This window comes from Prosopis cineraria, unplaced genomic scaffold (genome assembly GCF_029017545.1).
Source record: "Prosopis cineraria cultivar Desert tree isolate PC_DT_omini unplaced genomic scaffold, ASM2901754v1 PC1, whole genome shotgun sequence".
In the NCBI taxonomy this organism is placed as follows: domain Eukaryota; kingdom Viridiplantae; phylum Streptophyta; class Magnoliopsida; order Fabales; family Fabaceae; genus Prosopis; species Prosopis cineraria.
This window is the reverse complement of record NW_026555332.1, coordinates 9,184,704-9,256,792: the sequence shown is the minus strand read 5'-3', so window position 1 is coordinate 9,256,792 and position 72,089 is coordinate 9,184,704. Positions and strand designations below refer to the sequence as shown.

At 30.3% G+C, this 72,089-nt stretch overlaps 3 protein-coding genes across 6 annotated transcripts; 2 read left to right on the top strand and 1 right to left on the bottom strand.

The window, feature by feature from the left end:
• Positions 1-21,369: 21,369 nt before the first annotated feature.
• LOC129303308 (ethylene-responsive transcription factor RAP2-7-like) lies at positions 21,370-25,775 on the top strand. 4 transcript variants are annotated; one of them, XM_054942534.1, is made up of 9 exons: positions 21,370-22,302; positions 22,728-22,753; positions 22,854-22,884; positions 22,980-23,067; positions 23,191-23,336; positions 23,631-23,728; positions 23,822-23,952; positions 24,111-24,242; positions 25,207-25,775. In XM_054942534.1, exons 1-9 carry the CDS (start codon positions 21,845-21,847, stop codon positions 25,471-25,473), a joined length of 1,377 nt encoding a protein of 458 aa, XP_054798509.1. In that variant the 5' UTR covers positions 21,370-21,844; the 3' UTR covers positions 25,474-25,775. The 4 variants fall into 4 exon arrangements, with proteins under 4 accessions (XP_054798509.1, XP_054798525.1, XP_054798517.1 ...); XM_054942550.1 differs by having other exon boundaries at positions 25,193-25,372; XM_054942542.1 differs by having other exon boundaries at positions 21,372-22,302; positions 24,123-24,242.
• A 9,708-nt stretch (positions 25,776-35,483) lies between these two features.
• Positions 35,484-41,152, top strand: LOC129305859 (protein RETARDED ROOT GROWTH-LIKE). The gene is made up of 7 exons (XM_054946025.1): positions 35,484-35,962; positions 36,261-36,369; positions 37,743-37,905; positions 38,673-38,821; positions 38,908-39,059; positions 40,641-40,755; positions 40,844-41,152. Exons 1-7 carry the CDS (start codon positions 35,553-35,555, stop codon positions 40,979-40,981), a joined length of 1,236 nt encoding a protein of 411 aa, XP_054802000.1. The 5' UTR covers positions 35,484-35,552; the 3' UTR covers positions 40,982-41,152.
• A 14,693-nt stretch (positions 41,153-55,845) lies between these two features.
• On the bottom strand, positions 55,846-56,682 carry LOC129311026 (uncharacterized). Its single transcript, XM_054953003.1, has one exon. The coding sequence runs from the start codon at positions 56,680-56,682 to the stop codon at positions 55,846-55,848; it is 837 nt and encodes a 278-aa protein (XP_054808978.1).
• Between the last annotated feature and the right edge of the window lie 15,407 nt (positions 56,683-72,089).

Sequence of the window (72,089 nt, the reverse complement as noted above, 5' to 3'; positions counted from 1 at the left end):
TCCACATGTCAATCTTAGAGAAATGTTATGGTAGAGAATCGTTGAATTGGCAAATTTGATTATAAACCTTGGTTGATTTTTGCAAATTTCAATAATATATCTTCCCCTTCGGAATAGGTTAGTTGTACAAGTTGACTCTCTCCAAGAAGTCTTTGGTTTAGGAAACAAATTGAAGATTTCCTGGCGATAGATTTGGGCTCTTCGGGTTTGAAATTTAATTTGAAAGGACCTCAGTATAAGGGTTTTTCAAGACTTTATGAAAGGTTAGATCGTGCATTTGCAAATGATTTGTTCATCACTAATTTTCTTAATTGTATTATTAAGGTACTTCCTAGAACTAGTTTTTTATATCATAAACCTCTATATCTTAGTTTGTTCAGGATTTTCACTTTGAGGCTATGTGGCTGAGGCAGAGATCTTTAAAGAGTTCATTAAAGGACTTGGAAGGGTGCGAATGATTTAAGCAAAGATATGACTGACTTTAAGGATGATATTTTAGTTTGGAATAGAGATGTTTTCAAGTTGGCAGGAAAAAGAAAAAAGAAAAGTCACGTTATAGCTTGTCTAAATGGTATTCAGGAAGCAAAGGCCTATCCCTTCTCTAATTTTTTTTAAAGAACTTAGAAATGGAACTGCATTAAGAACTCAATGAGATCCTTAAATAGAAAGAATTGAAGTGGTTTTAGAAAGCCAGAATAGAATGGATTAATAAAGGCTATCAAAATATGTGCTTCTACCATATGAAAACCGTGATAAGAAGAAGGAACAAAATTTTTACATTGAAAGATGACTCGAGGATATGGGTGGATGATGATAAGATCCTATATGGAATGGTATTAGATTTTTTCAAAATTTTTTATAGTAAAGAGGAAAGCATTACTCAATCTTATAGACACATACCTACATCCCACAGCCTAAACAGCATCAATTAGCAAGTATTGTAGTATTACTAACTGATAAAGAGATTAAGGAGGTAGTCTTCTCTGTAAGGCCCTACAAAGCACCTGGGGTTGATGGTTTTTCACCTATATTCTTCCAAGCTAAACAGATGTTATAGGTCAATCACTGTGTAGTTAAGTTAGAGATTTTTTTTAAGGGAACATTTTGGTTACCAAAGCAAATAAAACATTGATCTCTCTTATACCAAAAAGAGAAACACTTGAGTTTGTTTCTCATCTTTGTTCAATAACTCTGTACTATGTAATACAAATGTGTCACAATGATATTAGTTAGCAAATTAAAGACTTTATTAGATTATCTAAAATTCGCTTTCCAAGCAACTTTTATACTAGTAGACAGATTCAAGGCAACATCATAGTAGGGTAAGAAATAACACACACTATAAAAAGACTCAAAGGAAGAAAAGAGGCTTCATGGATATGAAGATTGATCTTGAAAAGACGTACGATCGTATTAGATGGGACTTCTTATGGACTCTAAATTTATTGATCTTATTATGCATTATATTTCATCAATCTCTTATGGTGTTGTATGGAATGGAACACAATTAGATTACTTTACACCTGGAAGGGGTCTCCAACATAGAGATCTTATCTCACCATTCTTATTTGTTTTATGTATGGGTAGGATTTTGCATATTATCAATGATTCAATTGAAGCAGGGAATTAGAAGACTATTTTTATGACCAAGGACAAGCCATTTATTTCCTAACTTATGTTTACAGATGATTCGCTACTGTTTGGTAAAGCTTCAAAAAGGCAAGCAGAAGTGATGATAAATTATCTAAGAGTCTTTTGTGAGGCTTCGAGAGCAAAGGTGAATAAGAATAAGTCTTTAGTGTGCTTCTTTCTAAGGGTGATTCCAAGTTTAAAAGGGAGAATCAAAGCTATTATTGGCATGAGAATCTCTACAAAAATTGGAACCTATTTAGGGTTTTCGCTTTTGAGGAATAATAAACTAATAGATAAATTCCAGTACATTATTGATAGAGTTAAATCCAAGTTAGCATGTTGAAAGGCAAATTGCCTCTTTACAACTGGAAGAGAAACTCTAGCAAAGTCTATGCTAAGTTTGATACCAATCTACCTTATACAATTAGCTAAAGTTCCTATCAAGGTGTGTTATGAGGTTGAAAAGTTTCAAAGGAATTTCATTGGGGGAAAAGTTTGTCTCACTCTTATCACCTTATTAGGTAGGAAACTTTCATCCTACTAAAAGCCTATGTTGGTTTAGCATTCAAAAGACTCTTCACGATCAACTATGCTTTTGTTGTGAAATCTAGTCAAGGGAAGTAATAAGCTATAGGTAATGGTAATGCATAATAAGTATATGTTACGTAATAAAGAGAATTTACTCATTACTAAGGATGGTGACTCTCACCTTTGGAAATTTACTTGCAAGCGAGATGAATTTATCAAGGATATAACAAAATGATAGATTCAAAATGGAGAGTTTGTTAGTTTCTTTGATGATTTTTAGCTCTTTTCAAATAAAAAAAATCAAGGATGTTTGCTTAAGACCCTTGACCTAAGAGGAATTGGCTATCAAAATGATTGAGTAGATAGCTCATGGTGTTTGGGATTATGTTAGATTGGCTAATATTGTCCCAATGGAAGTAATGTAGAAATTAATATCCATTATGCCACCCATGTAAAGAATGGAAAATGATGTGATTACTTGGAAGGGGAATTCTAATAGCTCTCTCACAGTGAAGAATGCTTATCTTCTATTAGAGGCTAATCCACCTAAGCTCCTCAATGCAACCCTCAAATTTGTCTTAAAGTGGAAAAGGGGCATAAAGAATTCAGCTTTTTCTATGGCAACTCTACATAATTGGCTTCCTACTAATGCATAGAGGAGTTCTTAGTCCCAGAGTTCACCTTACTGTAACTAGTGCCAAATTGATGAAAAGGATGCCTTGCATGTAGTATGTGATTATGCTTATGCACAAAGTATCTAGAGGAAACTCGTGCCACCAAGGTATTATTCTAACTTCTTCTCGGTCCCTTTAAGAGAATGGATAAAATCAAATCTTAAGAAGGAATTTAGTTCAAATAGTAATATTGACTGGGCTTTCCAATGGGGTGGGGTTGTGTGGAAATTATGGAAATGGAGTAATCACAACATTTTTTAGCCTAATTTTCAAAAACCAATTGATTCGATTTATGTGATTATGTACCTTTGGAAATTTTATGTTGATAATGGGGAATCGGAGGATAGTTGTTCTAATAAACCATCTCATAGCCTTAATTGGTGTCCTCCTCTAAATGGCCAAGTTTAAATTAATGTAGCCAGTGCAACATGTCTATTTAGTATGAAAGTAGGATGTGGAGGGGTTTTTAGAGATCATATTGGGCATTGGATAGCAAGATTTTGTCAACAACTAGGAACTTGTTGTGTTTATAATGTGAAGGAATGGGCTATGCTAAAAATCCTACATTTAGTCTAGGACCTCGAGTTCAAGAAAGTTTTAATAGACTCAGATTGCAAGGAATTGATTGGCAATCTTGATAGAGCAAAGGTGGAAAGCTTAATAGATAGTAATGTTTTGGTGGAGATTCTCAATATGCTAAAATGGAATTGGGAGGAGAAAATACAACATGTTAGCCATGAATAGAATCAAGCTGTAAATAGATTAGTTAAGGAAGGGATCTCTACATCAGTCTTGTTTGAAATGGCTCCCATGTTTGTTAGGAGCTTAGTTTTTTCTTAATAGTTTGGGATTTCATTCTCCTAATGTGTAATTTAATTTAACCTTTTGGGCTCAGCCCTCTTTCTTTACCAAAAAAATATATCAAATTATTAAAAAGTAATATCAAATATTGATTTATTATTTTGTGAAAGATTAACTCCTTACATTAGATTTAACACTTAGTAGCATGTTAAAAATGATTTGTTGAAGTGAATGGGGGGTCAATATTTCTAATTTTGGAAAGAACAATACTCCAAGAGAATAATAATAAAAAAAAAGGTTTGTTCATGTTTGTTTGCCAGATTTGGTGCGAGTGAATATGTCGTGCAAGAATTAGCCCAAAATGGAATAGTAGGAGGAAAAGATTGGAATTTTAAGGTTCTGGAAGATGACAACTAGCCCAAATAGGAAAGGGTACAACATTGGATTCAATTATTCAATATCATTAATAATAATGATGAAGAAGAAGAAAATCATAATAATTGGACGGGCAGAAAGTTTGGTGGTATTGCCGTCTGGCCAATCAAGGTGTGTTTCTTTGCCCACAATAAAAAAAAAAATAAAAATAAAAAGAATTGAAAGGTTGTTATTTGTTTGTCTTTTATTATTGAAAGAAGTTTAGGTGAGAGTGACGATATTAGTTAGTTGGTTTCATTGACTACTGACAAGACCCCCTGTCTTCATTAAGGTTTCTCTCTCCTCACCCACTCTTCAACTTGGTCTTCATATGTCTACTTCACTCCATTTGTACTCTTCCTTTTTGGCCCTTTTCAATAATCGATCAATCTATAATAATAAAAAAGAATAATAGTTGAGTCACTAAAAATTAAATTAATAACGATTAAATTTTAATAATTTTTTTAAAATAAATTATAAAATAAATTTAAATATTATAAATAAAAAATTTTATACAATTTAAAATTTATATTTAATATTTAAATATTTATTTATAATTAAAATTTTTAAATTTATAATTATTCAAATCAATATTTTTATATTATTTAAAAAAATTTTAGAGACTTAACTATCATTTTTAATATTTTGGGAGCTAACAATCATCAATCATCCACAATAAATACACGCATGCATGCACTCTCTCTCTCAAATTTTTAATACTCTTTTAGTCCTAAATTATAAGATACTTTGATATAAGATCACGTGTACTAATAAAGTCCAATAATGATATTTTACAAATTTACTTTTTTAAAATAAAAATATAAACTTCTAAAAATAACTTTTATTTAATATAACATTAAATATACAATTACAATTCTTTCAATTCCTTTTCCACTTTAAGGTAATATTAAAAAAGTATCATTAATGAAATATTATTTTTATCAAATTGTCTTATATTTTGAGATAATAAAATTTCTCCAAATGTTATCTTATAATTTGATATAGAGGAGTACAATGCAAACTTATTTAATTGTGTTTATTAAAAAATGGTAGTTACCTGCTTTATCCCTATACATCAGGTTCTTTTATTAATCCCTCATATTAATAAAAGTTTATTATTTAATTGAAAGTATTTAAAACCACAACAATATTCTAGTTTTACTTCTTATAATATTACAATTAATATCATGATATATATATATATATATATATATAGTGGGCATAGCACACCGTTAATATCATCATCTCCTTTTTAGGACAAGAGCAAAATTATTTAATTATTAAAAAATATCATGACAACTACTTAGAAACAAAATATTTTTTTTCAAAAACACCCCACATATATGAATGGAGGGAATATATTCTTAAAATTGTTTAAAAAATATGTAACTTTTAAATCTTGTCTTTCTTTGCAATTAATAACTATAATAAATTATTTGGGGATGCAAATGAGAATAAATAAACAATGTGTAAAATTAATAAAAATATTAATTACTCTAACTTTGCTTTATTTTAAGGACAAAAAAGCTTTCAAATTCTGTTTATATTAAAAACTGTATAGATTATATATATATATATCCTCCTATTCTCATTAATTAATTTTTTTAATATTTTCCATTTTTAAAGTCATTAACTGTGAGAAATAATAAAATGCAAATATTAAATTTTTTAATTGAATAGGATAAAATAAATAAAATATTTATTCAATTTTTGGATAAAATTAATCACTTAACTACTTTTTTTTTTAAGTTTCAGTAGTTGAAAACTCATTATACCCATAGCATAAGCCGCTATGTAAAAGTATCTCATGATTTTTCATGTTTACGCCTCAACTCTTGAATGGGTGATCTTGTAAATTATCCCATGAAGTCAGTCATCTCGTGAATTATCTCATGAAAAGGAGTGAATGTTTTATAATGTTTCTACTTGTTTTTGCGTAAAAAATGTTTCCTCTCTTTTAATTAACAAGGGGTTTCGTGCAAGAATAAGAATAAGATATTTAGGACTGAGGGAGTACTACAGTGGCTCTGTGTAGTTGTATGTATAGAGCTTGATATCTTCCACACTGTTCCCAATTTTCTAAACTGTTTTTAGATATATTATTAATATTAAAAAATAAAATATATTTGTACTGTAAAATTATTGTTCACTTTGTTTTTTTGCCAACGCATACAATGTTTTGAAATTATTTGTTTGAACCGACAATTTATTAATTCATCAACACTTTCAATTTGAATTTTGCCCTTAAACTTGTGGTATAGTGGGAGTTTTTTTTTTTTTTTTGGCCAAAGGTCTAGTTGGAGTAATTATCTAAAATTATTAGTTCTAAGGAGATTAAATATTTCACCCACTACTTCTAACGTGTTCTGTAATCATCAATATATATACACACACCCCTTTCATCCTTTGTAACATCCTATAAAATTAACTCTCGATAATCCTACTTAATTACCAAGCATGGTGGGCTCATAACCCACAGATCCCTGGATAGAAACTAGGCTTTGATAGCAAGTTGTAATATCGTCTTTACTTAATCACAATTAACACCAAAAATAAGATAATCATTGAACTAATTCAATTAGATTACCAAGTTTGTAAATTGTAGAAATGGGATCTCAAATTTTTCAGAATTCAAATTATTTAAACAACATTTAATAATTTTTTAATCAAAGTAAAATATTATTTTAAAAGCATGTGATATTTTATGAGAGTGAAAAGACTTAAAATCAATTAAAAATATTGAGAAGTGAAAAACAAGATGGCATGCCATGGTATGTGTACATGCACTATTACGTGTCACATAGAGACAGACAATCATATTGCATGTGCACATATATACACTACTACCATGTAAAGTCTTAATAGGACTGTTACTTACCAGTCTGATAAGGCATGAACAGAAAATGTCACTGTAGTCTTTAAACCCCACTTAATGTATAAGCCCCACAATTTAATTTCCATTCAAATGAAATTGTCAGAAGTTTTGTAGTTGCGTGTACCTAAATTTTGTTGACACTAAGTGATTTGATTTTCTTTTGGATGCAATATTTCCAGAATGAGAGAGACTTTTTAGCCCTTTTATTTTCTTGCCATAGGCTTTTTAGCCTTTTAGACATCAAGGAGATTTAATTAGTAGAGTCACTTTTTCATTAAATTCTAAGATGAAATATATGAATGAGCTTACAGCTACACTGGAACAAAATTTAAGTTTAGAAATTTAAGTCATTGCAATTGTTAAATCTTTTTCATTTCATTATTTTTTGTCCAAGGCTATGTTTGGTTCGAAAAGAGGGGAGAGCAGGGTTTTTAAGTTACTTTATTTGGTTTTGTTAGAGAGAAGGGGAAGGGTTTTTAATGATCATTTGTTTAGTTTTTAAGTTATCTTATTTGGTTTTTGCTCCATCATGCCTCCTTTTTTTGTTTAATTCTATGAATTTTTTTCCCCTTCTAAACCACAATTGGCCAGCATTTGATTCAAGGATTGTTGTTGTTGCTCCTGCTCCTTGTGTCTCAATTTATAAGATATTTTTTTATAAAATTATACATATCAATTAAATTTATTACATACAATTTACAATTTTAATTTCCTATAAACTTTTAAAAAAATACCTTCCATTAATAAGAGAGTGGGAAAGGAGTTTATTTAAGGAAATAAAAAATTAATGGTAATATTGGAATTAATTATAATTAATGAAGAATTATTTTTGTCAAGATATCTTTTATTTGAAGTCGTCAAGTTACTTTTAAAAATATCTTATAAATTATAATGGATAGATTATTACTACTATTACTAATATTACCACTACTACTACTATTATTATTATTATTATATTGGTTCTTATAATTTCATCAGATTTTACTTTTTAGTCCATATAATTTTTTTAATGTTTTCAATACCTATAGTTTTAGCAAGGTTAGATAATTTTTATTCCTCAAATCCCTGACAATTTTAATTACAAAGATTATAAAGATTAAAAACATTACAAAAATTATAAAAACTAAAATTAAAATTCATAAAATTATAAGGATAAATAATTATATTTTTTGTTATTGGTGTTGTTATTGTTCAAGTTAACGTGATTTGATGTGGAAATAATTACAGTCATGTCTCATCTATGTCACTTTATATTTGTCCTGTATAAGGTTTTGTCCAATTTTATTTGGGACCTGTGATTAAAGTAAGACCCATTGAAAGGGACTAAACCATTTTGGATAATACAGATACCTAAAAACAACCCACAATAATTACAATAGTTGTGAAGATAATGTAAATTAGAATGCAAATGTCTTTTTTTATGTAAAAATAAATTTAACATAATATTTGTTTAATTAAACAAATAATTAATTGGCGACTCTTACAAATTAATAAATCAATATCATCTATACATATATATAATAAAATTTATGCAAAATTAAACCATTCATATGTCATGAATAGTGTGGTTAATTTTTTTAAAATTTGATCATTTTACCAATTTAATTACCAAAAAAATAAAAAAGGATTCTTTTATACACACACAGATTACGAGGCTTTATGTCTTACATGACTAAAAAAATGTTTGCAATGAGAATGCAGGATAGAGATGTAAATAAACAAAAGGAGCGAGGGCTCTTTAGGGCAAGAGAATGGTAGGGGCCAATTGGAGATTCAATATAGAAAGTGGGCCAAACGCCAATTAATAAAAATATAAACATGTGGCATTTGATGTCTGATCGTAAAGCCATTCCCATACTTCCACGTCCACATTCTACATGATTCAACGCGCAATTATTCAATTTTATATTTTTATTATTTTCTACAGAAAAAATTGAATATTTATGTATGCATCGAAAGTGGACTAAATTGGTTGACTCTCGACCAAAAAAAGTTGGATAGAAAAACCATTAAACCAGCCCCTCACCCTCTACGGCTCAACCACATTTATATATATATATATATATATATAGGAAATTTGAGATTTGATCTTAGATTCTTTTTTTTTTTTTTAAATGACAAGTAAAGACCATATAAGGTTAAGTATTTTCAGTAGTGAAGTTAACGAATTTCACACCCATATGAAGCATTTTCAACAGTCGTTAATAAATTATTTGGAAAGAAGAAAATTATTTTAGAATTCCTTTTCCAAAAAGGAAAATAAAGTTGTTTGTTGCCGTCAAGTTTTCCGATGGTCCGTTGCCAAAATCTTATCACCGAATGATCCGGCGAGGGTAAGTCTGGTAAAGGAAAAAAGCCAATTACAATTAAAGAACGTAATCTTTAATTTAAATTTTACTATTTTGGAGGACTAAATTGTAATTATAAATCTTATATGGTCTTTATTTGTTATCTTCAAATTTTTTTTTATTTCATCATATAGTATTTTGGGTAATTTGTGCCTTGGTGGTATTACCACTTCTTGGCCTCACAACCTGTCACATATTTGTTATGTATTTGTCAAGACCAAAAGCCTAAAAGTTGAACTCTTGACCATCTTTCAAGTCTTATATCATCTTTGTTTTGTCATTTAATTTGAACTTAATTACACTTACATTTATTATATGAAAAATTATGCACATATATCAAATAATATGCTATTAAAAATGTAAGATATTTTTTGAAGAGTTGAATATTAAAAAATATAAGGCATTTTTAGTTTTTTGAGATGTAATCATTATCTTGTTTTTAAGTGCCCCTATTGATGAATAATTTTATAGTTATTATAAGCTATTTAATAGGGACAAATATGAAAAGATAGGGTTAGTTTGAAAGTAAGTAACTACTTTATTGAGGGGTGAGATTCAGTTAAAAATACCTTATATTTTTAAACGGAGGGAGTATATATTATATTTTATTTTCAATTATTAATATATGATAAAATAATTTATATTTATATTTACACTATATTTTTAATAAACAATTATTTTTTCATAACTATTTTCAATTATTATTTATATTATTTTTTACATAAATTTTATATCTAAGACATTATAACTTTTTAGAAAATATTTTTTTCTATATAATGAAGTATATAATAATAGCTTTATTGATAAAATAAGTACATTTTAAACATATAAATGCAAATTAGAACCTTTTAATCCTCATTATATTTTGCTTATTTTTCCATTAACTTTATAGAGAGAAATGAACATTTCTTACAAATCCTTTACTAATGAGAGAGGATCATATTACATCGTTAATTCCCTCACTATTTAGATAATTTAAAGAAGACAATATTGTTCCCTTGCTAATTAGGCAAATTAGAGAGGAACATGTTCTTGAATTTATTATTGGAGATTAATTTAAATTTTCTCACAAAATTCTTCGCCAATTCAATCATTTAGACGTGAATAACTAACTCTTTGCTAATTGCCCTTGCTAATCCAACTTTTTCTAGTATAATAGAAAATTTAGCAATGCTTTTGAATTTATTTAACACAACTGCATATCCTATAACTCGAACTTGATGTTTTTCAAGTGTTCTTTTGCATTGACGTTGCCACATTGGTCCAAGCAAAAACAAGCCTAAATGTTGATGGTTATTTTAGCATTAACTCTTTTACTCTAGGAACAAATTAGATTCTTAGTGAAAATAGTTTTATATATATATACTTCCTCCATTAAAAAATATAAGATATTTTTTGAGAAGTTGGATATTTAAAAATGTAATGCATTTTTAATCTTTCAAGATATAATTATTACCTTTTGTCCAAAAGTGCTCCTATTGATAATAACTTTATATTTATTATAGGGTGTTTAATAGGAGAAAAGATAGAGTTAGTTTGAAAGTAGGTAACTACTTTATTAGGGGGCGAGATTTTATTAAAAATGCTTTATATTTTTTAACAGAAGAAATATATATATATATATATATATATAACTATGTTCAATAACGATAATAAATTAGAATATAATGGGATATCGTTTTTTTTTAATATGATATATGATATAGACTAATTTAAAAGCAATTAATGTACTTCACATATTTTTTCGTCATACAATGCTTTGAAGGATAAATTTTGTTGTTGACAAGTAGGTGTAACTGAATTATGATATTAAATGTTTTCCAACGGAAAAAGCAAGATTTGTCATAAAAATGAAATAAAATATTTAATTTCATGACTATAATACAATATATATATATATATATATACACACACACACCAACTAAAAGTCTTACTCCTTCTGGTCCATTTATAAATCACATCCTAAAAAGTCTAGTTTTATTTATGGTGTGACTTTTTAAGTAATATTTAAAATATATTTTTAAAATTATCCTTTATAAGAGAGAAAAAGTAACATAACATTACTTTTTGAATTTATTATATAAGGATATATTTAAAATTTTACTCACTTTTATTCTTTATATATTTTTTTGCATTGATATTGATAATATTTGTAAAAATGACTTATAATAGGTAGGCACTTTTTTTTTTGAATAAAAAGGTCACGGGAACACTGTTCAGACATGTTATGTCATGTCAGCGTAAAAAAATCCCTACATCCTAAGGAAAGAGTATCAAAGATTTGAACATTAAAATTTTCAGTAGGAGATTGATGACCCAACCAGTTTGCGTATGTGTTTGCTTTCCTAAAGACATGATTGAAAGTAACTGTCCAATCTCTCATAACGAGGTCTTTAATTTTATTAATAGTAGAAATTAACAGGTGATTAGTAGAGAATTTATTACGTATTAATGTAAGGACTTTCATGGAATGAGAATAGATATGAACTTTGTCTATTTTCTTCTCCCAACAAATGTTAAAACCTTCTAATATTTCAAAAAGCTCAGCTCCATAGGCGGGCACTTTCAAATCGCCAAAAGCCCTACAAGACATGACTTACTAAAAGGCCTACGTTGGTAAGCATTTCTAACCGCCCAAAGCCTTGTAATAAGTCTTTAATTCGTTCCATAAATTGCATCAATGAGGCAATAAATTGAAAGAGCACGAAAGGTGGATAATATATAAAAATATCAGGAACTAATAGGAGTTTGAATTCCGTGTAAATAAATATTATGCCTTTTAGTTTCATGTGATGCATGTATTAAAATTTTAGTCTCTATAGTACTCCCTTTATTATGTTTTATAATGTGTTTTTTTAAGTGATTTCATTTTTGGGTTAAAAGGAAAATTTATACTTAAACTATGGATTCAAGAAAATTTGAAACTTTAAACTCGTTTTTTGTATAATTTCAATGTTTCTAAATAGTACAATATTGCCTCTACAATCTTGCCATTAACAAGTGTTGATTTTGACCATTACTTAATTAATAAATTATAAAAAATAATTAAAAATTTATAAAAAGGCCTTAATCAATTCAGTTTTCTTGTTGAGTCATTTTATGTAATTTTTAATATTTTTCTATAATTTTCTTGGTCAGTTAAAAGTTAAATTTAACATTTGCTAATGGTAAGGGTAATATTTTTGCAATGTTTTAAAATGTTAAAAAGGAACATTGAATCAAGAATAAATTTAAGGTCTCAAACTCTTCTTAATCTATATCTTTTAAAATAAATTTTTCATTTAACCCTTCATTTTTCATAATATAAGATATTTTTACCAAAAAATAATGACATTTTAGAGATTTATTAAGGTTAAAGAAAGAAAAAATAGATAAAAATTTCCTAGTTAGCACATAGTTTAAATATAAATTCTAAAAATATAATTGTAAATCTTAAAAAGTCAGAGTAAAAATCACAAGATCAATTAAAAAATTACCTGTAAGTTGTGTTAGCTTTGAAGTTCTGAAAGTTCAATTGTAAAAATCCAAAAATTGGTTGCAAATTGTGAACACTTTGTTGAAAATGATTTAAGATCCAATTCTAACACTCGAGAAGTTAATCAACTTATCTTTCAATTTTTTACTACGAGCATTTTGAGATTCACAATTAAGTTTTTGAGGTTCACAAAACTTCCATAATTTATACTTTATTTCGATTTTAAATATAGAAGCGAGTTAAGGGACTGCTTTGATCTTGAATTTAAGACCTGAATCTGCTCTACTTTTTAAATTTATAATTTTCTCTCAAATTATTGCCATTGATTGCATATATTAAAGAAGAGCTTTCATCAATAGAGTAGTTTCCAATATAAATTATATAAATGATCAAACTGGTATTTAGGGAAACCAACACATTTTTTTTACAAATAATTAACTTAACTATATTTTTAATCTTTGTAAATTAGTTATCTAACTATTACATTTAGGATTGAGGGAGTAATTTATTAACAATGTAACTAATTATCTTTCTTCTTACAAATAAGGTTTTAGCATTCACATTAGAGCTAAACTTCTAAAACTCACAAATATACTTCCTTCGAAAGCATCTTCTGAAAGCTTTGTTTGGTCTAAAATATAACATATTGAGTAATTTTTATAATTATTTTTTTAACTATAACCCTACTTCATTACTTCCTCTAATAAAAATTATAAACATTTTCTCTACGTTAATTTTGGTCCAAACAATAAGTAACTTATTATTTGTTAAACAAAAAATTTTGTGCATGTACTCCATCCGTTTTCAAATACAAAAAAAAAAATTAAACTTCCATATAATTTTTTGTTTTTATAAGAAAATATTTTTTTTTGGGATAAACATGGAGATAGAGATATATATATATATATATATATATATCTGATGAGGGTCCAAATAAGAACAAAACCCCATAATCCATTTGGCTTCAACATCTCTGATCACTACTGCCCCACAAGCACTCCTCCTATCCTCTAAAACAGAGGCATTTGTATTCAGCTCAACACAACCATAAGCAGGAGGAATCCACTTTGTTGAAATATCCCTTCTACAAAGTTTGAGAGCACAAGAATTAAGTAACACCATATCCATAGCAGCTCTAAAAACACTATTAAGTGATGATGTTAGCAACATCTTCAGAGCCAGATAACTTTTTACATCTAGTAGTTCATATATCCCAACAGATGTACCCAAAAAGGATGTTTCAAGAGATATTTCTAGTATTTTGATTACCATTTTCATTCTTTAGGATATTTCTGCAAAAGAATAAATTTCAAGAAGCATTTATGATATATTTCCTTAATTGACCTAATTTGCTAAATAATACTCCTATTATCTTAAATTAGAAGTCACTTTAAAAATATTAAGGTTTTATTAAATATCATTATTCTAATATTATCCTTTCTCTCTCTATTTAATTTTTATTCTTATCTCTATTTAATATATTAAATGAAAGTTATTTTGAAAGTTTATATTTTTATTTTAAAAAAATAAAGTTATTAAATATATTTAATAAAATTTATTGATATGTGAGATTTTGTTCAAAACTGTCTTATAATTTAAAAAAATAAAATATTAATCACAAGAGAATTTTAATCCAATGAACTTTTCGATTTCAAACATAATTTTTAACTTTCTTAAACCATATGAGTTGATTAAAATTTTAAACCATAGCTTTTAAATTATGTGTAATTCTATAAATTAGGGGGTCTTTCATTATTACTCCAGAATTGAAGATGAATTTGGGTGATTTTCCCCAAAAAATTAGAACAAGACAAGAATGACTTGTGTTGAAAGTAGTTTCCAAAATTACTATATATAAAGAATCCAAAGGTGATGGCAATGGGAAAGGGAAGAAGAAGATCAGAAGATGCCGCATTTATGGTATCGGCAACGTTGTCCAGCTGCGTTTCTGCACTCTGCACCCGCCTTATCATCATCATCATCATCATCAACAACTCATCCGTTGGCTCTTCCTTATCCTCTCATTCCACACGGATTTATTTTAAATGCTATAAAATAAAATAATTATAACATATTATATATGTGTGTGTGTGTGTGTGTGTGTGTGTCTATATTTTTTTTCTTTATAGTATTTTTTTTGTTCTTTGCAATGTCTCCCTCCTGTGCTGGACAGTCAATTGGATTTATAAAGTTAAAGAAGCTGATATATAATTTGAATTTTGAATTATAAGTCACAAGCAATTTAAATTCTGAACTCTTATTTGATATATTATGAACCATAAATAATTAAAATTGATATAATTTTGCCCCACTGTTAAATTATAACAAACATTTTTTTTAACAAAATGGGGCCTAATATGTAATTTTTCTCAAAAAAGGGTATGTGAGAGAGGGAGAATGTAATTTGGTGAAAATGGCACATTAGGCATTATTTTTTAAAAAATAATGAACGTTTGTTGTAATTTAATGGTGAAGTGAAATTACACAAACTTTAATTATTTACGGTTCATAATATATCAAATAAGAATTTAAAATTTAAATCACCCTTGGACTTATAGTTCAAGTTAAATGGAGGAGGTTTTGTCAATGCAAGATGATTTGTATCAATAATCATATGAAATTTTGCAAATATTTACATGCAAGAAAGGAAAAGAGATTTTTTTTTTAACCTCATTTCTAGAACTCATGTCTTGGGTTGGCAGGTTTATGGATAAAATAATAGATAAAAGAGTAAATTAGCCTTTCAACTATATATTTAGGAATGTTTGGAGCCATAGAATCATTTTTGATATAATATTTCTCTTCAACTTTAAAAACAATATAATATATTCTTTATGGTCAATAAAGGTTAAATTTTATCGTTAGTTGACTAGAAAATAATCTCAAAAATTACAAAAAAGGAACAATAAAATTTTTCTTGACCTTTTTTAGTAATTTCTTGAATCTTTGTATGTATGTTATGGGTCCCTCACTATAATTCTTTGGTCATTCTTTATAAATTTTAAGGTCCTTTTTGTCATTTTTTAGTTAATTAACAGTTAAAGTTAATTTTTGTTAATGATAGAGGTCATATTGTACCATTTTTAAAAGTTAAAATAAAAATTATACCAGAAAATGAGTTTAGAGTCCTAAATATTCTTAAACCTATAATTTAGGAGCAATTTGCTCTGTTATCCTAAAAGAATTCTACTCAACAATGGTCTGTTATTCTCTGCACAAATGTTAGCAACGTCGAGTTACAATAGGTAGTAGGACAATGACAAATATAAATGTTAGTAATGTCAAGTTACAAGTATAGACATACACATCCTCGGGCCATCATTTTTTTAGGATCCAATGGTCCTTCCCTTCTTCTCAACATTCTCTTCTTCTTCCTCTTCTTGCTGTCTCTGCATTACACACAGTGTATTGACAATGCATTCATTAACTATTGACAAGATGCAGTGTTGTTTCATATAGCAGAGATTTTTCAATAAGACAAGCTTGCATCAGATGCTTGGGAATAATATATAAAATGTCCTATATGAAAAAAATAACATAATACAATTTTCTAGTAGTGCTTGCATTCTTACAGGTCAACCTGTACAATACAGTGTATTGACAACTATCCATAGTATATTGACGATATAAAAACACACTAATAACATATAAAGTTATTCATATTAGATATTTTTTAACGTATCAATGTTGCATCAAATTGTTCCATACATATTAGCTATGCAAACTGAATGATTGCAGGTATATCCAGAAAGCATTATCTTACCCTTAAACAATAATGAAATCATTAATGCAAAAGAAATCATTCATCCATCCAACAATCACAATTTTGTTTGCTGTCGATGAAATCCTGTAGTTGCGGATAAAACACTCCCAATTCGCTTAGATGAAAACAACGGTAGTAATCATAAATATGAGGAAGTGAAAATTACCCTATTGTGAACAACAATCATGAATATGCAGCAATCTTCAGTATCACTAATCATGGGCTTTGTGAGACTGTGTGCGTAAGCAAAATTTCCTTTTTAATGCTAGAGAAAAAATTGATAATTTTATTTTCAAACTTATTCACCCTTAAGTTCTTGAAGATCTAGCAACTATTTCATGAATTTATGGGACTCTAACGTATTTTAAATGCTTTCATGGAGTCTTAGAGCGATTTTCCCAATTATACGTACTTGAGCCTCTAGAAGTTAGCTCATTCTGTAAGAGTAGAATGGGATACGATCCATATAGAGGTTTCAAGTTCAAACTCTCCTTTTGTATAATTAAGAAAATTAAAGTTTAATTAGGAGACACTAATGTCCATGATTACAGAAAATTAAATAGAATAAAAATAAAAAAAATTGAATTTGTAGATTTAAAATATCATTTGTATCCTTAAATACAAGGATAAAAGCAAAAGATTATTGTTGTTGTTATTAAGTAATGATAAAAAATATAATACCCACACATCACATATTTTATTTTTTATATAATTGGATAAAATTTTTATTATGTTTCTTTCAAGAGTTTAGGGGGAGAAGTTAATATTGATTTGCTTGTGGGAACTTGATGTTAGATGTAAGGGTTTATGTTATAAGTTTTTTTGTTGTTGTTGTACACATATATTCTACAATTAAGGATAATTAAGCATGTTTGAGGCACAATTAGACACTAAATATTTACATGATATAATTAATTATTTATCCCAAATATATTCACATCATGCATATTAACAAAAGTGAGATTGTACTAACTAGGATTTGGAGTTAAATATTTTTCTATATATATATATATGAATGCTCGAGAAAAATAAGAGAAAAATTTAATTTGAAGTGAAAAAAAATTGACAAGTTAAGTGGTCTAATTAAGGAGAAAACTCAAAGAATTCCATTTTAGATTTTTAGCGTTTTAGACTTAAGGACTTAAAACTCTTGTAAAAGAGTAAGAAAATATAGAGCCCATTTGTTTTAGCTTCTTTCATGAAAATATTATTTATTTTTTGAAAAAATTATTTTGTGAGTTTTTATTATATTGTTTAAAATTTAAACAATAATCAAAATTCAAAAAAAAGAATATTCATTACGGGATATATGAAGATATTATAAAATTTTAAAATAATATAATTATAAATTATTTTTGTAAAAAAATCAAGAAAGATATCATAAAATTTAAAAATACCTAATTGATAATTATTTTTATTATAGTAACCAAACATAAAATAATGTCTTCTTTTTTTAAAAAAATCTTTGCAAAATAAATTTATTTTTATAAAATCTCTAAACTTCCTAAAAATAACTTATTTTTTAATCTTAAACAAGTGTGCCCATAATGGTTTTCAAATTTAAACTTATATTCCCAAAAGTTTTTCAATCTTAAATCAATTTTCCCAAGCTCAGTTTTTCATGCCTACAATGTTTTTAAAGTTTGGGAATTTAAAAAAATACATTTCATATTGAATTGAACTAAATCAATTGTCCAGTTTTCATTTTTATGTCATTTTTGGTTGACCAATTCTGAGCATTAGTCAACTAATTTATCCGTCACGTAAATTGGTTTGCTTTTTTTTTTAAAAAAATCTCACTAGACCAATTTTCTAACTTGGTCGACTAATCGTTGTTGTTTTGGAAATAATTAGTTGACCATTGGAAGCTTTTCATTCAACCAAAAATGACATTTTATTTGGCTATTGAAAGCAATGATTAACATTATATTTGACCAAATCACGTTTCTAGTATATCAAAGTTAGTTTAGTTTTTCTCAAGTTACTCTCGGCCTCAATCTTAGTTGATCAATTGTGGTCATTAGTGGAATAATATTTTAAGTATCTTTTTCTCAAGTTACGCAATGTTGGTGAAAAAATTTAAATTATTAAAATATGTATATTTAAAAAGAGATAAAGTTAAAAATTTATTAATTTTTCAACATGAGTTTTAAAGTATTCTTTATTTTTAATAAAATATATTCTGAGAAATCAGATCAGACTACAGCAAATTTCTAGAACTAATTGACCAACTTTGCCATAGAAGCATTTAATGAAGTTGTTCAATAGGGTTAACTTTTATGGCTAATGGTTAGATTTCATCTATATAGTAATGGCTATAATCACTTGTAATCCACAAATGAATATGTCATGTACATGCACAATTGGCATGCAACAATAAAGCTATCATGGGAAGCATAATTTGATGTGAAATCTATTCAATTACAGCAATGGAATTGGGCATGGTACTGTAGAAGCAAAATTGTTTACCATTTGATCCTTATGTAAAATAATCTGGAACCATTTTCCCTTTGCTTCTCTCTTTCTCTCCCCCACCCCCTTTTCTCTCTCCTCCTTCCCATTTTAGTTAAGTTCAATAATTTTTAGGGATATTTTTGTCTTTTTTATATCTAATAATTCTTCATTTATCTATTTAATATTCATATCAAACCAATTATATGGAATAGAATTTCATTTACTTTTTCTAGTGTCCAAATTCTTTTTAGAAAAAAGGAATCTTTCAATATTATCATACCAAGCAGGCTAAAGTTACCGACAACTTTGCTTTTTCTTTCATGCCATTCAATTTAATACTCCTCTCACCTTATTTAAAATCACTTTCAATATATTTTATAGTAATTAAAAAAATTTTTAAAATTTATTAATTTTATTAAAAAGTTTAATAAGTTCTTAACTTCATCTCTATTAAATATTTATAATTTAATAACATACTTTTTCACTTATTAATATTGAATGGAGGGTAAAATGAAAGATTTGTCATAAAAATTTAAGGGTTAAGGTACAAAAATACTTAGAAGTTTTTTTTTTTTTGGCATGAGCTTTTGGTTTTCTTAGGTTAACAAAGATACATGATACTTATTAATTTTAGGCTAAAATACATACAACCCTTTAAACTTTGAATCAGTTGCATGTAACTTCCTTTATCTTTAAACATTTAAAATTAATACCTTTAATCTTTAATTTTGTTTTTCAAAATCTCTAACCATTAATTACTCTGTTATATTATTAACAAAGTTTTCCATGTCAGATTAAAAATATTTATATAGAAGTTTACATGGCATTATATGTAAGCAAATAATAAGGGAGAATTATATTGAAGACCCATATAAAAAAAATTAATTACTATAAAGTCCATTAACAATTGAATTAAGGTCATTAATAACACATTGGCCTTAGTTTAGTTATTAATGAACTTTATAATAATTATTTTTTTGTGTGAAACTTGTATGTGATTTTCTCAAATAATAAATATATAAAAATTATATTTTTAAATATTTATTTTTGTATTAGTTATATATATATTTTTTGTTATTAATGGTGCATAGTTTTCTTCTATTGAAGGATAAATTTTTACTTATATAATACTTATCAATTACAACTTTTAATATTTTTTTCACTTATTTAATATAAAGGTTGTTTTAATGGATAAAAATAATATAATTATAATTTTTCTTTTAAAATGTGTTAATAGTCAGCAACCAGAACAATGTTGCTCAATTAAAAAATTAGAGTATAATCATGGATGTTTAAAGTAAAAACTACAATTTTGCCCCTCCTTATATTGTGTTAAAAAAATTAATAAAAATATTTCGTTCATATCATGTGCCATGTCTATTTGATTAATCGGACATGGCAAAAATCTATTAATAACATAAGAGTGTTAATTAATAGTGTGAGACTTTGAAAAACAAAATTAAAAATTAATGGAATATTTTAGTCATAAAAGAGGCCAACCTTTTCTAATTTTTTAAGTTCTATCCAAGGAATTTAACAATTAATGTCGAGCTATTTTAATAGAGTGTGTAAGTAGGCCTCTTTGATAAAGTTAATGAGGGTCCATGCATCCTTGTTAACTTAATGATACCACAGGTTCAAAGAGAAAAAAATTTTAAGTATTTTTACATCTTAACCCAAAATTTAATGATATGAACTATAAATAAGACAAAAAAAAAATCATTTCCCTGTCTTGCAAATAAGATCGGAGTACATTGTGTGATTATTTCTTTCTATTAATTTTTGTGAACAAATTACATATAGTGCCTTTGTTATTTTTGTTGGAATGAATTTACCTAGGGAGAATGATGTAAAGGTTCTAAAAGGATCAATAAATTCAACCTTAATTTTAAGTGTTAAATTTTAAATTTATAAATTTGACTCTTAATTTTACAATTTAATTGTAATGAATTTGTAATTTATTTTTTAAATTTTAATATAGTTGAAGAATAAATAAATTTATTTTTTTATTAAAATTTAACATATAAGTTATAAATTTATTACAATGAAATTATAAAATTAAAAATTAGATTTGTAAATTTTTAAATTTAACATTAAAATTCAAGTTAAATTAATTGATTGTTTTGATACCTTTGCGTGGTTCTCCCATCCACCTTCCCATGTTGCATTCCATGTTCATACCAAACCAAATTCCACATACCAAAACAAGAAAGGAAGCAAAGAAGCATCTCTTATTGTTCTTTCCTTTCTCTTTCCTCACATTTTTCATGAACCGAGCGTGGCATGAATTCGTTGGCTGATTCAGATTTGCTGGCAGAACAGCATAGAAGCCCTGGGACCATACATGATTAATTTATATATTTAACTTAAAAGAGTGAATCATATGCAAAATGTTATCACTCACTCTCTCTCTCACCCATATCCGAAGATAAAGGGCCCAAGTCTACGACTCCTCTTTCCACAGTCCTCCTCACATCTTTCACGTCCCCATTTTTCTCTCTCTATAACCCAGCAATTTACTCTCACAATTCACCAACAGTACTTGAAATCTCTCTTTTTCCTCTCCATTCTCCATACCCATCACTCTATTATATGCTAATACACATGTTGCCTTCTATGTTTTTCCAATCCTCCTCCATGAGCTGATCACACTGTTGGTTTTTATTTTTTTGGTATCTCAAATCGTTTCTGAGACAACCACCTTTCAATTTGCCCTCTCAGGGTTGAGTTTTTCCTTCACAGTTTAGTTTTCTTGAAGGAGATTCTTGTTCGGGTAATGGGTTATTGTATTTCATAGTTTGTCGTTCATGCTCTACATGCCCCGTTTGCTGTGAAGATCAGGAGCCGCAGGTAGAAGAGAGCACAAGGTAAACTAAAGCTATGTTGGATCTCAATGTCGACGTGGAAGGTTCTCAGCCCCAAATGGAAGAGGACTCAGGGACTTCCAACTCCTCGGTGCTGAATTTCGAGGAATCTCGAGACGAAAATTCTTCCGCCTTCGTTTTCGACATACTGAAGAGAGAATCAGATTGTCGGGTTGAGGATGATGAAGAGAAGAAAACTCCACAAATCACGACAAAGCCACTTTTCCCTGTGAACAGTGACGATAAGGGACGCAGAGATTGTGATTTCCGATTGGGATTATCGTGTCCGAGAAGTAATCAATGGCTGAACCTGTCCTTCGCTGAGAGTGGTGCCGGCACGCAAGATGAATTGAGAGTGTTGCAGCAAAAGCAACCCCAAATCAGGAAAAGCAGAAGAGGGCCCAGGTCTCGAAGCTCACAGTACAGGGGTGTTACTTTCTACCGCAGGACTGGTCGATGGGAATCCCATATATGGTACACAATTAAAGTTTTCGGGATCATAGGGTTTTTTTTTTTTTTTTTCCATTCCAAGAAATTTTCCATGTTTCTAAAATTAGAAGTTATGCTGAGACAGGCAGACACCCTTAGCCTGTTGATTATTACTTCCCAAAAGTTTTGATTTAATCAGTCAACGCGTTTTCATTCATGAAAAGTCCAATAATCTGCTGACTTTGGATGCTAGATTTGAATGGTTTAACAGTGACAAGTAAAAAAAAAATAATATCTAAAACAAACATATGATTAGGTTTGTCCTTATTTTGGATATATATGTGAAACAAGAGGGTGACGTTGCACACTTTTATGAAACTAGAGGGATCAAAAGATTATTTAAACTCAATTTGGTGTGTAGGTGTTATTATAACTTGTTTGATGTTGTAAGTTCATTTCTGTGAACGCAGGGATTGTGGGAAGCAGGTCTATTTAGGTAAGTGGATGATCACTTGGTGTTACGTTTTAGTTCAGTGGAGATTTCATTTGTCCTTTGGTTTCTCTTTTGCTGATTTAGCCTATTGGGTTTTGATTAGGTGGATTTGACACTGCACACACTGCAGCAAGGTGAGAATCTGTTCCTCTGTTGTGAGTAAATTTTGTGATTTTTAATTCTCCATTTGAATATAAACTTATCAAGTTGATGCCTGTTGTCTATGCAGAGCATACGATAGGGCTGCAATTAAGTTCAGAGGAGTTGATGCTGATATAAACTTCAGTCTGAGTGATTATGAGGAAGACATGAAGATGGTATTAATTGAATTAGTTAAATGCCTAGTTATTGCAATTTCTGTTTGTCTTTTTTATTTGGCCATCATGGTATTCGACATCTTCAAGTCCTGATTTCGTGAACAAATTTTGATTGGGATGCAGATGAAAGGTTTGAGTAAAGAGGAGTTTGTCCAAGTCCTTCGCCGCCAATGCTCCGGTATCCCAAGAGGGAGCTCAAAATATAGAGTTCTGTCTCTCAACAAATGGGGTCAATGGGAAGCACAAGCCAGCCCTTTCCTTGGCAAGAAGTGAGAAACCCTCATTCAAACAAACAAAAAAACTCTTCATTTCTCATTAAGATTAAGGCATTTTCGATCTCTATCTTGGCTTTTTTTGTGCCTGGCGATCTTAAGGACGTCTTATCTCTCATTGCCTTGTTGCATATAGAATTTTAATTATGTTTTCTAGAGAAATGAACCTCAAAATATTAAAGAGAGATTATGTCTCTTCGTACTAACTAGGCTAATTCCTTTAGGTGATAATTTTCTGCAGTTTAATTCAACCCGAACTGACATTTTTCAATTTTTTTTTTTAACATGTAGGATTTATGACAAACTACCCTTCAAGAGTGATGGAAGAGGATCGGTGACTAGCTTTGAGCCTAGTAAGGGAGAGAGAACTATTGAGTCCAGCAGAGGAGGTATGAATTATGAAGATATGATAATGTTTGGCTCCTTCATCATAAGGGTGAAAAACTACTTCTCATTTAAAACTTGACGGCTAATTAATGCAGGGAACCAACAAAATCTTGATTTGAGCCTTGGAATTTCTCCACCTTCTAATGAATCCAAGAAGAATGATCCTGGGGGAAACTTATCTTTTTGTTATACAGCTTGCGAGCTGCCCAACAAAGGAGGGCTGATGGTATGTATCACTCTAGGCTTTGATCGTTTAAAACTCAGTGTCTTCAATATTATATCTATATCTATATCTACATAGATTTATATATATATATATATATATGGGAGTTAGAGAGAGAGAGAGAGAGAGAGAGAGAGATGCTGGTGTTAAATCATCTATAGCCCCTTTTACAGGCTGATACCAGTGGTGCTGCAATAATAGGGGGACAAGCCATTTATGGTGTGGCAATGCCATCTAAACATGGCCAAAAGTGGTGCTCTGGCTTATATCCTGGCCATGTACAGGATTATGAGGTGTCTATCTTACCTTGTTTACTTTGAGTTCATCATGATTAGGAAAAACAACTGTGAGCATAATTTTACTTTGCATTCATGAGTTTAACTCCTAATAATCATGCATTGTCAAATAATTGAGAATCTAATGCTTGAGTTGTAAGACTTCCAAGTCAATGGTCCTGCATGCTTTGAACCTGTTTCTTTAAATGTCATCATGTTTTCTTGACCTCTATGTGCTGGTTTCATGTCAAGGTCTTCCTGAATTCTTTGTATTTGTTTTAAGGGAAAATATAACTTTTGGTCCTTGGATTTTTCCTCAATTATCAATCCAGTCCCAAAATTTTAACTCAAAATAACTCAGCTCTTATAATTTCTTGATTTGGTACAACCCAGTCCTTATAACTACTTAACTCAGTAAATTACAAGAATTGAGTTGTATTGAATCAAAATTCAATGGCTAAATTGATAATTGAGAGAATGTTTAGGAACTAAAAATTATATTATCCCTTGCTTTAAATTGCAATTACTTATTTACTCTGTCTGGAATGCATGACGATAACATTATAATCCGTTGATCTTGTACATTTCTTCATTGTCATACCTTTGTGTAGCAATGCATCAAACATAATTAAACATAATACCATGAACCTGCTTGACACTGCGATGATATAGAATACTAGCCTATAAGATACATCAAGATATCGTTTAACATTAATTAGATAATTTATGGTCACAAATTAAAAGTAGTTGTATACAATGCATTCAGAGACAGATGAAAAAGAAAACAAGAAAATGAGTATGGAGAGAAGTGGACTTCATATGGATATAGTCACACTCTTTCTTTGACTATATGACTTGAGATAATAATTATAAAAGATTCAACTTGCATTTTACATAGTATCATTCTATGTTTGATGACATTATCTTGAACATCTCGGTTTGGATTTTCATATTCTAATTCTAAACAGTGTATCAATGCCAGGACAAGGCCATAGAAAAGAGAACAGAAGTTGTTCCCTTATCAAGATTCCCAAATTTGGCTTGGCAACTTAATAGCAACGGCAGCATCACGCCGGTGCCGGTGTTTTCTAATGCAGCATCATCAAAATTCATTTCTTCTAGCAACAATGGTGTGTCAGCCCCACCTGCAATCAACCCTCGTAACAATTCTATCTACAATCTGTGCTTCAGTTCAACCACAACATCCACAATTAATAGCTCCCCAAGTTGCCAAAGTCTGAGTACCTGAAAGATCCATGAACTCAGTCTGTTCAGTTTCTTTTTTAGTGGATCTATAAATGATTTGGTGAGTATTAAAGCTTCACTATAAATAGTAGTAGCTAGCTGGCAAGTTGTGATTGTAATGAAACAATATCCAGCATTGATTACAGCACCCAACAACTTTATTACTCTCCTTGAGATGATCTAAAACATCATATTTCATTGTGCTTGAGGTCTTTCTTACCACATCGATGTATACTGAATTTGAGATTTTGTTGGTAAGAGGCTTTAATGAATGCTTTGTGGAATGAGTTGATTTTTTTTTTTTTTAAAGGTTATGGACAATCTTTAATGCCAGCGGATGCTGTCGTTTTCCTGTAAATTTATATTGTTCAGATTTTTCGGTTTGAAAATTTAAATTGCCCAAGTTTTGATTTGAAAATAATTTAACTTCTTATTGTTGAATAATATCTCAAGTTTAAGTCTTGAATATAAAAAAAAAGTTGTCGCGAAGAGAATTTTATATCTGTATAATCTATTTTCAGCCTATAACAAAAAAGAGAAGAATAGACTAGTATTTTAACACACTTTGCTGAGAACAATTTTGGAGGAAAAAAAAAATATTTTCTTCGTTTAAAAATATAAAATATTTTTAATTAAATTTTACCCTTAATAAAGTAGTTACTTATTTTTAAATTAATTCTATCTTTTCATATTCATTCCTATTAAATACCTTATAATAAATATAAAGTCATTACTTTTAAAAAAAAGGTGATAATTACACTTCGAAAAACTAAAAATGCTTTATATTTTTTAATATCAAACTTTTTAAAAATGTTTTACATTTTTGAATAGAGAGGTAAAGATTTGAAAAATATTTTGATCATTTTCAATTTAATTTCAAATATTAATTCAGAAGTTTCAAATAAAATCAAAATATGTAAAATTGAAAGAATATATAAATCATACTACCAAAATTTAAAAGTATTGATTGAGTCAAACTTTAAAAGATTTTTTTAATTGAATTTCAAATTTCTAATTCCTAAGATAGGATCTAATGCAAAGATATCTTATTACAAGTAGATGAAAGCTCTAGTTTTGAAAGTAATTAGAAGATTAAAATAATTACACGTAATAATTTTTGAATTTATTTATTGATGAATAATGACCAATGACCACATCGGCAAATAGACTAATGTCATAACAAACTTTGTTCAAAATAAGCAGCAGTCACTTTACAATTGATATCTATCATCCTCCTAAAGTAATCCAACTGTCCTTGTCCCAAAATATATATATATATATATATATATATAACTGTCCCATAATCAACACGTGGCTATTTTTAAAAAAATAATTGTAAGGTCCTAGCCCGGCTCAAAAGATGATAAGATCACAAAGCATGATTATTCCTAGATTGTTGCTCCTTTTTAATAACAAAAAATTACTTATCTTCGTCTTTATTCTTTACATATTGTAAAGCTTGATGGGTTCTCTATTCATCTACAGTTTTTTGATTAGTTAACCTCCGTCAAATTTTATTTTTTTTTCATGGTTATTTTTTTATGTTTTTATTTTTATATTATTAAGAGATGTTGAAAAAACCAAGGGCATATGATAGATTCATAATAAAAAAAATAGATAGTAAATAGGAGCTTTTTCATATACAGTCCATTTTATAAAACTAAACTCAATAAAGAATCTAACATTTGTTATATTTTACATTACAATCATTTTAATATTTAGTTGAGCTTTGTATGACAAAATTACCCTCTTTGCAAATAATGACCTTCTTTCAAATATATATATATATATATATATATGTATGTATGTATGTATGTATGTATGTATGTATGTATGTATGTATGTATGAAAACTTTCTCTCAAATACTCGAAAACAAAAAAATGTTTCATTTGACCCTCTTTCAAGAAAAGAGAGAGGGGGGGAGGGAGGGGGAGAGAGAGAGAGAGAGAGATTAAGCATCCCTATATTTACAATATTAAATGACGTTGATAAGTTTTCACTTATATAATTTATGGGTGATATACAATTGTATATGACTAATATATTATCATAAATCAAAAACATGAAAAAAAAACATAATCATTTGCGCAAAACAAATCAAATCCAATCTGCAAAAACTTTTGGACATCTTAATTTATTATAGAAAATCAAATACCTAAACTCATAAATTCCATTTTTCATAATAAGAAATGACGAGATTAAGCATTCTTATATTTACAAAATTATATGATGTTAATAAGTTTTCACTGATATGGTTTATCAGTGATATACAATTGTATATAATTGATATATTATCTTGGATCAAAAATACAAAAAAAACATAATCATTTGCCCAAAATAAATCAAACATAGTCTATAAAATTTTTTGGACATCTTAGCTTATCACAGAGAATTAAATACTCATCTACAATGAAAGTTTTGGGTTTACATTCATTTTCAAGCAGGGAAGCCTAGCAATTAGACTCATTTGCAAAGCCACAAAATTGAACTACTCATGTTGGGATGTCTCTTACAAAAGAGTATACTTGCTAGGTCAACAAAAAAACAATATGTAAATATTACCTTGATTCCTCCACCCACCAAGAAAGGGAATGAATTATTTTAAAAGGGGGAGAGATATGATGACCATGTGTATAGAGATTTAATTCAATTAATTAAAGGTTAAAATCATTTAGTTAATTATGAGAGATATATTTGTGAACTAGTTTATGCAAAACATTTTAATAATATATTTGTTATGTAGATAAAAAAGAAAAATCACCTTTAATTAATTTAGTGAATGGTCATGTTTCAAAATATTTAAAAACCTTATCCATAATTTATGAAAACTGTATTTTTCATGATCATTGAACCAATTTACACTAAAAAATAATAATTTGAAACCAACAATGTTAGGATTAAAGGATTAGAAATAAACTTTATAAAACTAAGGAACCAAATTAAAATTTTACATAAAGTTAAATGACTAAAAGTATATTTTAGACAAAAAACTAAAAAAAACTAATTGAATTATGAAATTAATTTTAAAGTTATATAATTATTTGATAAAAAAGTTTTTAATTTTATTTTTGAAATAAAAAATTCAAGGATTTTAACTTTCAATAATTAACATATTTAATTGTTCAAATTATGAGAAATCAACATAATTATGTAATTTTGTTGTTGCAATCTCGGGCCTGCATTTTTTGTTTTGTTTTAGCTGTAGTCTCTTATTTACTAGAGTTAATTGCTCCAATGATCATGAAAAATACAGTTTCCATAAATTATGGATAATGTTTTTGAATATTTTAAAATATGATCCATTCACAAAATCAGTAAGAGGTGATTCTTTCTTTTTATCCATAAAACAAATATATTATTAAAATGTTTTGCATAAACTAGTTCACAAATATATCTCCTATAACTAACTAAATAATTTTAACCTTTAAGTAACTAAATTAAATCTCTGTTCACATGTCCATCATATCTTTCTTCCTTTTAAAACAATTCCTTCCCTTTCTTGTTGGAAGGAGGAATCAAGATGATATTCATATATTATTTTTTTGTTGTCCTAGCAAGTGCACTCTTCTACAAGAGACATCCCAACATAAATAGTTCAATTTTGTGGCTCTGCAAATTAAATAAGTCTACTTGCTAGGCTTCCCTGCTCGAAGATGAATGTAAACCTAGAATTTTCATTGCAAAGGAGTATTTGATTCTTTGTAATAAGTTAACATATGTAAATTTTTTTTCGAACTATGTTTGATCTATTTTGGACAAATGATTATGTTATTTCTATATTTTTGATCCACAGTAGTATATCAATGTATATCATTGATAAATCATATCAGTAAAAATTTCTCAACACCATTTAATTTTATAGATATGGGAATGTGTAATCTCGTCATTTCTTATGATGAAAAATGAGATTTATTAGTTTATGTATTTGATTCTTTATGATAAACTAAGATGTTCATATAATTTTTTACATATCGTGTTTAATTTGTTTTGGGCAAATAATTGTGTTTTTTTTTCATATTTTTAATCTACGATAGTATATCAGTGATATAACACTGATAAACTATATCAGTAAAAACTTATCAACACTTTTTAATCTTGTAGATATGAGGATGCTTAATCTTGTTTTTTTTTTTGAAAGAGGATCAAATGAAGCTTTTTTCTATTTTTGAATATTTGAAAGAAAGTTTTCATACAAAAAAGTATTTAAAAAAAGGTCATTATTTGCAAAGAAAGTAGTTTTGTCATAATGTAAAATATAACAAATGTTATACTGTTTGTTGAGTTTAGTTCTATAAACTAGATTATATATGTAAAAGCTCCTATTTTTTGTACCAATCATTCTTATTTTTTAAAAAACTTAAATTTAATAAGTCAATATTTGAAAATAATTTGTCAATATTTAAAAAATTAATGTAAAAAAGTGTTGTAATGAAACTAACTGTACTAAGGCTAAAGGGCTAAAGATATATTTTATAAAATTAAAGAATCAAAATAAAACTTTACATAAAGTTAAATGATTAAAAGTACATTTTATCTTTTTGTTTTTGTTTTTATATGATTAGGAGAAGTTGAAAGAATGTAGATTAATTTTCCCTTAAATTCTAAAATAAAAATAAGTTGTTGTTTATATTTTTATATAAAAGTGTTGCTATTTATTTATTCTAAATACAAAAAATAGGTGCCCCAACATTAAACATATAATTATTTATATTTTTATTATTATAGTTAATAATTTTTAATTAGTTATACAATTCCATATTTCAAGTTCTAAACGTTATTACTTTGATAAAATTATCACATTAATATTAATTCAAATTTAACCTTTTTTTTTTTGTTGCTTCGATTGGTTTGAGGGTAATGAAGTGAGAGAGAGAGAGAGAGAGAGAGAGAGAGAGGATATTTGTATGAATTTATTTTTTTGTTAAAAAAATAAGAAGTGGAATTGTTTTTAATTGGCCTTCCTCACTCTTTCATTTTACATGTTCTCTTTATTAAAATTTTATAACGCTGCTTGTTTTTTCTTTCAAAATTTAAATCATTAAAATCTTCTCTCATTTATCCTTATTAATTTTAACTCTTTTAAACTAAATAAAGTATTAATATCCTTGTGCATCATGGGTATAAAATCTAGTTATAAAATTGAAAATGCCAAAAACTATTACTAATACAAAATACTATATTTCACGTCTGTTAAATTTTATTATGGCATCATTGTATGGGGTGAAACCGTGAAATAGAAATTATTAATTCGCATAAAATTGACGTAAAAATAGTAACATTAAATTACTATTTTGCACGAGTAAATGATACATGAGAGCCGAAAAACTTGGTGTGCCAATTTGTGATTGTATTTGGATTAATATATTATATTCAAATAGCTTATACTTAATTTGAATTTGCAGTCATCTAATTATTTACCCATTAATCTTTTTTTCTTATTTTCATGCACGAGACTTGTATTACATTCAAAAAACATGGCGTGATAATGGACTTAGTAGGACATGTTTGGTTTAGAGAAAACAAATTTGATTTAATGAAGATGAAAATAACTTTAGGAAATGAGATAGAGATAAGTGGGAAAAGATGATGTTTACAACTCTGGTCCTATTTATAATGCTTTTATTTATAACGTAGATAGAGAATATTTATTTTAATTTTATTTATAGGGCATCTCAATGATTATTATATATATTTTTACTCTTTTGCCTATATTCAATATTAGAGAGATCATTAAATGGTAGAGTGTTTTATTTTTAGAGTTGATATATTTAATAAAGGTAAAGTTAAAAATTTATTAAATTTTAATACAGTTAATCAGATTTGAGATTTTCTTAATTCTGGTGAAAATGTTTGAAGTGACTTATAAATAGAATTGGAAGAAGTAATATATATGAGAAGAAAATAAATAAAATAGTTTAGTAAAGTGATATTTGATATGGTGGGAATATGAGAGGAATTAAGATGAATAAACACAAAAAGACATAAATGCCCATAACAGTGGAAAGAACAAAAATGACTTAGAGGGGCAATGGATTTTGACAGCATAGGTAATTTTGATATGTAATTATTTATCATAATTAACTTCTGGCATCTATGGTAACTTTCAATAAGCTTTCAGACATAATTATCACTTCCTTGTCTCCATCCCCCTCACCTTGTACTATATACCCCACTTCCCTCGTCCCATTTCCCATTCCCAGATTTTTTCTGGCTCACAAACACAAGTAACTCCTCCTAATCAAGCTAATTCCCATGCTATATACATCTTTCCAATCATATCATCATTAAATACATTATAAAAGTATTTTAATAATGATAATTAAAATTTTATTGTAATTTTTTTTCAAAATAAGTGATAAATGAAGTAGGAGAATAGTTAAAAAAATAATTATTAAAACAACATAATGTCATATATTTTGGATCAAATAATATTTCTAAAAGATATTTTATATTATGGTCTAGAGGAAGTATAATACTTCTTTCACCCTTTATTAAAGAGAACATCATCATGTCTTCTTCAAGTTAATTATAAAAAGCTATAAAAATTATAGGGGTAAAAATGAAACATCATTTGATATCTAGATGGGGCATATTAAATTTTTCTAAAAAGTTTATATAATTATACATGCTTTGTAATCTAATATTTTTTTTAAATCATGAAATTAATTTTTAAAAATTCAGCATGATAAATCTTAAAAGTTTTAAATTAACAATTTTGTTATTTAATAGTTAGCCCTCCTAAGTAGTTAGGCTGGTTTTGCCCCTGCAGCAAACCAAACATGCTGCACATGATTTCATGCATTTCCATTGGAGAGACTTCTGAAAAAAATTGCAAACCACCAAAATCACAGTTGCTATGAAATGCATTATGTTGCAAATAGAGATTTTAGATCTTGCCCTTGAAAAAGGTGACTACATGTAGTGCTGGATCATACCTCAAACAATAGCAGTAGAACTAGCCTCCCAATTTTCTAAAAAATAATTAGTCTCTCCTGACTTTATTATAATGCACATCTATTTCACTAGAATTAAGAAAATATGATTAAATTATTAACTTTGTTTAAAAATAAAATAAACTTCTAATTTTATTCAGATTTAAATGAAAATTTTCAAATATACACTACATTCTCTTTAATAATTAATGAGTTTAAATATAGTTTAAATATTCTCTCAATTATCTTATATTAGGAACAAAAAAAAAATCCTTCTAAATGGCCCTCTATAATGGGGACCGAAGGAAGTATTATAATATATTTGTCTCAATTTATAAGACACATATTAATAAATCTCATTAAATACAATTGATAACTTTACATTTTCAAAAAAAGAATATAAATTTTTTAAAAATGTCATTCATTTAATACCATTTGTGAAAAAATAATAAAAAGAGAGAATATAATGGGAATAGTAATATTGAAAAAGCATACTTGCTCCGTTCAAAAATATAAAGAATTTTTTGAGGAGTTAAATGTTAAAAAATGTAAAGCATTTTTAGTTTTTGAGGATGTAATCATTGCCTTTTTTTAAAAGTATCCCTATTAATAACGACTTTATATTTATTGTAAAGTGTTTAATAAGGATAAATATAAAATGATATGGTTAGTTGAAAAGTAGGTAACTACTTTATTAGGGGTGAGATTCGGTTAAAAATGCCTTACATTTTTGAACGAAGAGAGTAAGTAATAAAATCTTATTTTTGTTGAAGTGACTTATATTTTGAAACTGAATATTTTTCAAAAGCATCTTATAAATTAAGACGGGAAGAGTATATAGTTAATTAAAATTTATATTTTCAATATATTAATTGAATATATATTAAATTAATTGATACTATAAAAATACATAACAGAAAAAATAACAAAAAATTGTTGATCAAAAAACAGAAAAAAACAATTGTTTCCAAATCTCGATTCCTCACATCCACTAGCCCTCTCTTTTCCTTCTCATTACTAAGTAATAGGTTTAACAAACTTCTCTAAAGCTTATTACTACTTTTCAAAGCTCCTTTCTTGAAGGTAGATTGATCTTTGATAACATTTTGCTGACTAATATTGATATTATGCACCAAATTTACATTGCCAAAACTAGCAGAAAGAAACTGACGGCTCTAAAAATTGATTTGTTCAAAGGCATCTGACACGTGTTATGGAATTTTTTGACTACTATTTTGCAAAAGGAAGGATTTTCCAACACAATGGATCAGTCTCATCATGGAATGCATCTCTAAAGTTCAATACATCAACTCAGTTTCAATGAAATGCTCTCTTCCCCCATAATTTCAAGTAGAGATATGAGAGGTGATCCTCTTTCTCCTTACTTTTTATATTTTACCATCTAATGTGATCTTTTGTCTAATTAACAAATATGAATTAATTTCTTAATAAATAGAAAGGAATCAAGATTTGTAAAGATGCTTAGGCAATTTATCGTTGCTTTATGCAAATGATTCCATCTTCTTCTTCTTCTTCCTTTTTTTTGGAGGATTTTGAGCAATCTTCATTTATTTATTTATTTGTGAAGGAGGTTTTAGAATCATTTTATTGATAGTCTATTAAGAAATAAACAAAAAGAAAATCTACTATTATCTTTTAGTCCTAATAATGTACCTCATGCATTGAAACTCAAGCTTGCTAGTATCTTGGGCATTGATTTCTCCAATAGATGTTGGTAGAGATAAGTAACTGGTTTATCAACAAATAAAGGATTTGATAAGTAAGAGAATTTGTGCTTGGAAATCTAAACTGATATACCAAGCTTCAAGGTTAGCTTACTAAATCTATTATTTTAACAGCTAATATCTTTGTGCCAGTGTGTTAAGCTTCTAAAGAAATTATTTGATTCACAATGCTTTGGTTTTTTTTTTGGGGCTTGGGATCTATTAGTGATCATAAAAAGATACATCTTAGGGAGAGAATCTTGAATGCCCTTGATCATGTTCTTTGTTGCACTCCACTACTTGAAGTATATATACAGATGTTAACTCTTCACTGCTGATCAAAAAGTCTCACAACTCTTGCTATTTTTGGAAAGGAATATATGAAGGTGCTGAGATTATTACTACTAGAAAACTCAATTATTGGAGCATTAAAGATGGTTCCAATATTCCAATCAACCACCCAAAATGGTGGCCTAAGCACCAAGTAGCCATTCAACCTTATCAACAAGTCAATACTTTTGGCTGATCTAATCTCACTTCAACCTAGTGGATTGAGGCCTTTTTGTTGGAACAAGAACTTGGTTCAAAAGCTTCATAGACCTTCTATTGCAATTAATATTCTCATCACCACACCAATTTCCATTTCATATCAAAAATATTATTGAATCTAGGCTAGTAATGAAAAATTTTCCTATCAAGTTAAGGATGGTTCTTCATTTGGAAATTGACTCAAAGACCTTTTCTTGTCAATGACATCTTGCATCTTCATCATCACTTGAATGTTTCAATCTAATGCCTCTTTGGATGTCAAAGAAGAAATGTTGGAGCATATTTTTAGGCAATGCAGTTATGTCAAAGTTTTTTAATGTGGTTGTGTCTCGATTAAGTTAATAGGATTTTCATAATATAATATTTACAATTAGTCAGATTATAAAAGATTTTGACCACCTAATTCATGAATGAGGAATTTTGGCAGCTTATCACTAACATCATACTTTTTCTTAACATGATTTAATGAAAAAAAAATTCAGTTTAATATCATGGAATCATCATATAACCTTCTTGAGTTGCTAGTGAATTTAATGGTTAAAATTCTAAATCATTAGCCTAAATATAAATTAGATGGTTCATCATTTAAGATGGAAGCTTTCTTTCTGTCTTGAACACCAAGTAAGGATTATTGGGCAACAAGATTCATCATATTAATTATCAGAAATTAAAAATATAATACTGGCACGTGTCATGATCTCAAGGATTTAGACAAGTTGAACGGCTCAGATTGTTTGCTTGCATCGGGTGGAGTCATTGGCGTGACCGCCGGTGATCCTGATCCCTAAATGCCTGGAACCTGAGACAGAGGCAACAGAACAAAATTGGCGAACGCACACTTCAGTGAGAGTCGCACTCGTTCTGTGAAACCAAGAAGATGTGGCGCACGTTAGACGCCCACCTCAGGACTCTGCGACTTCCTTCTTCGCTCTCTTCCTCAACACTGACTTCTCCATATTCTTCTGCTTCGTTCTGTACAATTCTCTCTCAATCACGCAGGCTCAAGCCTCAAACCCTTATTCCTCCCAAACCTCAATCTTCTTTATCTTTTCTCAGAAGCTACGTATCCTTCGCTGACACTTCCGTTTCGCCTATTCCGGTGACCCGAAATTTCGGGTCGGGTATCAGTTTGCTGGTCGTGCGGTGCGTTTCTTCGGTCAGTTCCGTTAATAACTTGACCTGGAATGACTCCGTTTCTTGCTCTGAGGTTGCCGACGGCGACGATGGAGGCATTGCGGAGGATACGAAACTTCATATTCCTGTCAAGGCTTATTTCTTTTCCACCAGGTGTGAAATTCTCTTTTGGAAGTGGATGAAACTGGTTTTGTTCTCTTGGTTTTTCTTTATATCTGTTAATTGTTAATTTAATTTGAAATTAAATTATACTTTTCTTTTCTTAGTATGCTTCAATAGAATGTAGAACAATGTACAAAATTTCTTGGATGTTTATCTGATATGAAAAAACATCTTTAGAGCGAACAAATATGAGAAATAGACCCTAGAAAGTGAGTTCATGAAGTGATTGAACAATGTAATTGCCTCCTGATTATATATATAAATCTCACTTGCCTTTCCACGGATGTAGTGTTGATTTAAAAAGCTTGGTGGATCAGAACAAACCAAATTTTGTCCCGCCATCATCACGGATGACTAATTACGTTGTTTTCAAGTTTGGCAATCTTTTGGATTCCAGGGTATGTATCACTCGAGCTATGCTTTTGAGTATGTTTAGTGGAAAAATATTTGTATTGAATGTTATGCAAGTTAAAGGATTTAAAATAATATAAACTTTTCATTATGTAGAAGCGGGAAATGGTTTGTCAAATGACTTTTCTTGTGTACTTCCCCAACTTCCTTGAACTTAATTTTCATCATTTCTTGTATCAAGATTTATAGGCATGCATTTGTTACTTTAGGAAGAAGGTCAAATTTCTTATGTGTGAAGATTATGTTATATGTGGTCACTTATGCATGACTCCTTAGTTCGTCTTTATTCTCAGCAATTAAAAAGTTGTTGACGTTTTGAGGAAATATTCAATAAACCCCATATTGAGTGGGTTTAGTATATGCTAGAAGTAAGAGATAATTTTTGCCGTTACTTTTGATGGTACAGGACAAAGGCACCAAGTATGAAGACCCAACTATATATAATACAAGTATTCTATTCTGTACTTAATCAGCCTCCCTTTTGTACTTGTTCCATGTGCACGTTGTTTGTAGAGCGATAGTCAAGCTGTACTACTTAAAGAACTAAAGGGTGAAACATATAGGGCTCTGTATGATGTTGGGATTGAAAGAACCAAAAAATAACATTTGTTGTGGGGACTCGTTCTGCAATAATGTTAGCTGGTTAGAAATATTGATTTTGTTAACCTTAAGCTCATAATTTGTTAAACAAAATGGTGGATTGTGGTTCATACTCCGCAAGAATTTCTGAGTTCTCGTGGTTAAATTAGTCTCACCTAATGCCTTCAGATGGCAAATCTGAGTGCTCTTTCTTATGGAATGTAGACAATGCATTTGTTTCTTTGCGTTTTACTTGCTTGAGCTTTTGCTTGTACAGTAGTTATTCTGTTAGCTAGAAGACTAATGCTCTAGATTGGCATCATTGACTGAACTATTTGTTGTGGCATATGAAAAGTTATTCAATTTCATGTAGTGAAATTATAATATTAATATTGGAGCATGTAGCTTGATCAATTTGACTGAGTTAGAGAATTTGAACTCCAGTTCTCAGATAGTAGGATTTGGTTAATAAGCCCAATTTGATTTTTTTAATAAATAAAAAAATAAAGAAATCTATATTCCAGTGTTGCTTATGATTTTCTTTTCTTTTCTTTTTTTTTTTTTAAATTTCCTTGTCTTGATAGTTATTAGATGTGAGAAAAGGTTTTCATCTGGCTGTGAAAAATATATTGATAGGATAATTAATATTAATACTTACATCCTATGGGATGATTTAGAGGAATTGTATTCCTTGTACTGCTCTGATTTTCACCAGCCAGAATCAGCTGTGAATACTTAGTCATAATACACAGCAATAAATAATGATCATCTTTGGTTCCAGGTTCCAGGTGCTTCCTGCTTGAGTGGAAGCAACTGTTATTACATGGTTGTTTTCCAATATGGCTCAATCGTCTTGTTTAATGTCCCTGAGAATGAGGTCGATGGTTATCTTAAAATTGTTGAAAGACATGCTTCTGGCTTGCTTCCTGAAATGAGAAAGGATGGTGAGCTCTTGTATCTAAATATTTATTTGATTGTTTCATAAAAATCTCTGAACAATGTTATTCGTCTATTTTACTAGGTTGTCCTTTTAAATGGCTTTTCAAATATCTGCAAAAAGATAGGAGCAGTGAATGTTACTTCAGCAAGTTCTTGGAAATGTATTTCACGAGGATATTTGTCTTTTAGGCTTCTAGTCTCTTTGAAACTGGGTGGATTGAAAGGAAAAATTGACAATATTTGGGTGGGAAATATCTGAGTTATTTGAATCATAATCTTGTCTCTGTTGATGTTGAATGTTGATTTTATTATCTTCATGATTCAACCATCCGTAATTCTTATCATTGAAAATCCCAATTTCCATTGGTCATTTGGAAGTTCTGTTTTATCAGAAACTTTAATGATAGAGCAAGCTGTTTGCTGCTCAATGTTAAAATTGTTTTTGCTATTACGATTGGTATTAGCAGCACCAACAGACGTAGCTTATTCAGTTACAAACTACTTATGTCTTGCATCACGTTTATTAGGAGGATAAAAACATTACAGTTATCAGTTATGGACAATGAAGATTTCTTATATCCTAGCAAATTTCTGTAGTGAAAAAAATATGGCACTTTCTTTAAGTTTTTCTCAATATGCCATTTTACTTTAAGAACATTTATGGACTCTAATATCAAGTCTGTAAAATTCTTTTTTTTTTTTTGGAGGACATCTGACAGGTTTAAAAATATGATTAACATTATGTATAATTTTTCTTTCCCAAAATATGTAGAGTATGAAGTAAGAGAAAAACCTGCTTTAAGTACATGGATGCAAGGTGGGCTGGATTACATAACGTTACAGTACTTGAATGTTGATGGGATCCGTACTATTGGTAGCGTTCTTGGTCAAAGTATTGCACTTGACTATTATGGAAGACAGGTATGTTCATCTCATGTTGCAATTTTTGATGTGTGGATTTGCTGTTGACATTCCTCTAACCTCAGCCCCAAAAACTTCTATGCTAGGTTGATGGAATGGTTGCAGAATTTACTGACATAAACCGAGAGATGGAAATGACGGGAAAATTTAAAATGCAGAGGAAAAAGCTATTCCAGTTGGTGGGAAAGGCAAATTCAAATCTTGCTGATGTAATTCTTAAGCTTGGGCTATTTGAGAGGTAATTCTTTTGTTCGTCGGCCATAAATGGGGAAGTTTGGAAGTTTACTATTTTCAAATAGTAGAGATACAATTCCTATCTGGCCAAAAAAAAAAAAAAAGGTTCAAAACAATTCCCAAGCTGTGAATAACTTTTAAGGAAGCGAATCGATTTCTAGGAAAAAATACTATTGCTGTAATGGTTTGGTTTAAATTGGGTTGTAAGATGCAGAATATGAGAAGCATAGAAAGACCAAATGAAGGGTAAATAGAAATGGTAATGAGACAGGCCCTGGAGTAGCTAAGGAAGTACGAAAATATGAACATGTTGATTACATCTTATTAACCAAAAGTAGATGAGGCTTCATGGGCCCTTTTAATACAAGAACCCAGTATAATTCTAGTTCCTTGCTTCATCATAATGAAGCAAACTTATTAGTTAACCTGAACCATAAGTTACTCCAAACCTTCAATACGAGGACCCCATTTCCTCCAATCAATTTATGGGACCAGTATTACAGAATTACGAAGTTGATAAAATATATTAAAATAAACACCTAATAGTTCTTGTTCAAAATCGTGGATATTGGTCCTCATCTTGGCATCAGATAGGAGTTGATTTTCTTGTATTTATTGTTGACTTCCTCGTTTCATTCTGCTTCATAGTTTTCACTGCTTATCATGCATTTGAAATTTCGTCCTGTGTTGCTGATTTTCTGGCTGATCTTGTGGCCATGTTTCCCTTTTTGCCTTCCCTGCCATGAATAATTGTGTAATAAGAGGCATCACACTCTGATTTTATCAAGTTCTGAGCTATCAATATACCAATATCAATATAGAATATAAAATGTTTAGTTAGTTGCATCATTTACTAGTCATGAACAATGCAACTTATTGCTTAGATTCCACGCATTGCATGGGAAAACGTCATACTTTTTTAATAATACTAATGCATATTCAATCAAATCATAATTATTTCAAACATCATTGTAATACTGTTTTCATGAATTACTTATTAATCTAATTAATCATGTCATCCGTTGCAAACATCCTAATTATTCTCTGACTTGAAGGACAATGGCCAATAACATGAGAAGTTATACTCCCTTGTATTTCTGTTTTCTTTCTTTCTCTGAATGTGCCTCCTTTTTTCCTTTCATGCGAAGGTAGAAAATTTTCTTTTCCTTTGTTTTTTGTGAAACAAATTACGAAGGAACTTAAGCTCTTTGTGCCTCTCTCATTACACGGCCATCTTCTCACATGAGAATCCAACTTCAAGCACCTCGTTCCGTGTTGATTATATTTATTTGATCCTTTAGCTTTACGAGAACTTTTGGTATGGTACATTTGGTTTTTACTTCTCAATTTTTAGTGGTTGATCTTATTCCTCAAGTGTGATTAAAAAAAAAAATTGAACAAATACATTCAAATGGATATTATAAAAATTAAACAAATACAAACTTAAATAGCGTTGCTATATATTCAAACTTATTGACTGGTGTTGATCTTCCTATGATTATCATTGTTCAAGGCTATATTTAGCAGCAGAGTAAATTGTAATGTGTGTCAATTCAACTGAGAACTATTTGAATGGTTTCAACAGATCAGATATTGCTTGGAAAGACGCCAAATATGCTCAGATATGGGAGTATCTCAGGGATGAATTTGAGCTAACTCAGAGATTTGCGAGTCTTGATTTTAAGTTGAAGTTTGTGGAGGTGAGTTTTCTATCTTGATAGACTTGCAGATCTTTTCTTTCATTCATAGATTTGCAAACTAACTCCCATGCCGTTTTTGATCTTGCAGCACAATATTCGATTTCTTCAAGAAATTCTTCAAAATAGGAAATCAGATTTTCTAGAGTGGCTCATCATTGCATTGATTGGTGTGGAAATTCTTCTCTCTCTCTATGATATTTTCCACCGCTCCACCCAGAATCTCTAGCCTTTGTTCCTTAAGTTGACATGAAAATTGAAAAATGACATGCTTTCAAGAAAGATGTAGCAGTAGCTGTTTTCCATTTTGCTCAAACACTGATTGCTTATCATACCAATACAATTTTGTATCCTGTGTATATATATGATATATCTGTTCTAGCCTTTTTCTTTGTTTCAATTGTACTATTCATTGTGTAATATAACTCTCTCAAATGGGTAAAATTCTTCTAAAGTCTACTTGTTCGTGTAATTGGATTTTGGGACGCAACTTGTGAGGTGTCTAGTGGACAAAATTTTGTTTAAAAATAATATATAGTTTCTGTACACTAGCTTACTTGAGAGCCTATTAATCTATTATTTATCAATGTGAATTGTTCTCAGTAATCATGAGTTAGTTTGAAAAGGGTGATGTTTCTTTTTTTTAAAATAAAAAAGGTTAATGCTTTATTTTTTACTATTTCCTTTCATGGGGGGGAGATTGAACTGACGATTTCCTTATCCCCACTTAGGCAATGATCTGAGGTTGGGGCAAATTTTTAATTTCACTTCTAAAATTTCAGTTTGCATTTCATCCTAATGAAAGAGGTTATAATAGTATGTTGCTTTAGCAAAAGGTTGTGAATACAAATGATTTTGAAATATAATTGTATCTTGCTTTAGCATCAGGTTGTGAATACAAATGATTTTGAAAGAATGATGTAGTGTTTGGGACCTAATCTGAATTTAGATTTGGGAAAGTTTAACGTGACTTTAGGCACTAGATTGCATGTCAAACAAAAGAAAGTTTGGTAGTCTGAAAAGGATAAAAAAATTAAAAAAGCATGACAAAAAAGTTTGATTTGAATTAGTTTGCTTGGTTTTAAAATTTTAAAAAGCAAGCGATAGTCAAATTTAAAAGATTTTAAAATTTTAAAAAGCAAGCGATAGTCAAATTTAAAAGAGAGAATAACACTTTCTTTTCATTGTCGGTTGCTAAACAAGACATTGTTATTGTGGGCGCTCGATCTACTTGTCTATTTCTCTCATTACATTATCATGTGGTTGCTACAAATAATTAATTTACGTCAACATCACACTCTATTTTCTTAATTAGAGGGCAGGCATTAATAGCCTAAGGTTATAAGTGGGATTAAATATGTGACTTCTTACCTACAAAAAAAGTCCATACGCTACTAGATTATACAGCTATTGGCGCACACATCATACTCTATCTTCAACCTTGTTGCAGGAAAAGGGGGGGATGAACTCAAACCCATCCCAGATCCCATAGTGTCATAGTATCTTTCTTCCCAAGAAACCTAAAGCAAAGCCCTGTTTTAAAAGCAAAAACACAAAAACTTGGTTTATTTGTCCATTTAGAAAGCCCCTAATCTTGATACGCCCTCTGCCTTATTTGTAGAACACCTTTTAAAAATAATTTTTTGACCACAATGTATGACATTTTATAATAATTAAACTACTTTTTTTAATTTTATCTTTTTTTGATTAGCGTGAAGGCATTTAATGTTGTTGTATTATTATTTAAAACCAAAGATAAAAATAAAAGATCATTTTTCATGATATTAGGGAAAAAAAACTAAATTTTCTTAATATGTATGAAATGGCTAAAAATGTCTTACAATAAGAACCAGAGGGAATGTGTGTATGTGAAAGAGAACATGTTCTCATTTGATGGACATATTATTGTGCTTCTTATTTGTTGGGACAACAAAAGTTAGATTTTAAAATATTAAATTAATGACAGTTAGATTTTCAACAAAAATATTTAAAAAACTTGTTAAAAATATCAATTTAGATATACAATTGTAAACTTGGGGATTTCTATTATAGATAAGATATTTAAATTTCAAATTTCATTTTTAGATTATAATAGAAATTTCTATTTATAATTGTCTATATTAATATTTATAACTTATTTTTTTAAGAGTTTGTTGAAAATATAACTATCATTAATTTAATTTCTGGACCTAAAAATCATTTTCTTTTATTTTTTTATCTAGTTAAATAGTACTCTCTTTTGTCCTATTTGTAGGGTAAAGAGAAGATTTTTTTGGATCATATTTTTAAATCATCTCATTAAATTTTTAATACAAATTTTCTTGTTTACTCTCCATTAAATGTTAGAGAGGGAAAATATATTGTTAAATTATGTATATTTAATATTCATAAAGTTGAAAGTTTATTAATTTTTTTAAATAGAGTTAATAAATTTTTAATTTTTTTTTTGCTTCTAGTAGAACATATTGGAAATGATCTATAAATAAGATTAGGAAGTATATATCTCATGTTAAGCTCTGTACAAAGCACAAAACTCTTAGGATTGTTATTTATTATATATATGTGTGTGATTTTAATGTTGTTTTCTTGACTTATCTATTCATATTTTACAAGATTGTAAGGATGTTAAGGAGGTTTGGGAAAAATTAGTCAATCCTTCTTAGCATAATATTCTTTTCTCTCTTTATGTGTAGGACTAGATAATTTAAAATGCTAAAAATGAAGTTGGAAGCATGTTTGCTAAAAGATTACCCTGATAAAAACTTTTTGTCCAAGCTTGTTAAAACATATGAAAAGCTAGATGCAAGAAAGTTTACTCTAAAGATACTAACTTGGACAATGACATTGCTTTCTCCTACACCCAACAAATTATCAATGACCTAAAGCTTCAATCCAAACCCAACCTTTTGAGCAAAATTGACATCAGACATGAAGTTAGATGGAATCCACCAAATCTTAGGTGGGCTAGACTTGATGTTGATAGCCTGGTCAATCATAATGGCGTTGTTGCTTGTGGAAGCCTTATCAAAGATGATAAAGGTAATTGAATTAAGGGGTTCTTCAAAAATCTTGGCTATCAACTCAGCACAACAGCTGAGCTTATAGGGATTTTAGAAGGACTAAACATTTGTTGGAATGTTAAAAATCCAAAAAATTAGTGTTTGTTCTAATTCTATGGAAGCTCTATCCTTCATCAAACTTCAAACATAGCTATCCTCTGTCAACATCTATAAAAAATGTTAGAAACCTCATCATGAGGAATTGAGTAATTACTTTTGATCATGTTTATAGAGAAGTTAATTGATGAGCAGATCTACTAGCTCACAAAGCTTCCAAAAAGCATTTTGATATTACCTTTTTTGACAATCCTCCCATGGATTGTGCAAGCCTTATGGCTTTGGACAGAACTTGGTCTATTTGCATGGTTTTCAATGTGGTCTTGTATTAAAAAAAATATTGTTTTCTACTTTTCTTCTTGTGTTTTCATCCAAATTATTATCAACATAAAATATAAAAAAATATATGGAGTGACACTTTTCAAAAATATAATTATAAATGATAAGACTTATAGGATTGTCTCAAATTTTATAAAAATACATATGATCCACCCTTACTATACATTAACTTAAATAGTATCGATTACGTATTATCAAAAAGGGAGGAAAATTCACCCAACAATTTATAATTTAGCTCAATTTTCTTATGAACATTGAAATGGAAGAAAACAATATTGCAAGCATATACTTATTTGGTCCTATTTATAGGGTAGAGAGAGAAAAAATTTGGTTATATTTATAGGGCAAAGAGAGAAGAAAAAATTTGATCCTATTTATAGGACACTTACTAATTTCCAATGCTCTTTTCTTACATTTTTGTCTATATTAAATGCTTTAAATAAAAATATCAGTAATGAAATTTAAGAATATTTATTTGAGGTAAAGGTTAAAACTTGTTAAATTTTAAGACAAAATTAATGAAGTTTAAAGTTTTTTTATTTATTTTGGTAAAACATGTTAGAAGTGACTTATAAATAAGATTAAAAAGAGTAATGACTAAAAATATCAATTGAAAGAATTTATATATTGGGTGTTTCACACACATCCAAATAGAGCTATTTTATGGAAAAAAAAACAAAAACTAGATTAACAAATTAAAAAAATTGAAAAAAAGACATTCAAGTGAGAAATCACCTGTCACATTCAGAAATGGAGTATCCTTTCAAGAATGTTAAGTAAAATGTTCTTATCATCTACTAGATACAATAATTTGGGCCAAGTTCGACGAGTCAATTTAAATGAGCTTGAAAAAATTTAAAATCAGGTTTGAGAGTTAATTTTTTTTTTTAAATTTTTAACTCAGTCTATCAAAACATTTCTCCACTTTGAAGACACTAGTTTGCTACATATTATAGCTCAACCCAGTAATACGTGTGGGTTTCTAAGGCTTTTTCTATCGTCTTAACACTGGGTCCCTTACCAAAATCAAATTCTAATACCACATAGCTGAGCCCAACTACACGTAGGCTTAAAAGGCTTTTTCTATGTGTTTGCATTGCGTCGTTTATTGGAATCAGTTCTCATGTCACTTATTGGTCTCAACAAACATATTGAAAGGAAGAAGAAAGCTATCTAATACTTTTAAGAGAGCACATATAAGTAAATATGATATTACTTTTTAACCCAAAATCTTAAGACATTAAATTTATAAATTTTTTCACTTATATATCTCTTTCCATCCCAAGTATACATTGATATGAGACTTTTTTCTACAATAAACTTAGAATACTCTCACACCTCACATTCCAACAATTTTTTGTGTTAAAGGCAAGTAATACTATTTGAACTAGTAGTTAACTTTTTTTTTTTTGGGGTAAAAAATTAAGGAGTATCATTATCATCAATGCAAGTGAAGATCAAAGCAGCCTCGTTAGGCCATTGAAGCAACTTGGAGATGAGTTGAAATGTACATCTGGTCAAAGATTGGAAGAGGAATATTAGTATTTGGAGGAGGAAAGCATAACTTGACAAGTTGAGTTGCACTGATGACAAAAAAAACTTATGCGAAAACAAAGCCACGACAAGACTCAGTTTGGGAACACAACAAATTCACTCTGAGATGGGAAAGGAAATATTGAATGCACGCAGAGAAGTCGGGAGAGATATTGTCTTGCATATACACACACTAGCCAAAATAAAACTACCCACTCCAAGAGGCAGTTGCAAACCTATAACTGTTCCCACTCTAATTCAAAATAGAGGAGAGAAAATCACATCTTATTTCCCAAAGCATATTACTCATTGAAATCCCAATCTTCCCAATATTATGATAAAACCTTGCTCTGATTGGGCTTTCATTTTAGCCTTCAATCTAGCGAGGGAGAAAACCCAACAAGGAAGATTCGAGATAGATAGGAGAGAGGGTGGATGTTGATGAGACAAAGTTTCTCCAACAATAATCTGGATATCAAGATTTTAAACGATCCACTTTTAAGATATAATAGTTTTTTTTAAATGCTGACATGACTTGATTGTTGTTTTTTTGCATGGCTTTGCTTCCCATTCCCAAAAAAAAAAAAAGTTTCTCTGTCAATGACCTCTAAAGCTTTTCTGCTTCAGCCACGACCGAACCAACCCACCCTGCCTAGTCTTCGTGTAAATGACGTCTCTCTTGACCTCACTTTCTCCTCCTCCTCCAGCTCTAATCACTCCTAGTTCATTATTATATAAGATAATCTCATTGTCTTATGTCTAATTACTTCATTATTATCATATCCCCCTTAATTTTTTTCATGATTAACCAATATATACATATATATATGATTGCTGCTCTCTAATATGTTCGCAGTTTAGTTAGTTTATTCTTTGTACGGGGCTACTTTCATTATTTCTCCAAATCTTACCCACAAAAAGTGTAATTTTGATCATAATTAATATCTGGAATTTTATTTTCATTGTTAATTTTATTGTGAATATGCGATCAGTATCCAGGACGCTGGGATGCTTGAAAGAAATGAGGAACATGAGATAAAAAAGAAAGAGAGAAGTTCATTTAAGAACCCTTGTAGGTAAATATTTTACCTATTAATCCCAAAAAAGTCTGAAAATACACTGCAAGTTTTGAGAACTTGATTGAAATTAACTTTCTATGCAAAATTACTAGATTGCCCTAATGTTTAAACAGAGAAGAAGTGGATGAGAGTGTATGAGAGAAGCCATGAACTTCCCACGACCCACACAAAGTGATCATCAGAGCTGGTTTTGCAAAAGTGAAAAGTGGTTGGTCGAGTAATCTGGTGTGATATAGGCTTGTCATTGGGTGAATCGAAGCTGGTGTGGAGTTTGGATCATGTTCATGATATCAAATGTTCACAGTAGTAATCCTCTTGTCGTTGCTGTTGAAGGTCAGGAAGGAGATTTAGGTAGAGAAAAGTGTAAGTTTGTTCAACTTGAAGCCTTCATATATATTTTTTCCTCTATTTAGTGTGGTGATTTGTCCTCTTTGTTGCGTTTCTGCGTTTTTGACAGTTACTTGTCTATTCTGTGTTTTTAGATTTGCACCTAATTTTGCCAAATTGAAAAAGTCATGGATGTCGAATGTCAAGCGTTGTTATAGAACTTACAAGTTGTTAATACTAATTTAACAACATAGATATCGAACAGTTTATTTGTGAAGAATCAATCTAGATGAACACGTACAAGAACAATAAAAACAAGTAACTCTAGGAAATTAACAAGCACATTAGCAAAATGACAAGTTACAGAATTTACTAGTTGTTGAAACTAATTTAGCAACCAAGCTATCAACCTATTTATTTGTCAATTGTCAGACTAGATGTACAAAGTAATAAAAGAATAACAAGTATATCTATGAAATTAACAAGCACATTAATTGAGTCACTTGGTGTACACATGTTAACAAGTAGTCTTGTGTGATTGATAAAATTTGGCACAAGAGAATAACAATATATTAGATTGTGTAGTAAATGTGGTCTAACAAGTGGTAGTTTAATGGTGAAAAATTTTAGAAGTATGTTATCGAATACTTTTGTGTATAGTCAACTACCAAGTAGCATTAGTTGATTGAGAACTGTATACTGCTTGATAAAAACTGTCATGGTTGTCTGTGAAGTAATATTTTGTAAACAAACGAGATAATAACTGGTGAGTTTTGTCAAGCTTTTGCACTTTACATGTTAATTAATTTGTCTTTTGTTGAAATTTCAAATTCAACTCACTGTATTTTCAACATTTATGCAGAGCTGATTGTGACCTTAATATCATTACGTGGTTAAAGTTGTGGCCCAACAACAAGCACAAGGATGGATAGACCTAACTTCACAATGCATAACTTAAACATGCACAAGTAGTAAGTCCCATGATCAATTTTTTTCCTGCATAGATATGTGGAGTTAAGTCAATTAGTATATGTACTGACATAATGAATACTTGTCATGTAAGATGAGTGTGCGTTTGGTTTTCAGTTTGCCAAAAGTTTATTTGGTAAAAGTTCATTTGTGAAAGTCAGTTTTAGAAAAGGTCAATTGTTGTAATAAAATTTATATTTAGATATATTTTTTCAAAAGTTAATTTATTACATTGAAAGTTGTTTGGTTTGTGATAGTGAAATGTGCTTTTGAATGTACAATTATCAAAAAACATTAATTTATAATAATTTATAATTTTTATTATACAAATGTAATATATTTAAAATATTTAAAAAATGTAATAAAGATTTTAAATAACATAAATTTTGATCTATAATGCTAAAAATTTGATCTCTAGTTATTTGTATTTTTTTAATTTATAATTTTAAAAGATGTAATAAATATTTTTAATTTTTATTATACATGAATGCTAAAAATTAACATGATTAATTATTCAATTTATAATACTAAAAAAATTGATGCCTAATTATTATTATTAAAATAATAATTATATTTTTAATGAATTAACTATTTTTAAATAAAAGAATAAAAGATTAAACTTAGAGTAGTATGATCAAATAACATACTACTTTTCAAATTCATTTTTCAAAAGCTTTAAGTAGTTACGTTTTAGAAATTCACTTTCAACTACTGTTTGAATTTACTTTTCTGCAAAATATTCTATCCAAACAACTTTCAACTGTTTAAAAATTAAATTTTGCTTTCTGAATGTGAAATGGAGGAAAACCAAATGACCTTGAATTATATGCATTGAGGATTGACTTGTTGTATGCAGTGACTAGTGAACCATCAATGTAATTCAAAATCTAGGTCGCCCTTTCACTTATTCAAACAGCTAGGCAAAAAAAAAAGAAGAAGATGAAGCGATGACGTGTTTAAAACTATATTAATATAGTTGAATTACATTTCATTGTTAGTGGTTTGCTTTTGTAATTAGAGAAATATAGATACTCAAAGCATATATTTACAAGTCTAGAATGTAAACCAACAACAAAGCACCCATTATAGTTGACATGTATTTATGCTTGGTTTTTTAATATTCACATTAACAAGTTAAATAATTCACGGGTCTTTTTATAAATCTAACAATTGATTTAACCAATCATGTCAGTGATGAAATGAGGGGTGTTAGGTATTTAATAATTAAAGTTAAGGATTTACAAGTAGGGTAAACACTAAAATAACAAGTTTTTCATTTGAAGTTTCCTCTTGACATTTCCATATCCTGTAATTATATATCAATACAATTTAAATAATTTACAAGTATCCTTATGAATTTAACAAGTAATGTTATTGATTTAACAAGTCATGTAAGATATGAAACAATGGGTGTTAGGAATTTAATAATTAAAATTAGGGATTTAACAAGTCTTGTTCGGAATCATATTTCAAATTTAACAAGTCTTGTTACACAAACATATATACATACATATAATTCCTTTTCATTACCATTAGCAAAACCAAACAAATCTAGGAGGCCAAAGGAAATAACATTTTAGTTTGATACTTTCTGCTCTTTATGATAATTAACATTGATTAAGTGGGAAATTAGAAGGATTAAAAAAGGAATGCGTAGTATAAAAGTTTTGTCAAAGCATGTGATAGATATAATACCATATGTGGCTATGAAAGATTTATCATCAATTTATAATGAATCTAATACAAAGCATAACAAATTCACTGTAATTGATTTTTATTGAAATCAACGATTCATGTAACTTTTTTACGATACATAATACATCAATGAATCAATTGAAACTGCACATATGGTGGGAGGATGGAAAAGCCTTAGATCACTAAAATCAATTGTTATTTAATACTTTTGGAAACATTGCTTTCCATATAATAAGGAATAGCCCTCTATATATAGTATATTGCATTTATGTGAAATAAAACTTACTTATATATCAATTAATCAATTAATTGTACAATATACTTGATTAATTTTATTTTTTGTAAACCATTATACGAAGGGTAAGTATACTTGATTAATTTTATTTTTTGTAAACCATTATACGAAGGGTAAGTCTTTTATTTATTTATTTTTTTAATATGCATGTGACTTGTGAGAGTTAATTATATGTTGTTTATACCATGTTGAATTTTTAAGGGATTTTTTTTTTTAAAAAGAGAGATCACATATGGAGATGACCCAAAAAAATGGAAAAGAAGAAAAACACTATCATCTTAATTAGGTAATAGGTGATAAAAAGATCAGATGTGAGGTTTGGGACGTTAGATTAATCCAACACATCTAAAGTAGCCAAATGTGCGGGATCGCTGAAATGCAATCCTAGCTGCTGAATTTTGAAAATCTAGACCGTTGCTTTTGTTGCTTAACAAGACGCGATGTTTCAACCTGCATTGCTTCTAGAAGGATCCGTTTTTGATGTTCAACAACTCACTGAGCATCGAGGTGCTCATCGCCCAGGCATTTTCAATTTCAATTTTATATTTTATAAAAATAAAAATTTATAAATTTATTTATAAATATATTCATCATCAATTTGAACAGTATTAATTTAATTTAAGCGGTTCAATTTAATGTTATAATTTTTGTAAATTGACTATCTAAATTTAAAATTTTTATTTTAATTTTAATTTTACATTTATTTATAAAATTAAAATAAAAATTATTAAAAATTTAATATTTATTTATATATTGAATCTATATTGTCCATAGTATATTTAGATAATCAATTTATAAAAAATTATAACAACTATCCAAATTAAATTAGTATTATTTATATTGATGATGAATATATTTATGAAAAGAATTTATAAATTTTTATTTTTTATAAAATTTAAAATTTACACTTAAATTAAAAAAATTTAGGCCATCTAGATTTAATTCCTCAATGACCTAAATTTATTTTGGGTGATGAGCACCTTGGTGCTCAACAGCCAAAGACAAACTCCTTTTAGAAGATAATTAGATTTCAAAGGATTGGCTCGTTTATAACCTACTATTATTTTTTTAAAATTTAAATAAAGATTATCTTGATTAAAAAAAACTAAAATAAAACCTATCACGAGCTACACAATAAGGCACATACACACAAATTATCTCATCTCGCCTGTGTGTTACCTAATTTCATTAGATTATCCAAACTTAAATCTCATAATTGGACAGAATAAGATATATTGAACTATGGAAGAACAATCATATCAATTTCTACTTTTTTTTTTTCAAGGATGGTTGCTAAGATTCTTAGCATTTTGATCATGACAATGAATAGTGAATCAGTTTTTAATATCAATTCATGTGTTTTGACAAAATATCAGAGTTCCATTTATATAATGCATTTGTAGAAAACATTAAAAATTTCAGTATGCATTGATGATTTAAAAGTTAGTAAAGCACATGTTATGAGAATCAGATCGGACATTGAACTGATCAAGGCACCGGTTCACGGTTCAATGGTTTGATCGGGGTCTAACTAGGGTTGGACCATTTGTAATTACTTTAATATGATTATATATTTTAAATATTATATATTAAAAATTATAATTAAAACTCACAGAAAATTGCTAATATAAAAATGCAATTTAAAAATACAAACATGAATAAAAAATTATAATTTAAAATACAAAAACTATTAAAATTGCGTGTAATAATACTAGTAAACAGTAATACATATGATTTTAATTAGAAAAAAAAATCTAGCAACTTTTGAATGTCGTAGGTGCTGGGAGGTGGGACTTAATGCAAAAGTGTGGGTGTGTTGAAAAGGGTGCGTCGTGAAATTATGCGTGATTAACTTTTTTTTCTTTGATTTGAAACTTTCTTTCTTCTCTCTCCAATACAAAATGCTGTCACATTAACTACATTTCATTTGTAAAACCCACTTTAGAGAGAGTCATCGAGGTGAGTAAAAAATCGGGAAAATGCTGAGACTCTGAGATGATAACGGAAGGGAGAAAAGCTCAACGCTAGCAGCTTTGAAATTTCAAAGTAAAAGTTTTATGTATTTTTCTTCCTTTTTTCTTTTACGCTCTTCTTTCCTCTTCAATATTTTTCATTGTTCTTTTTTCTTTCTACAACTTCTTCCCCCTTTTGCCGAAGTTCTCAGTTTTTTTGGGCATGGCAATCTATATTTTTTTATCATTTCCTCTAGCCCAATAGAACCAGCTAACCCGTCAGTTTTTTTATTTCTTCTTGTTCATAGCTGGTCTAGCCAGTTTTGTCCCTGTTTGCATTTTGAACGGTTCCGACAGTTTTTCGAACCAGACATATGGCCGGTTCTCTATCTAATCGGTTGAACCGGCCGGTTCGATTCTAATAACACTGGTAGAGCATTGATATCCTAGTAAAAGAAGTTATTATTGTAAATTGCTTAAGCATAATGTCTTTGATTCAAACTCTGATTTTAATAGAGTTACGTACTGTTTGGGACCTAACCTGAATTTGTATCTGTGAAAGCATAATGTGACTTCAGGGTCTAAAAGGAATAAATCAAAAAGGATGATAAAATGCTTGATTTGAATTAGTTTGCTTGAATTTTAAATTTGAAAAAAAAAAGATAATCAAATTTAACAGAGAGAATAACACCTTCTCGCCCCAACCTTTTGGGCTGCTAAACAAGACATTGTTAATGTGTGAACTCTATCTATTTGTCTATTTCTCTCATTACATCATCATTTGGTTTGTACATATGATTAGGGAAAATAAAATTGTTGATTCACATATTTTTAATGTGTTTGGGTATTAATTCATATACTTTGCTCCAAATCTTTAAGTTTCATTTAACTACAATGTCAGTCTTTTGTCTTCAATGATGGTGTTAAATCTCCTATATGTACATAACTTTGTAAATTCTATTAGTTTGTTGTCGTTTTGTTGTTGAGCTAGTAAAACTATAATGAGATGAATGTTATATGAGCAAAATAATTACTAATATTTTTGCTTGTTTGTCCTATTTGTCTTGTCTTCTTCCTTGTGAAACTTCAAACATTGTGTGTTTAAGGATCCTAATTTAATGTCTTGCTTGTTTGCTTTCTACTGTTTTTTTTATAAAAATATAGGAACTAACATTAAAAATAGATTAAGTACATGTTTGGTTTTTCATTGGTTAAAAGTTAGTTTTTCAAAATTTAATTTAACAAACATTAATTTAATGAGTTAATTGTTGTAACAAAATTTATATTTGAATACTTTTTTAAAAAAATTAATTTAGTAAACTGAAAGTTGTTTATGTTACTATATATAGTAATAAAAATTTTAAAAAATGTGATTAAAATTTTAAATAACATAAAATTAAATATTTTGAATAATAAGGATATTTAACATTGTAATTATTAAAAAATTATTTAATTAATTTTATCAATTCTAATAAAATAAAGAAAGAAAATCATGAAGCATTTATTGGAGTGGGGGAAAAAGGAAAGGAAAAATACAAAAATAATTTGATGTGAAAGTAAACGGCAAGGACCAAAATAATTTGATGTCATGGATATGTTTTTGGAAAGCTTTCAAATGGCACCTTTCAAAATTTACATTCAATGTCCCTCTGAATGTACATAAAAAAAATGCAAAGCTGTTCACCCAAACAGACCCTAAACTTAAAAAGGATTTAAAATAATAAAAAAAGTATAAAAACTATTACTCAAGCACACTAAAAGCATAGACATTAACAATTATATTTTCTTCTTGATAATTAATTACACACACACCATCCTCTATCTTTAACATTAGTCCAAGAAATTGGAAGGGGGGGAATGAACTCAAATCCATCCCATACATGTCCTAATAACTTTCTTCCAAGTATAAATTTAAAAAAAAAACAGAGCATTATTTTGGCAAAAAATAAAAAGTCATTAAAAAGTCCTCATAGCTCGAGTGAGGCAAGCTCATATATATAGGACCAGGATACTTAGAGAAATAAAAAGTCATCAAAAAGTGATGGATTTAAGTGGAGAATTTGGGAGAGACTTGGAGGTTTTGGGAACAAATTTTCTGGCCCAAACATGCTTGCCATTGATGCAGAATTTGGCTTTGTGTGTGGTTCTATCAAGAATGAGTTGCATCATATGTATGAAATCAGGACGAAGAACCAGGCGAGCGTACAATGGTTGCTCTACCACACTTTGTACCTCCTGCATTATCACTGCTTCTATTATATCTCCGTATCTTCTGTTTACACCAAAACTCTGTAACTTCAGTAACTAATTAAATACAGTAGCCAAAAATAATAATAATCCTATTTATGTGTTTTAAGCTACAATTTCTTATATTATAAATTGAACTTTTCAACAAAAAAAAAAGGAGTAACAATACAATATAGTAGTCCGTTGGCCTATTTTATAAGTTACTTTTAATATATTTTATTAGAATTAAGAAAAATTTTAAAACTTATTAATTTTATCTAAAAATTTAATAAGTTTTTAATTTTATTTCTATTAAATATACATTCTTTAATAATATATTTTTTTTTTCAATACTAAACAGAGGGTAAAGGTAAAAATTTATAATAAAAATTTAATGAGGTAAATTCAGAGAGAAAAAAAAGAGTTGTATTCAAAATAAAGTTCATGCCAGTTTCTGTTTGAACTTTTAAGTCAAAATTAGTCATGATATTGAGGGGTACAATTGTGAGAAATAAATGTAAATGTTTATTTGTCAATTCAGCAAGCCCTAATCTTGCAAAATGTTACATGTGAAAGAGAGCCTATATTTTGAGAGCATGACGTACGGTTAGGTTTTTGATAAAAAAATTTAAAGAATGAGTTGAAAATATCATTTTAAACAATTATAACTTTATGAGTTTTAATTGTAAATAAGGTATTTTAAGTTTAAAATTTAATTCTTAAATTATAATATTCGTAATTCCTGCCCATAACCATGCTTTAACTTAGTATTTATAATTTTTTAAAAAAATTGACAGAAATCTAACTATCATTAATTCAATTTTTAAGACTTAACTGTGATTTTCTCTTTTCTTTATATAGCTAAATAATATACTTTCTTTTCTCAAATATAAGAGAAACTATTATTTTCTCTTTTTGTTTTTATTCATAAGCAAAACGGCAAATTTCAAGAAATCTTTATCATATTTTTCCAAATTGTTTCTCATAAATTCATGTTTATTTTTATTAGAAAAATTATTTTATTAATTAAAGGGATAATTTAGTCAAAATTTTAAAATTTCGGACATAATTATTACACTTAACATATTTTCTTAAAACGTGTGAATTTGTTATTTTTACTATATATATTTGAAAATGGAGGGATATGCCCCAAATCAAACTCTGTGCAACCCATACAACTCTTGGGATAATTATTAAATATATGCATTTGATGTCCTTACCAAAAAAATAAATAAATATGCATTTAATGTTGTTCTCCTGTTTATTTTCATCCAAATTAATATCAATATAAGATATAAAAAATATATGGAGTCAAACTTTGACAGATTATGAATAATGTGATTTACAGAAATGTATCAAATTTCATTTCTCGATCATGAAAATTGAATTGGGGGAAAACATTATTGTAACCATATAATGATTGAAAATGTCAATTCAAAGAATTTATACTGTAGGTGTTTCACACACATCCCAATAGAGCTCTTTCATGAACCCAAAGCAGAAACAGATTAATAAATTTAAGGGGAAAAAAATTGAAAAATAAAAGACATTCCAGTGAGGAATCACCTGTAGAAGAATTCAATAATTTCTGATTCAGAAATGGGGTATCCTTTCGAGAATGTTAAGAAAACAGTCCTATCATCTTCTGCCACGTGTCTTCGCTCTCCTGCCCCACCAACACGCAGCTCCACCCTCCTCGGAATCTCACAAACTCCATTAGTCAAAACCTTAACTTCAGATGCATCACCTAAACCCCCACTCGAGCTGCTTCCTTCATCCACCGCCGGAGCCGGCACCACCACTTTAAGTGGCAGAACTTGCGGTGGTCCCACCTCATGTGGCGGTGGCAACATCATCGGATTATAGTGCAACGCATGTTCTTTCTCGGCCTGTTTCTGCAGCAAAAACTTCACAATAATGTCATCAAAAGCTCTGTCACAAACGCTGTTAATCAATTTATCGATAGCTTGTTTTATGTCGACACGATTTTGGTGGACAAAATGGAGGGTGATGCCACTGTTAGTAATTTTCTGAGTCAAAGGCAAGTCACAGTATTTGCTGTAGTTAACGTTATTTTTGGTGAAACATTCAATAGCATCATTATCATCAATGCAAGTGAAGATAAAAGCAGCTTCGTTTGTGAGATCAGTGAGCAAAGTGTCAGGCCATTGAAGCAACTTGGAGATGAGTGTGAAATTTTTGGTCGTCTTCTCGAACCATAAAAATAAAGCCATGAATAGTGTGACTCGTCTCGGTTCTTGACCGATAAGGTTATTGGTCACCAACCGGAGGAAGAGCTTGCGATCGATGTTGTGAAAGTTCTTGAACTCTTCTTCTGTAATTATCACTTTAGAACTTGAGTCTACAAAGATGGAAGAAGAAGATGAGGAGGAAGCCATTGTTATGAGATGCGAGTAGCTAGTTAGATATATGATCTGTTACATATATATATATATATATAAATGAGTGACTATATATTGGATTTACTAGAGGTAATTAAGCTTTGGAAGGAAAACAATGTATGAGTTTTCATCTTTTTTCTTTTTATGAGAAACGTGTTATGCTTCCTATATTTATAGTGTTAATTATATCACTTTTCCAATTTTTCCCTTTCTTGACTAATGTGAAAGTATTTAATGTAATTATATTATGATTTAAAGTTAAAGATGAAAATAAAAGTACATCTCATTTAATTATGACATGAAGAAAAAAATTAAATTTTTTTAAAATGTGTGAAATAGTTAAAAGTGTCACACAATAAAGATCAAAGATAGTATTTTCCTTTTATATTATAGGGTTAAAGATCATTTTTTCTTAAATATTTTTTTTAGGAGCATTGGGTATTCTATATTGAAGAATGGGGCAATATCCTCCTAAATAATTTTTTAAATAACAAAATCACCCTTCTATCATAAACTTATCATTTTCTCTATTATCTATTAGTGTGTAATAGTTGTGGGATCCACTTATAATGACATCAAGCCATTCTAACCCATTTTGACCATCTGACATGGGCAAAAAGGACTGAAGTAGCAATTGCAAGGGCAGAAACCAAGCTTGATTTTAGTGGCAAAATGATAGTGAAATGGGTTAGAATGCTTTACTATCATTATGCAAACCCCACAATTATTCCACATCAGCAGATAATGAAAAAAATAACAAGTCTCTAATGAAATGGTAATTCTACTCATAAAAAAAAATTATTTATATGGGATATTGCTTGACCCTTCAATAAAGTATGCCTACTAGTGTTCTTTAAAAAAAATTACAGAAGTAATGGTATTTAACCCTTTATTATATTATAAAATAATTACCGTTAAAATGTTATGTAAGAGATTAACAATAATAGTTAGATTGAATGGAGATCTTGTTAATGAAAATAATCATGTTGTATATATGAGAAAGAGCTATCACGTACATTTGAAAATCATATTAATGTGAAAATACCTACTATTTAGAATAGAAAAAATCCTCTAAAAATTAAAATTTGTGAATTTTATAAGTTTTATTTGTTTAAGGAAGAAAGAAAAGATTCTATGTTTTATAAAAAATAATATAATAAAAATAAAAAATATAAAAAAATAATATAAATTCATGGATTTCAATTTTAGAGGATTTGTTTCCATTTATAATTGTTACATAACAAATTGCTCGCACAATAATATATTGTTCAGGAGAGGAGTGTTACAAGTATATAGTTATATTGTTAAGTAATGATAATAGAGGAATGATAGATATTTCATATTTCAAATTTTGTGTAATGGAATTCATTTTCATTAGTAAAACCAAACAAGGCTTATGAAAGATTAGGGGAAAAAATACTTGCTGTGTACCTTACAATAAATAATTGATTAGGAAAAAAATTAGAAGGAACAAAAAAAGAAATCACAACATAAACGTTTTGTGAAAGCATGTGATATATAATGCCATATGTGGCTATGAAAGATTTATCATAAATTTATAACAAATCTAATAAAAAGCATAACAGATTCACTGTAACTCAGTTTTATTGAAATCAACGATACATGTAAATTCCTATGATACATAATACGTTAATGAATCAATTGGAATTGCATATATTGGGTATAAGTGTTAGATCACTCAAATCAGTTGTTATTTAATACTTTTGGAAACATTTCTTTGCGTACAATAAGAAATAGCTCTCTATATATAGTATAATATGATGCATTTATTATATGAAATAAAACTCACTTATATGTCAATTAATGAATTAATTTTACAATAAAGGGTAAGTGTTTTATTTTTATATGCATGTGACTTGTAAGAGTTAATTATATTTTGTTTATATATTGAGATTTTAAGGGATTTTTTTTTTAATGGATCACATGTGGAGATGACCCCCCAAAAAAAAAGCTAAAGAAGAAAAACACTATCATTTCTTAGGTGATAAAAGGTGAGATGGGGTGTAAATAATGATTAAAGATTTAAATCCTCAAGATGTAATAAAAAAATTAAGAATTTTCTTTTCTTTTCATTTTTTGCCAAACAAAAAAAAATCATATTTGCTTCACTTCACTAACCAGCATTCATTCTTCCCGCCTCCTCTTGGGAAGATTTGGGCCGTTAGATTAATCCGACACATCTAAAGCAACCAGATAAGCAGGAATCCTTGAAACGCAATCTTGGCCGTTGATTTATGAAAATCCAGACTGTACCCTTTTTGCTCAACAAGATGAAGTGTTTCAACCATGGCTTGTAATTTGAGACTCCTGAAAGGTAATGAGCCTAATAAAAGGATCAGCCTGATTATGTCATATTCATTTTTTTTAAATCTAAAAAGAATATACAAATTAATTAATAAACTAAAATAAATTCTAGCACGAGCTACGCAATAATATAGGCACACAACTCATCTCATCCACTATGTGCCATGCCTATAATTTCAAGCCTTGACTAGATAATTATTTCAAAGAACCAATACTTTAGAAAAATGTTCATGAAATATACAAGTGATAATAAAGTCTTGTAAAATTTCACAATTCTTCTCAAATCCTTGGAGACCTTTTTGATATAATACTTTTTGGTGAAATAATTAAAATACCCTTAGTTTAAAGTAAAAAAAGTAATAGCTCTAACCTAAAAGGAAATAAATATCAATTAGTGAATACTTTAGTTTAAGTATTGACTTTTTTTTTATAATGACTAGAACAGAACAAACAATTATAATTTCTTGCTTCATTGCTCTCCCTCTTCTCCTTCTTCTCTCCTGGACCAAGAATGTGGCCTTGCTATTGATACTACTCCTCCTACTGCGCTGCTTTCTCACTCCACACCATGCTTCCTTACTTTAACTTCCCTAGCAATCTTACCCATCTTTCGCTACCAACATCGATCACCCCAACCGCCTTCCCATTGACGAGCACAACTTCTTCTATGATATCAACAACCCTCTGCCTCCAAATCATCCCCTTTACTCATTTAACATCATCAAAATGGAGGATCCTCCCCTTGAATCTCCCTATTTAAATGTCAATGTAACCACCCCTACTCCTTTTCTTAATTATGTGATGTCTATGTGCCTTTAAAAGGAAGTCATTTCATTTAACTTCTACCCTCGTAGGGTACTTTCCCCTAGGAGGCGAGTAGCACCCTAACCTAGAAGTAGTCGAGGCCGTACTCCATTCCTTCCTAACATCAAGATTGTGGCCTTAGGTTAGTATGCGTTATTGGATTGGAGGGCGCAGTGGAAAGATTAAAATTAAAATCTAGAATCGCGATCGTAGACCGATCGAATTCGTTTAAATCAAGGTGAAAGAAGAAATACCTTTTAAATGTCAAACTTTTCAAGCTTCCCTCAATCATTTAGACCTTAGGAGCTGACAATGCAGATTGGCTCCTTCTATTAATATCCACACGAACATCTTTCCAACATGAACAGTGTGCTAGCACTCCTAATAACTAATGTCTATCCATATGTGCATAAGCCTTGAAAGATCTAATCTTATGGCCTTTGTCAAACGTTCCTTTTCTTTTCTCTAGGGTATGTCCATGGCTCTCAAAATATTTTGCTGTCAAGAGTCTGTCTCTCTTAGGAAGCTCGTCCCTCTCTATACTATATAAACTAGGGTTTTTTTTTCTATATGAATTTTCAAAAATAATCACAATTATTTCAAAAATCATATCTTAACAATTAATTCATATTGAACTAAAATAAATTTAGTTTAATATTAAATATGTCCAACAGTTCAACTTAAACTATTTATTTTAATCTAAAAGAAGAGGCAATAAAATAAAATTAAATTTATCTCATAAATTAACTATATGATATCATATCTTATTTAAATTTATCTCATAAATTCAAATTATAGAACTGATATGATATCCTCTCATATCATATTAGTTATTAAATTTAATTTATCACATAAAACTAAATTTAAAACTAACACTAGAATATAATATATATGCATATATCATACACACACACACACACACATATATATATATATATATATTGAATTTTATATTTCATATATGTGAACACCTTATTTTGTCCGAACTCTTTTTTTTTTAATAATAATCAAAACATATAATAAATACAAAAATAAAATTTAATCCTTTTTTTTAGGATTATATTTTCAAAAAGAATTCAAAGATATTGGGAATCAATATTTGAGACTCAACTATTTTTAAATTTTTTTTTCTTTCCTTAAATCTTTTGTTTTTCATTTAAAAATATATGTTTTAAAATTAAACTTTTCTTTCTCCCCCTCAATCTAATTAATAAAAAAAAAAGGGCATTAAAGAATAAAAAAAAAGAGAAAAAGAAGAAGAAGGAACAGATACATGAAACACACGTACACACACGCATACACTCTCAGCCAGACAGCAGTAAAAGCAAAGAGACAGCAAACATGAAGTGCAAAAACAGCAAAGAAATGCAGAAACAGCGAAGAAACACAGGCACAGAGGCGCAGAAACAAAAATAAGCATACACTTTCGGCCATGCAGCAGGAAAAAGGACAGAAACAGCAGAACGCACGAACACATGAGCTGCAGACGCTGAAAGAACCAGAGGCAACAGACACGAAATGCAGGAGAAGCAAAACAGAGCAGAAAGAACAGTAAACAACCGGAACACGTACGCATATACTTTCGGCTGGCAGGAGAAAAGAAACAGAACTAAGGACGCACGCATGCATGAAGGAAATGGCACAGCAGAGAAAGCAGACGGGACAGCACAAAAAATAGAGACAGAAATGCAGAAAAACAGAGCAGACTTCGACGCACACAGAAAACACAGCAGAAAGGAAAAGCGGAGCAGGAAAGCAATGATTCACCTCTTCCATCCCCTATATAAGACTGAATGAAAAACAGAGGGAGGGGACGGTTTTCTGGACTGAAAAAAAGAGAGAGAAATAGACAGACAGAAGAAACAGAAAACAGAGCACGAAAAACCGAAGGAGAAGAGAAGAGAAGAGAAGAGTGACGGAGAAGGAGAAATAAGAGCGTGAAAATGAAGAAAGAGAGAGACCGAAAGACGTGAAACAGAGGCTGAGGGAGAAGGGGCTGTTCTGACCAGAGAAAAGGAGAGAAACCGAGAAGAGGCAAGAAGTATTTCTGGCAAAAAAAACAGAGGCTGAAACGTGAGGGAACTCAAAGCTGAACAAGAAAGCAGAGGCGACGAAAAAACACTGAAAAGAAAGCAAAGGCCGAGAGAAAGAAGAAACGAAGAGAGGAGGGGAATACGTCATTCGGTATAGTCATCTTTCTTCTTCCTCTTAATGATCGCTGTTTATTATTGAGTGAACAGAATGTTATGCGTATGATTTGCCTTGCTTTCTTGCTTTTGAATTTGAAAGGCACACGTTCGATTCAAATTTATTTTTCATGTTTAAATACCTGTCCCACACATTTTTTTAGTTCTCAAATGATTTCATTACAATTGTCATATTTTTTTTTTTAAGAAAAGAGAGCTTGAAAAAGAAAAATAAAGAAATTGCAAATAATAATTTTTGCTTCCTATCATAGTTAAGCTAAATTTGATTATTAGGCACAATTTCACTTCAAATAGAGAATTAGTGTAATTATTAAGCAAGGTCTTTAAGTGTGTATATTAACATGTATGAGCATTATTTCCTTATCTCCATTAATTCTAAGGTCCTTTACTTGTCAATAATATTGTTACACCCATACCATATGACACTTTCTATCCACATGTACAATTGTATAAAAGATTAAGAGGAGAGAATTCAATTCTCATCAAAAAAAAACAAATGAATAAGAGAAGGTTTCTTGTACTTTATTAACTTGCCGTGTGAGATTTTAAGAATTTTCGCAGGCATTTAAAGTAATCTTATACCGTGTAAATCAATAAGATTTTGCAGGTATAGAGATCCAATTTATATGTACAATCAATGGTTTCAATGACCAACCGTTAAAACCAACTGTCTTTTTATAATCTAAATAATCCATTTAAGTTCCGTGTAGGATTACGAGAATCTTTGTAGGGACTTGAATTAATCATATTATCGCGTGGGATAATAAATCCTCGCAGATATAGTGATCATCCATTCTTTATAATAAATAAATAATTTTTGTAAATAATCATATAGTATACAATTTAAGAAACTTAATTAACCAAATTAATATATTTAAATTGTAACCATATTTATCAATTATATCTTTTAGTCATGTGAGATTTTTGAATCTCCGTAGGCTTCTAAGATCATCGTATTATCGTGTGAGTCAATAAGACTCTGCAGATATAACGATTTAGTTTTTAAAACATATATATATATATATATATATATATTATATAATTAATTAAATCAATTAATTAAATTTAATTCCTGTATCGTGTGAGATTTTAGAATCTCCGTAGATATTTAGGATAATCATATTACCGCATAAGTCAATAAGGCTTTGCAGGTATGATGATTAAAATTCTTCAAAACATGTATATACATACTTAAAATACATTTTTGATACTCAAAATGTACATAAGAATATAAATAAATAAATTAAATTGCCAAACTCTTCTATCATGTGAGATTTCAGAATCTCCGCAGATATTTAGAGAAATTGCATTACCGCATGAACCAATAAGGTTCTGTAGTTATTGCAATTAAAATTCCCAATCACAAGAGATAAAAAAAAATGATTTTAAACCATTTCCTTTTCTTTAACTCAAAATTCAAAAATTGAGAAAATAATTAAAATTAAATTACCTTTTGCAATTTAAAACACACATATCAAAATTTCAGAAATTGTTTTATTTGCAAAATGGTGAGTTATTTCTAATTAATTTCTCTTAAAAAAATATTTTTACCGACAAACTCTTAAGCCCGAACTACGTGGACTTTGATCCCCATCACAGGGTACGTAGGCCTCAGAGTCAGATTCTGAGTCAAGTCCGTCCTCCCTTGTAAATAAATAAACATTTCTCACTTAATTCTTATCATTTTTATATCAAACATGAATATAAAAGGGATAATTAAAATAATTATAAAACTATATTAATAGAGCGCAACAAACTTCAGGTAACCGTTCTCACGAACGGGTGTTGTGGGGTGCCTAACACCTTCCCCACACTCAACCGACTCCCGAACCCGTTCTTTGATTTCGCAGATCACCCTTATCCTCCTTTTAATTGGTTTCCCGAGATTTACCTCAAAATCTTGGTGGCGACTCCTCGTTCGATCCGGTTCCCGCCGCGAAGGCCGGGACCTCCGCTCGCGCGCCGTCCGCGTCGCATTTTTTCGGGTGTGACAGTTGGCGACTCCACTGGGGACATATGAGAGTCAAGCTTGTATAAATTTATTGCGCTCAAAATATAATATAGTTTTTCTTTTATCCCTTTTAATTTGTGTGGGTTTTTTTTTTCCCCTTCCTTTTTTCTTCTTTCTTTTTTTTCTTTTCTTCTCCCTCTCTCTCTTTTTGATTCTTATAACATGTCTTAGGATAGATAACATGCGGAATGAACCTTAAGATAGATGACTTTTATTTGTACATATATTTGTTTCTCTATTTGATCTGATTAAAAGTTGGGAGTTGGGTAGCATATGAGAATAAGATAGCATGCTTGCATGCTCTCATCACACTATACACTTACACAATTTGACACACACATATTTTGGGCCCTATACCCGGGTCTGTGAGTACTATAGGTTAGTAGAGGTTAGTAGTGGTTTCCCTGTGGAGTTTTTGAACTCTCGGAGGTTACCATGAATACCTCACCCAAGCTGTTACTTGCCTAATAAATTTGGTCCCTGTAGAGCTTATGTTCTTGGAGGGCCAAAATTATTAAGTAAGGTCTTCACCTTTGTGTGAGGGCATCTTGGGAGCCTTTTAGGAATATACATCCACCCGTGAATTACACGTTTCAGACAACAGCTGGTAGCCAACCATTCTAGTGAGCACCCGATTATGAACTTAAGTCTCCCTGAATAGGATGCAGGATGAGAGTATTGATCTTTTATTGCATCATTGTCATAGCATGTCATCATAAAGTATTCGCATTTTTTTAAAAAAAAACCACGAATTAAATAATTTCTCTTGTCATTGAGTTATTTCATTTTAAAGTTGAGACTTTAGCCATGTGTCAGTTTTAGCTGCACATAGGCTAATTAATCCCTTTCTCCCTATGGGGCAATAAGCACATTGAGGAGAGAATGGATTTTTTCCTTGCATATCTATTATCAAAATCATTTTTATCATTTTTTTTCTCTTTTCTCAAAAATAAGATTGTAAGGCTAAACCTTTCAACATTAATCATGTAGGGGATTTAAGCCTCTCGTCCATTAATTGTTTACTCCATCTCCCTATGGTGCAATAAGTATCTAGAGGAGAGGGTTTTCAAAAAAGTGAGCCAGATAGCTTGCTAAAATTATGAGAATTGTATATTATTAACCTTTGTTTTGATTAACAGGAACCGTGAGTTATCCAGAATCTTTGTGAAATTAGCATAAAGGATAAATGGCACTCGAAGGTAGTACAAATCTAAGTCATACTGGAAAATTATATCAGGGAAAAGGGATCAAATTATCTGTAAAAGTTGAGCCGCTGGAAACCTTAATTGAGTTGAGCCGTCATATCAAAGGGAAGATTATGCAAGATTTTAAAAGGAAATATGGAAATATCTTGGATCTTCTGTCAGTCACAATACATAATGATGCAATAATGGAATTAAGCCAATATTGGGATGCCTCGTTAAGATGTTTCACATTTCAAGACTTCCAAATGGCACCGACTTTGGAAGAATATGGAGAAATTTTGAGAATGCCCCTTAAGGAGAACATGGCAGTATATCTTTATCCTGGATATTTACCATCTCGAGGCACGATAGCGAAAATTTTGGAAATTCCTAAGGAAAAGGTACGAATGGTTTGCCCAGGACAAACAGAGGGAATCTCAAGAGCTGATGTAGAAGCCCACTTGAAAGTTTTGGCAGAAAAGAGGCTTGGGTTACATTTTGCAGAGTCTTTGCCTTATGCATATATGGAATAATCCTGTTTCCATCATCAATTGGCATAATTGACTTAGGAGCCATTAGTGTATTCCAAATGGTGGAATACCATAACGTGAATCCAGTACCAGCAATCTTGGCAGAAACGTACTTGACCTTAACTCAATGTCACGATAAAGGGAAAGGAAAGGTCAATTGTTGTATTGCATTACTGGATTTATGGATGCTTGGCCACCTTTATGGAAAGACGCTTCCTTTCAGAAAGAAGAACGACTCAGACAGTAATCCACTCATGTCTTTTAAAGGCCAATTCATGATTGACGGAATGAGCTACATGGATTGGAAAAGAACCTTCTCAGAACTTAAAGAAAGTTCCATTTTATGGAAACTAGACTGGTGGTGGAAAGAGGAGGTTATTTACCATTGTGGTGACTTTCCGAATGTGCCTTTAATGGGACCCAGAGGGTGTATCAACTATAACCCTTCCTTAGCGTTAAGGCAACTGGCCTATAAGCAAAATGTTCCTTCTAAGAAAGAGGTGCAGGAGTTATACTTTCTACATAAGGAGGATGGGACAAAGTTATCAAGCCAGAATGTCAAAAAAGCATGGCAAGAGATAGGTTACAAAGGGAAGATTGAGCTAGGGATACGTGTAGTAAACTCAAGTCCAGAATACACTACTTGGCTGAAGAGTATGATTCAAGGAGCAAATCCTTTATTTCATCCTCAAAATCCCTTGTTAGGCAATGACTTGAAAGAGATTAATGGGCAATTGGTTGAATGCTTGAAGATGAAGGAAAATGAGTTACAAGCGCTTGCTAACTCAGAGTCTAAGAATAAAGAAGAATTGGAAAAATACCAAAACGAATGCGTTGAGTTACGGAGGAAGCTAGCAAAGGAAAGAGAAGGGCATAACCTTGAAGAAACACCTGAGACTAAGAAATTGAAAAAGGAAAATGCCAAACTGAAAAGGGAAGTGCAAACTAGTGATAAAAAGTTCAAAGTACTAAAGCAAGACTTGTCAAAATAGTCAGAGAAAATGATGCATTGAAGAAGGAATTACAAGACATCAGACCCATTGAGGAGATGCAGCAAGAAATCAATACACTCACAAGACAATTGGAAAGGAAGGTGAATGAACTAGCCAGGGTGAGAGGAAGTGCAGCTGAGACAGCACAGAACTTTGTTCAGAGGCTTAATCAACAAAATGAAGTCTTAGAAGAGTGGAAATCACTTTGCCTTGATCAAACAGAAGAAACCAAAGAGTGGATGTTAAAATGTAGGCAGATAATTGATTTGGCTAATGACAAAATTCCAGAATTTGCAAGAAGAACATTTAAGCAAGCTGAAGGCATGGTTCTCCCTAGAGGAACTCCATTAGAGATTGTTGAATTCTTCCATTTGTGCAATGAAATTGTAAAAGAACTCAATAGCGTGACAAAGTTCTAAATCTGTATTAACATTTGAATCATTATATGAGGATCCAGATGATGCTTTGTGGTTATGAAATTGTTGATTGATTTGTACTACCATCATTGTCTTAAAACCTTGAATTTTGATAGGATCCAATGTCCTTCTAATTCAATGGTCAACTTTGAATCCCCTATGAAATAATAAATTTCTGGAGGAATTTAAAGGGTGCTAGTGTCATGAAACCCTTATGTCTACACAATGCTGGATATCTTACAAAACAAACGTAAAGGTAAAACTTATTAAAATTAATTATTATGTTACACAGGTAAGCCAACATTGCGCCTCGAAAGAAAAACTCGGTTGACCAGATTCCCGCCACTGGAGCATACAACACACGATCGCGTAGTCGTGCAATGGAAAATTCAAACGTGAATGAGTCAGCAACCTTAAATGATCGGATGTCTGCAGTGGAGTCTAAAATGGCCGAAATAAGTGACATGATGAAATTGCTAACAGAGGCTCTAAAAGGACGGAGTGATGATAACCCACCACAGAATACCGTAGCAGATGAGAACGCGGCTAATAGAACAATTGAGCCAAACAGAAGATCAGATCCTAAAGTACCCACGCCAGAGAAACAAGATTCTGGGATAGGGGCCTTTAACATACCGGATGGTCCTGGGGAAGATCATGCCTACATGTTCCAAATCCCACAAGTGCTACATAAAGAAAAGGAGTTGAAAGAAGAACTTGGAGAGATGAAAGATCAATTGAAGGCTCTTCAAGGATCAAACACGTGGGGTTCCTTAGACTTGAAAGAATTATGTTTGACCCCAGAAATTGATGTTCCCAAGAAATTCAAGATGCCAAGCTTCGATAAATATGATGGTACAAGTAACCCAATTTATCATTTGAGGGCCTATTGCACAAAGATGTCCATATGGTCACAAGATGAGAAGTTTCTGATAAACTTCTTTCCTGAAAGCTTAACTGGAGCCGCATTGACTTGGTACATGCAACTAGACCAAACCAAGATCAAAAGATGGAAAGACCTTGTGGATGTTTTCATGAGACAATACAAGTTCAATCTTGATACTGCTCCGACCAGAGAACAATTGAAAGCAATGACCAAGAAATCATCAGAGTCATTCAAAGAATATGCTCAAAGATGGAGAATAGTGGCTTCGCAAGTGCAACCTCCAATGGTTAATTCCGAACTTTGCTCGTACTTCATCCGTGCATTGCCTAAGCCATTTTACCAACACATGATAGGAACACATGTCACTGATTTTGCTGATTTAATGGTAATTGGGGAAAGGATTGACATAGACATACGAGAAGGGAAGATAGCCACTTCTCAAGCTGAAAGTAGTTCACGAAAGAACTATGACCAAAAAAAGAAAGAAGGGAATGTGAACTATATTCAACCTATAAGACAAGCAGCTACCAATTCTCAAGTCCCTTATCAAGTAGAGGGAAGGAATCAAAGACAGCAACAATTTGGGTTCAGGCCTAACAAGCACGGACAGGATGGAGAGAGGAGAAATGTCCAATCCAGGGATAGTCGCCCATGGCCCAATTTTGGATTAACAAATGCTGAATTGTACCATAAACTTTTGACAGCCCAATTATTAGGTCCGCGACCTTATAAGCCTCTTGGTCCGCCTTACCCGGCATGGTATAATCCAAATGTTGTTTGTGAATACCACATGGGTGCGCCTGGGCACTCAATAGAAGACTGTGTGACGTTTAAAAGGAATGTGCTAGACCTAGTTGATTCTAACCATATCCAGCTTAAAGAAGAGGGAAGCTCTACCCTTACTACTGATCCACTCCCAAATCACGAAAAACGAGTCAACGCTATTGAAGAAGAAGATGCGTGCTTCAAAAGCTCCACAAGGATCAGGATGCCTATGAATGAGCTTTATGCTCACTTAAAGGAGTATGGCTATATGCGAGAAATGCTCCTCACGAATAATATCAGTGATCAAATGCCTGGATACTGTGAATATCATCAGGAGAAAATAGGCCATGACATAGAAAGTTGTGAACAGTTTAAAGGAGCTGTTAGAAAAATGATGGCGTTAGGGATCGTGTCTGTAAAGAAGGGAGACGCCAAAGTGTGCATGGTAGAAAAAAAACATGTTGAGCTTGTCATTAAAAATTCAAGCCCAAAAGAACGGGTTCAGGCAGTCTCTTTTGTGATAAACAAAGCCTCTGCAGATCTTGTACCTCACGTAAGACAACCAACATTGACCATAAGCACGCCTCATCCCTTTCCCTATGAAAGTGATCGAGCAGTCCCGTGGAAATATCAAAGCATTGTGGAGAACCACAAAAACCCAACGTTGATTGCCGGGACAAGCAATGAAATGGCAAACCAAGGGGGTGTTACTCGAAGTGGAAAACCATACTTACCATCTTACATTAGGAAAATGGTAAAAGAGAAAAATGCAAGTATTAACAGGCCAAAGGAAGACAATCCTAAAGAAATGGAAAAATTAGAAGATGAGTTTTTATCGATTATGAAGCAAAGTGATTACAGCATTGTGGACCAATTGAAGAAAACTCCAGCGCGTATCTCCATACTTTCTTTGATTTTGAGTTCCGAAGCGCATCGCCAAGCATTGCAAGAAGTGTTGAATCAAGCTTTTGTGCAGCCTAATATAACCCCTGAGAAGGTGGCAAGTGTAATGAATGTTGTAAAAGCCTCCTCTACCATTTCCTTTTCGGAAGAGGAAGTTACAGAAACCGCTGTCCACCAAGCCAAGGCTTTGCACATCACTTTGAAATGTGAAGGGTTCATAATCGCAAGAGTATTAATTGACGGAGGATCAGCGTTAAATGTCTTGCCGCTCTCCACATTCGAATCATTATCACTAGAGGCTTCAAGTGTACATAAAAGCAATATTGTGGTAAGAGCATTCGATGGATCAAGACGGGAAGTATTAGGATCCGTTTGTCTCTCCCTGGAGATAGGGCCAAGCAGGTTTAAGGTGGATTTCCAACTCATGAACATAGACCCAAGTTACACAATGCTGCTAGGAAGGCCATGGATTCATTCTGCTAGGGCTGTTCCTTCTACCTTACATCAAAAGGTTAAATTCATCAGTGATGGGAGAATTATAGCAGTTAAAGGAGAGGAGGAAATCATGGTGAGCAAACCAAGCTCACTCCCTTATATTGAGGCTGCAGAGAAAGATCACGGAGTTTCTTTTCAAAGCCTAGAGGTTGAAGATATTTGCGATAGTACTCACAACATCAATTCCGTCGTGGCTAAAATCATGACGAAGAGTGGGTTTATGCCAGGGAAAGGTTTAGGCTCTCATTTACAAGGAATTACATGTCCAATTAAGGTTTTGGATAATTGTAATCGCCAAGGGTTAGGGTATGAGCCTACCCTAGAAGACCAGATGAAAGACAAAGCAAGCTTGGCAAAAGGCAAAAAGGCTAGTAAATTGGAGATTCCACACATTAAAGAATCCTTCCAGGCCCGTCTGAGATGATATATAAACCAACTATCTCAGTGATCTCTTTTAATGAAGATGTAGCATGCAGAACAAGTGCCTCAATTGCAGTCGATGATTCCAACAAAGTTCTAGCGAATTGGGAGTTTGAAGAGGCCAATGATGTCATTAGCTTAGAGTAATTGTTTCAATTATGTTGTTCCTACTTATCCACTTTTGAGCCCAGGTTTAGGTAATAGATCTTGGGTATTCACTAATGCAAACTTTTGATACACATAATTCATGAAAATGAATTTCAATTGCATTCATGTCTATTTCTTTATTCCACCCTATCTACTTCAATACATCTTTCTCCGTTTCATTCCTGTTCCTTATTTTATCTCGTTCCATATTCATTATCCAGGGATTTTGTTTCTTTGATTCCATCTCCCACCCAGAGATTAATAAACCCTGTGAAGATGATTCATTCGTTGCCACTGATATGCATGATTGTGAGTCTGATGATGAAGACATAATCCAAACTTTTTCAAAGATGCTTGAATTGAGTGATAAGGGAATATGCCACATGAAGAAGTGATTGAGATGGTTAATATGGGAACCGAGGAGGATCAAAGAATGCTCAAAATAGTAGATAATCCTGAAAGAGAACAAATGATTGAGTTGTTCAAAGAATACATAGATGTGTTTGCATGGTCATATAAAGACATGCCTGGGCTAGACCCAAGCATTGCTTCTCATAAAATACCATTACTTCCCAAGGTCGAGCCTAAGAAACAGAAGTTAGGAGAATGAACACGGGGGTGTCCTTGCAAATAAAAGAAGAAGTAATAAAGCAGTTAGAAGCAGGATTTTTGGAGGTAGTAACTTACCCACAATGGGTGGCAAATATTGTTCCTGTTCCTAAAAAAGATGGTCGGATTCGAATGTGTGTTGATTATCGTAATCTAAATAATGCGAGTCCGAAAGATGACTTTCCATTACCCCACATTGATGTATTGGTTGATAATACTGCTCGAAGCTATCGCTATTCCTTTATGGATGGTTATTCAGGGTACAATCAAATCCCTATGCATGAAAGGGATAAAGAGAAAACAACCTTTACAACCCAATGGGGAACTTATTGTTATCGGGTAGGGTAATGCCTTTTGGTTTGAAAAATGCTGGGGCAACTTATCAACGAGCTATGGTAGCACTATTCCATGACATGATGCATAAAGAAATTGAAGTATATGTAGATGATATGGTAGCTAAATCAGCGGAGAGGAGAATGAGTCATGTTGGAGTCCTTAGAAAGCTATTTGGGAGATTACGCGAATATCGGCTAAGATTGAATCCTAACAAATGCATTTTCGGAGCTCTTTCTGGGAAGTTATTGGGATTCGTTGTGAGTCGTAAAGGGATAGAAGTAGATCCAGATAAAGTGAGAGCAATTCGAGAAATGCCATCTCCCCAAACAGAGAAAGAAGTTAGAAGTTTCTTGGGACGATTGAATTACATTGCT

Coding starts and splice junctions, on each gene's coding strand:
- LOC129311026 (XM_054953003.1), bottom strand. CDS start 56,682: ATGGCTTCCTCCTCATCTTCTTCTTCCATCTTTGTAGACTCAAGTTCT.
- LOC129303308 (XM_054942534.1), top strand. CDS start 21,845: ATGTTGGATCTCAATGTCGACGTGGAAGGTTCTCAGCCCCAAATGGAA. Junction 22,754..22,853: donor TGGGAAGCAGGTCTATTTAG/GTAAGTGGATGA, acceptor GGTTTTGATTAG/GTGGATTTGACACTGCACAC. Junction 23,068..23,190: donor ATGAGGAAGACATGAAGATG/GTATTAATTGAA, acceptor ATTGGGATGCAG/ATGAAAGGTTTGAGTAAAGA.
- LOC129305859 (XM_054946025.1), top strand. CDS start 35,553: ATGTGGCGCACGTTAGACGCCCACCTCAGGACTCTGCGACTTCCTTCT. Junction 37,906..38,672: donor TCCTGAAATGAGAAAGGATG/GTGAGCTCTTGT, acceptor CAAAATATGTAG/AGTATGAAGTAAGAGAAAAA. Junction 39,060..40,640: donor AAGCTTGGGCTATTTGAGAG/GTAATTCTTTTG, acceptor TGGTTTCAACAG/ATCAGATATTGCTTGGAAAG.